The sequence below is a fragment of the Mercenaria mercenaria genome, chromosome 12, assembly GCF_021730395.1.
Source record: "Mercenaria mercenaria strain notata chromosome 12, MADL_Memer_1, whole genome shotgun sequence".
In the NCBI taxonomy this organism is placed as follows: Eukaryota; Metazoa; Mollusca; class Bivalvia; order Venerida; family Veneridae; genus Mercenaria; species Mercenaria mercenaria.
The window spans coordinates 53595689-53667777 of record NC_069372.1 but is presented as its reverse complement, the minus strand read 5'-3'; the positions used below and the strand labels follow the sequence as shown (position 1 = coordinate 53667777).

The 72089-nt window shown below is 34.7% G+C and overlaps 3 protein-coding genes across 8 annotated transcripts; 2 read left to right on the top strand and 1 right to left on the bottom strand.

Annotated features, from left to right (window-relative positions):
- Nucleotides 1-2401: 2401 nt before the first annotated feature.
- On the top strand, nucleotides 2402-29140 carry LOC123533664 (protein pelota-like). Its single transcript, XM_045315414.2, has 12 exons — nucleotides 2402-2574; nucleotides 8820-8912; nucleotides 10039-10189; nucleotides 11006-11096; nucleotides 12322-12485; nucleotides 14483-14543; nucleotides 18178-18218; nucleotides 19252-19372; nucleotides 19961-20081; nucleotides 20931-21002; nucleotides 22585-22691; nucleotides 24244-29140. Exons 1-12 carry the CDS (start codon nucleotides 2534-2536, stop codon nucleotides 24318-24320), a joined length of 1140 nt encoding a protein of 379 aa, XP_045171349.1. The 5' UTR covers nucleotides 2402-2533; the 3' UTR covers nucleotides 24321-29140.
- An 11484-nt stretch (nucleotides 29141-40624) lies between these two features.
- Nucleotides 40625-53699, bottom strand: LOC123534504 (uncharacterized). Of its 6 annotated transcripts, none has more exons than XM_053520091.1 (2): nucleotides 53592-53699; nucleotides 40625-42692 (listed from the first exon to the last, which is right to left on the bottom strand). In XM_053520091.1, exon 2 carries the CDS (start codon nucleotides 42436-42438, stop codon nucleotides 41512-41514), a length of 927 nt encoding a protein of 308 aa, XP_053376066.1. In that variant the 5' UTR covers nucleotides 42439-42692; nucleotides 53592-53699; the 3' UTR covers nucleotides 40625-41511. The 6 variants fall into 6 exon arrangements, with proteins under 6 accessions (XP_053376066.1, XP_053376062.1, XP_053376063.1 ...); XM_053520087.1 differs by lacking the exon at nucleotides 53592-53699 and adding an exon at nucleotides 53202-53351; XM_053520088.1 differs by lacking the exon at nucleotides 53592-53699 and adding an exon at nucleotides 52510-52668.
- A 14863-nt stretch (nucleotides 53700-68562) lies between these two features.
- On the top strand, nucleotides 68563-70082 carry LOC123535430 (transmembrane protein 121B-like). Its single transcript, XM_045318088.2, has one exon. It carries the CDS (start codon nucleotides 68746-68748, stop codon nucleotides 69670-69672), a length of 927 nt encoding a protein of 308 aa, XP_045174023.2. The 5' UTR covers nucleotides 68563-68745; the 3' UTR covers nucleotides 69673-70082.
- The last annotated feature ends 2007 nt before the right edge of the window (nucleotides 70083-72089 follow it).

Sequence of the window (72089 nt, the reverse complement as noted above, 5' to 3'; positions counted from 1 at the left end):
TATACTAGTTTCATTCTAACATCCATTTAAAAATAATAAGGCTGCAATTGGTTCAATCTGAAGTAAATATAACTGTTATACCTATACATACTAGGGCAATAGATTTATATTAAAAAGAGAGTCCCCTCAACGGATCATTTTTTTAATGTTTTTGAAGAGAACATCAAAATTAACCCCCTTAATCTTTTGTCTGTTACATAACAGTATGTGACATCATGTTTTCAAATCAAATGACTCATCCAAAGATCCATAAAATAAAAGAATCTAATATTTGCACCCTTTCAATAGAAATCTAAGAACTGTAATAGGTTTTCCAGTATTTCTCTTATACATTTGTTTAACAAAGTTACATTGCCTATACATGACTGTGTTATTGCACTGGCATTTTATTGGTTCTATGAAGGGTACACCATAATGGAACTCAAGTGTCACTACTGGTCCACCCAGAGTCAAAAGGATTAAGCAATGTACGGGCCACAATTAAGGTATACAGACACTAAATATGAAACTGGCGCGAAAAAAAAAGATAGTCGCATAGTGGCGGATTCAAATATTTCTCCTATTCTGCTCTGTAGAGCTATTTTCCTTTCTTTCCGTGCAGTTGTTTACTGAAATCACGTAACAGATCTATCCTTGACATTTAGGAAGCTTATATCATAATGAAATGATAGCATGACAGAATTTATCATGGAAAGTTAGATCATACACAACTGCTACACTTTAGGGTATCATATTTAGCTGATTTTGCAGTATGTGTGTTTGACTGAAAACATGACCCCAACTATTCTTTTGATTTTTTTCAGCAGTCCTATGATTCAAGTGCTCTGGACACTCTTGTTGGACGATCTAAACGTGTGTCTCCAGTAATAATCATCTGTGACCTGTATCTAGGCACCAACCAATCCCTCGGGATTCTGCAGATGTTATAACACGAAAAAGAAACAACATGCGTTATCCCTACAATATCATCTCTGGGTACATTTTATCTTGTTTGTTTCTTGTCAGTACTAATTAATGTCACTTTGTTTGGCATTCTGAAATGAACGATGTATTCATTTTTATGTATATTTATATCATTATTCCAATCTCATTTTATACTTTTAGATTTATTCCTAGGAATCTTTTATTTTGATGACAATGTATACATTGTTTTGAAACATTCTGTAAAATTTAATAAATCTGACAAGAAAATACATCTAGCCTAAATTTTCGACTTGTTTTATCAGCTTCAGTTTAAGTTGCATTGGACCGTACGTGTTGTCAGTAAGAAGGTAAGGCAATATATGAATCCTCTTGTCTATAGGCCTACAAACACTAAGAACAGTGAACTGACAAAAGAAACAGAATTATAAATATCCAAAAGGCGCTATATCAAGTAATGATGAAAAGACGTGAAAATGGTACTGGTACCTTGATTAATGGCACTCACTGTTCAAGGCGTTGTACCAGGAGGTAAAATAAGCCCATACAAGATACCTAGTTTAGTTTGTAGCCCATATTGTCGCTAGATTATATGCATGCAACGTTAAATAAAGCTTATCAAATTCACATTTTACCTTTACGTTATATATGTAGATCTGAATAACACTCTTATTAAAACCATTGTACCTTTTCAAGAAATGTTGGCTACTTATTCAACACTTTGTTGCATCTGAGTGTCTGTATATGTCATAGAGTACACATTATATCGACCCCAAGCTTGTGTTGTCTTTATTTAATCTACCGGCTGGTTAGGTCTGCGACAAACATGTATATATCGAGTTACTGTTCATTAACTATTGCCTGCCATTTACTTTACCCTACCCCTTGTAGTTTAGCTGTCAATTCAGGCAAGTATGCCTACAGTATACTGATCTGCCATGTTGTTTTTTATGTTTGTTACCAGACCAGATTTGTGAGTGTAGATCGACTATGTTTGCCATGGTGAAATGAAACTACAGTAAAAGTTCAGTACGTGCTGTTCCTTTTTGTTATCCACCACAATTGGTCAGATTTAGGTTGTAAATTTCCAACATGACTTCCTACTGACGACTTTCTAAATTAGAGATCTTGTCAGGGATGCAGTAAGAAACTTGAAACTTAAATGGTATGCTATTATAGCATTTGTGCTGGTAGAAAGTGTGAGGCAATAAACCAAAGAGTAATGGACTTGCATGTGAACAAAACTGGACAGAAAACTTGTAAAGCGGTCGGAAACTGGTTGTGCCAGGATAATAATTCTGTAACAATCTGATCCATCACATGAACAGAACAAATAAAAATATCTGAAAATAAGTACAGGATTCTGGCTGTATTTCCGTACAGTTAGAAGTACGGTATTTACCGTCTATATCTGAAACGGCAAATACAGAGAATAAACCTAATTAAGCCAATCAAATTGTTCCTAACAAACAAATTTCGGATAACCAAATTTTAAGATGCCCGGATGTTCGTCATTTCATCACCATGTTGTCACATACGATTCAAAGTTTTATATTAATTAATCAGTAATGAACGTGCCATTACCTTGATATACAACACAAAAATCATAAAGATGAAGCTTGTTAGCAGAGATATTGATAAAAATGGACAGGGGTAAGTTTATACTGATTGAGTTTTCACTTGGTGCCGGTAATATTTTGGGGCTTTGACAAGCCATTATTAGCTATTTCAATGACATTTTATAAAAAATACGTTTCCTATTTTTCAAAATGTTACTTCATTTCTTAAGGCAATGTCTTTCTGAAAATGTTAAGAAATTAATTGAATTCCACTTCCCCAGTGATTTTTTTTGGAAAAAATAAAGGTGCCTGTGCCCGCTGAATTGGGAAAATAAGCGCGATAATTCCCCAAATTGGGAAAAATAGAAATATGTTTAATTTCCATACTAAGTGATATAAATCTGTACATTTCCTTACTGAATGTTGTTTGAAGAGTGTATATTTTTTCAAAACCACTTTTGGATTTGAAATCGTGAAATTTTTGGGTGATAAAATAAATTAAGACACCAATACAACTTGTAATAATTGTATTTATCAATTTTCACTTCATGCCCTTGAAATTTGATAACGTCCGAAATTTTGACTATCCGAAAATCGGTACAATCGCGGCGATTTTGATCTCCAATTTTTCAAAAACTAGGAGAGATATTGTCATTTTTCATTACCATAAATGATTAAATGACATAATGGAACATATTTAAACCGACTAAAGTGCATATTTCTCTTGAAAATCGGCAATATTTTGTTTGTCACGTGTTTTTGCAACGGTAACCTTGATGCGATTTTGATCTTAAAAAGGACGTTTTTGATGCCATTTCTGCCAATTTCATGTTAGATATCGCTGATCTCACGCCCGAATATAAACTGTTACATTTTGGAAATAAAATCTTATAGTTTGAGGGGGGAAACATCTCTTTTTTAGGGGAAAAATTGACGATTTTTTGGGAAAAAATGGCCTTTTTTGGCGAGGGGAAAGTGCCGATATTCGGCAGTAAAAATACGCAAAAAAAATCACTGTTCCCATGTGTGTTCCCATTTTTGTTACCTGGTTAAGTCCTCTTGCTGTTCCTCAACGCTATTCCTAGACAACCCTATGAGGACAGGCTAGGATTACGGAAGTATTTTAAGAGGCATAAAGTATATGTTAGGACATGCATAAATGATGTTGTAAACTTACTTATTTCACTTAATTTTTCATGCCTGCCTTATTATTTCGTGTTTTCTATCCGCCATTTGGGTAAGTATAATCTTAATGGCGGCGCGCGGAAATATATTAGAAATATGAGTGTCAAAGTTAGATTAAAAAAAAAGAAAAATCTATACTTTGAATTTTATGATTTATAACCATATTGTTTGTTATTAAATACCATTTGTGTTGACTTGATGAAAAAAATGCAGGTATAAACAAAACATAGATACTTCTATAATATTTCCGCGCACCGCCATTAAGATTATACTAACCCAAAACGGCCGATCGACAGCACGAAATATTTAGTGAAATTAAGTGAAATGAGTAAGTTTACAATGTCATTTATGCGTGTCCTAACATAAATTTGCTGCCTCTTAAAATACTTCCGTAATCCTAGCCTATTCTCATAGGGTTGTCAAGGAACCGGAGGCTAGGATTACGGTACCGTAATCATAGCCACTGCCAACGAGAATATGAGGAACCCTAATAATACGAGAAACAGGGAAAATTGTTTCTCCTACTTTTTCTCTCTTGATCAAGAAAAAATGTAAAGAAAAGGGAGACCACTACTTCCAACAAAGGGATAAGTTCCAGAATGTATAATTAGTAATGTTTTAGTTGCTTCCCCTTTAGTGATAATAGACCATAAAAAATACAGAAAGTGAATAATTGCTTCTCCCCTAGAGTTTCATAACTTTCGCTGCGCATGCGCAGTGAGCACTTTACGATTTGAAGTTTTGAAGGCAGATCGCTTTTAAATGCAAGTTGATAATGATTTAATTTCTGCAATGATAAAATACTTGTGAGGTAATCTATCATCTGTAGGAATTTCTTTTTGTTTGCTGCTGTATTTATGAAAATTGAAAATCGTTTCCAACTTTCTATGTTACTAAATAAAAGCAAAGTTTGACCGCCGATTTTGTTCCTAAAGAAAATGTCTTTTCCACCGAAAAAATCACGAGTGTATTTATGAATTTTCAAGCGAGTTGCACTTTTTACTTTCAATCGACGGCCGCCATATTTGTTTACATTACAGGTCAAGGTCATTGAAATACCTACCATTATTAGTATTGGTCAGCAGTTTTCTGATAATACCAGTACACAGACAAAGCTGACGAATATGAACAAGTTTCATAAGTATCTGGTGACATTTAAAAAATACTGCATAAAATTTAAAATTTATTAACTATCGATAGCAGGTCTTGATGCACATGTTTATAATGCTGTCAGGGATCTTTGAGTTTAAACGAATCCCGAATTGGAACCTAACCAGAAATCATGCTAGAAGCCTGTCACACTATACTTTCCTCAGGTGAAATGCCATGGTCTCACCCTTTGCTTAAAAAAAAATACTTCTAACCATTTTTCTTTTGAAATGTCTAGCCGTCCGGTAACCGGACGCCTAGCCTGCGTTCTAGCCATCCGGTTACCGGACACTTAGCCTATCCTCTAGGGTTTTTCTAGCCGTCTGGTAATCAATTTATTTAGAAAAGTGTAATAAATTAATTTCATTTATCATATTTTTTGCAGAACATAGCAATATGAGTAATGTGATAAATACAGATATATTGCATACACAGACGTCATCAGCCGAGTTCCATCCGTCAACAGGTGTTTCGCCCCTTAACTCGGAACACCCTCTTGATGGTGGGGCAGGTAGGGCGATTAACCCCTACCCCGTCTGTGTTGGCTTTCAACATGTATTGCTATGCTGTAGCTATAGCCAACATGAGGCTCTCTCAGCAGCTTTGCTGAGGACATGGACTGATGTCTTCCTTGTTGCTCCTTTGATGCCCAATGCCCCAAGCATTCTCCACACTGAACTGGATGGGAAGCCGCGGCATCCTACTTCTACAGGGAAGACCCATGTTTTGCAACCGTTCCCTCTGCATGTGTTGGCTAGCTCTTCGTACTTTTCCCTCTTTAACTCATTCGACTCTTCAACTCTCTCTTCCCAAGGCACTGTTAACTCCACCATAATTACTGTCTTTGGATTTCTGGACCAAATAACAATTTCAGGTTTGAGAGTTGTGTGGGCAATTTCTTCAGGAAACTGTAACTTCTTTCCTAGATCTGCCCGCAGGTCCCAGCTTTTAGAGTTCTGCAAGATACCTCTCTATTGCAATATTTACCTGTACACAAATATTAGGCTTCATTCAGACAAAAATTTGATATACTTTCAATTTCTGTTTCTCAACAACAGGTAAAAGTGGGGGTGTGACAAATATGATAATGGCGTATTCTTATTTTTGTGATCATTCCATAAACATGCTAAAAGTTTTTTAAAAAATATTTCTCATTTCTTTGTACCAGATATTCTGACGCAACACTTTACCTTTACATTATTTTGAAACCTTTATTTGCCATACATTTCTTGGGACAACAACAACAACAACATAACTAGTGTTGTACGGAGAGAGATTTAGAAGGGTGGAGCACCCCTACCTTTTTTTCTTGCGCCCTCCTGCCCGTATTTAGTGCCATTCAGTGTGTATCTGCGCCACTCTAAATGCCCGCCCTGTAGCCCCGCCTTATTCCACTGATCACGCGCCAAAACTGCGATTGATTGACAAGCAATTAACGTTTCAGTCCGCCGTTTATCGCTACCTCTCCTGAGTAAACACACAGTTGTGTGACTGTCATGTAATGCTACCTAATCAAGGTCGCGTGTGTCTGTGTGTATTTATCCGCCGTGTACTACATTATACAGGTGCGAGGTTAACGAGTCAATTATGTATATGCAGCGTGTTTTCAAAATTGATTGATCTTACCACCTGTAAAAGTAAATTAACTGTTGGAGGCAAAATCGATAATATTATAGTCCAGAATGTCGTAATGGACAGTGTTACAAACTGTCGGCTGCTGTCAAATTGTACTTTCGTTTTCGTGCACATTTTTTTGCAAACAACATTTTATTTTCAGTGGAAATACATCGGGTTCAAATACTTTTTTTTCTTATATTGCATGTAATCAATTTTGGCATTTATAAAAACGAATTTCAGATCGGTCGGCAGAAAATTATTGACGAACCTGTTCAGTTGAAACCAAGTAAAACGGACGCTGGTAGAACATGTTGAACCATTAATATTGTCTGTTCCATATATAATCCAGCAAGTAGTAGCTTGGCTATTTCAATCAAAACACTTACAAAAAATGCGAAAGTACAACCGCTATGAGTGAAAATCGGCAAAAATCGTTCCCAAAACTGTAGGGTATTTCGGACGACACACATTCGGATAAGTCAATACAGTGTCAGAGAAAGTAGAAAGCTGCAGTTATTCAAATAAATAAATTTTAACTCAAATATTCTTTCATGAAATATGCTGCAGAGTCAACTAAAACACGAAGCACAGAATTATTGATAGGTTTAAAAGATATATAGATTGTGTAAGGACACTGTAAGGATGAAATTGATTGTTATTGTTCCCTCACAAAACGGCTAGGTTTCAATAAAAACCTAATTTATGCAAAGAAATATTATTTTATAGCACTTTGATTTATACAAGAAAAATTCACAATACATGTTTTCTTATATACCCAAAATCAAAGAAAATCGAGAAATGTTTCTTGCATTGAGATTCAGAGGACACCTCAGTCAATTGCCTATGTTAAGAAAGACACAAGCAGATATTTTCAATAATATGTTTTATCATAATAGATAAATAAATAAGCATGATTAGAGAGAAATACAATAAAATACAATGGTACATAATCACACAGAATGCCTCCAAATTGCGCGAAATGGCACGCATGATTTCAAAATTTTCTGGGGGAGCATGCCCCCATACTGCCCTTGCCCTTTTTCAACTGCCCCATGCCCTTTTTCAATCCTGGATACAACACTTCGTAACTGAAATGCTTTTAAACAACGAACGTAACTATACAATGTACCAGGGTGTTTAAAAACAAATATTGATTATATGAAGGTAAGCAACTTATTATCTAAATTAAAGTTCAACATTTTCACAGAAAAATACATAATTCATAAATAAATTGATCACCGGACGGCTAGAAAAACCCTAGCATCCAGGCTAGGTGTCCGGTTACTGGATCTTTTGATCTGGCGTAAAACAAACCATGCATCAAATTCTGAACACAAGTTATACACACAAGTTTCATGAACTTTGTTGAAAATGGTTATATTTATAATTTAGTAAAATTCATAAATATACAAAATGTTCATTTTAATTTTCAAAAATAACCATAATGTGCTATTAACATTGCATGACGTCATCAGTTTATCATGAGAGTCAGTGCGCTGATGTTGCAGTCCGACACTGGTTTAAGGTAACTAAATAGGGTTCTGCCATAACTAAATGGACGCGACCATAAAAAAGAATAGTCTGGTGTCAACATTAGCTATGAGTAGCTATTGGCCGACTCAACAACAAGTAACATACAAGTGTAACAGTCATATTACAGTACAAATAAGCACATAGAAAAGCACATGAATTATCAAGCATAAAATGCACATTATACATAATACAGCTGCAGGACTTCAGATTGTACAAGGTAAAAACTGAGAGGTTGTTGCTAATCTTGACCACAGTCTAAAAATGAATTAAGATCTGATCAATAAAACTCTGAAAGTTAATATAAAAACAAAAATGAAATAAACTTATAGTAGGCCTAGGATTTGATTTGAATTTAAGCGAAAAATCTGCTTACTAATGCCTGGAATGTTAATTTTCATCAGAATTACAGTTAAGATATGGTAGCCAGTCTTCAACTATATCAGGCCTAAATCCACTCAAGATTTTAAACTTCTCATGAATCTCCTCATTGTTTACATACAGTGACCTTGTCTGGTCTATTTTATTTAACTTAATCCAACTCAAACACACATGCTATTGGTGTCCATCGATTCAGCACTTAAAAATCTTTCCATCCATATACATATTATTACCTGTCATGGACTAAAACCAGCAAATCTCTTTGTTATTTTAATATCATGCCAGTGGTTATGCGCCAGCCGCATCAATTCTCCGTTGGATTGTTTTTGGTGCTCGGCTGACAAGCACAGGTATCCACAACAGCCTTTTCATTACTTCTTGCAAACACAAAGGAAAGTTTATGGGACAGCCTTGGATCTGATATCATCTATGATTTTTTCATTATTATTGATGTTGCATGGTTGTTCTGTGTTTCAGATGTGTAACCCTGATCCCTGATGAAGCTGAAGACATGTGGCATGCATACAACCTTGTCTGTGTTGAAGATACGCTGAGATCAACCACTATAAGGTGAGTCAAATCTATTAATCAAATGAAATAGACTTATAGCAGGCCTAGGATTTGCTTTGAATTTAAACGAAAAAGCTACTTACTAATGCCTGTAAAGTTAATTTTCATCAGAGTGCAAAAGAGCCAGGAGTGATGAAAACTCGTATATATTTATCTTTGACTGCAGTTTTTCATGTAAACCTATGACTACTTTTACGGAAGGTAAGATTAATTTTTCTATACATATAGAAGAAAAATAATATCGTCTCATATGTATACAAATGTCATTGTTTGAAAAGTTTTATTATGGGCAAGCGTTTCTGAAGGCAGTTACATTATTGAAGTTATTAGTTGTAGCCTGAGTTTAATGGTGTTACCCCAAAAGTGCCACTTGATATTCCCTGAATGATGGGTTTCATATCAGGAAAAAGTCTGCCTGTTTCCAATTTTCTTTTTCTTTCAGTTGAAATTTTAGTTGCTACTGACAGCTAGCAATCTTCTTATTAAGTTTGACAATTGTAGGCCAAATTATTCTTTACTTATTTAGCAGAAATTGTTTTCATTATCAATGACTATGTCATTGTGACCTTACCCTTTGACCTATTGACCCCAAAACCATTGAGGTCATCTGTTGACTGCAGGTAATCATTCTATGAAGTATGACCACTGTGAGACCAAGCAATTTCTAGTTATCAAGTGAAAACCAAATGGTCTACCGACCAACAGACAATAAACAAAACAATTTTCCTCTTCATCGAGGGACCATAAAAAATGAATGCCTTTAAAAGAATTGAGAAATCTGTTAATTTTAAAAGTTAGCAAATGCCATTTGAAAACTAAACCATGGACTAAACTACACTTGACCTAATTTAATAAAGCCATATAATATTTAGACCTCATAACAGTGTGACATCATACACAAGTTATGACCATACATGATGTTACACTGGAAAGCAGTAAAATGTTTCGTTTAAATAATTCTTTCCTCTAGTAACCTTCATTTTGTTGAATTTAGTACTATCACAATGGTCTTTCGATATGACTAATGAGGATATATCAACCTAGGAAAAGTGAGGCTTGGCTCTCAATTAATATGACTTTTATTTAGTCCATAAGAAGCAACTAATGCTTATGCTTTTTTTCACAGAAAGGTGCAGAATGAATCAGCCACTGGAAGTGTGAGTGTAAATAAGGTACGGACAACCCTCACAATCCGAATAGAAACTATAGACTTTGATACACAAGGTTGTGTATTGCGAGTAAAGGGCAGAAATATAGAGGAGAATCAGTATGTCAAGGTAAAACAGTTTTGAAATAATGTAACGTAAATGCCTAGTATTATCTTGCTTTGTTTTTTGTCTTATAAGTGTTACATTGTTGGATATTATATTACAAAAGAATTGTGTCCAACAGTTACACTGTATGGTTAAATTATCGTCAGTTGAAATAAGTCGTAGCTTTTTTTTTCAACAATATTTTGTTAGAAATTGTCAGCAAAATAGTATCTCAGTAACTACACATCACAAGTAATATATCACAGCTAGATATGCTTTACACAAGACATCCTTCTCCTCAAAAGTACTTACATAGTCAAGACATGTTTGTGGAAATTAATTCAGATTGCGGCCTTTGTTTGATTTAGAAAATTTGGTTGAAATTGAGCATACAAGCTGTCGTCATCCTGGTCGTTATTTGTTATTATGAGTTATAATGAAATAACACAGCTAATTTTTGCCAGAATCATAGCCATTTTTTGACTGAGAAGCTGTCAAATACCCAATCACTATCATATAGACAGCCTTACTTATTTTCTAATTCTAATTTCATGGAGAAAGTGCATTAAAAAAGTGAAATTAGCTATAAGCTAAACTTCTTATGATTGAAGTTTAATAAATGCTACCAAAATATTTCTAAAATTCACTTCTGGCAAGAAAATTTTTTTTTTAAAGAAGTTTCTTTAAAGATTAAAAAACTTTAGGGTAGGGTCTTAATTTTAGGGCTAAACACAAGTGTTTTTTGTTCTGACCTTAGTAATTTTATATTTATTATACTATATATTTACTTAGAACTGACTAATTTGTTTTTATATATATTTATGTTGTTTATGATTACAGATGGGAGCGTACCACACACTGGATCTCGAGATGAATAGAAAATTTACCCTAGGAAAACATGAGTGGGATAGTGTAGCATTAGATAGAATAGGTATACAGTTTACCCTATGAGCCACGCCATGAGAAAACCAACATAGTGGCTTTGCGACCAGCATGGATCCAGACCAGCCTGCGCATCCGCGCAGTCTGGTCAGGATCCATGCTGTTCGCTTACGGTTTCTCTTATTGTTATAGGCTTTGAAAGCGAACAGCATGGATCCTGACCAGACTGCGCGGAAGCAAGCAAGCTGTCAGATCATGCTGGTCGCAAAGCCACTATGTTGGTTTTCTCATGGCGGGCTCATATAACAACAATACCTCAGATCTACAAATTCCTTCATACAAAGAGATGCTGGAAATTTGGTTATTTTAGCGTCTCTTTTATTTGGTGATTTCCTGATCTACAGGCTTATTTGTGTTGTTAAGAACTTGCACTTTGTAGTTGTTTCTTCTTTGAAAGCTATTGCATTTTAAGTTTGACAAGTTTTTATTTGTGTGCCTCTCTAAAAGCGAGTATTAGTGAAAACGAAACCTCCACTAATATTACTGAGTCTGCAGTAATATATTTCCCTTCCTGGTTGACAAGTTTCACAGTGAATTAACCTCTTCAGAGCAGCAACCTCTGTCAAATGAACAAATGTTAATTTTCCAGCGACTGCTGTAAAGAAGTTGCGCTATATTTCTTTATGACCCAGAAATATTCCTCAACTGATTCTTTTCTTACTTATTAAAAAATAAATTATGTACAGACAGTTTTTTTTCTTCAGTTTTTAGGGGAATGGTGGCAGGGTCCGTTAGGAGGGGAAAATCACACCATAATAACTAAAACAAGGGAAAAGTTGCATCCTGATAAAAGCAATATTTTCTCATAAATATGTGACACTTGAAATGAGAATGATTTAAAAGAACATTGTCAGGTGTTTTAAATGGTATCATGTAGATCTGTTAAGAGTTTTGGTTAGAATATAAAAAAAATATTTAAAAAAAAATACGAGTGGATTTTTTTTTCAGAAAGGGGGAAAAAACATACTTCTTGGAGTGGGGAATTGGGCTGAATTTCGGCACAAAAAAACACTGACAGATTAGAGGCATTTATAACATGTAACAATGTTTTCAACAGTTTTAAGGGACTCGTCAGGAGTTTAATTTAAAGAAAAAATAATTTTACCTCTAAGAAGGATATTTCATTGGTTTTATCCCATATGGATTAGGGAAATTGGCTTTCCCAAACTCTGGAGAAAAGAAATTTCATGCAACAATTTTTGTTTAAATTTCAGAGCTAGCATGTGACCCAACACAACATGCCGATTTAGCTGCAATAGTGATGCAGGAGGGTCTTGCACATGTATGTCTGATCACACCAAACATGACCCTAGTTAGAGCAAAATTAGAAACAAATATACCAAGAAAAAGAAAAGGAAGCTGTTCTCAGCATGATAAGGTTTGTTTTAACTAACATTTTCTGAAGTATCCCCATGTACTGACAGTTCTGCATTATGATTGACAGTTTGCAAAGAGGAATAAATAAATAAAGTCAAACTATGCTAACCTCAGTATTTGAGTGATAACAAAGACCACTTGACTCCAAAAACCACTTGTTTCATTTCTGATATACATGTAAACCTATACTGTGTAGCTGTATTTTAACAATTGAAAAAGTCCTCTGGAAATGTAGATGACTGTGACACGTACAAACATGGTCTTTAAATGTGGGTTTGACTGAAGTGGAAAACATTTTTTAGTGTTTCTGCAGCTTTTAAAGATGGTAATGTACCTTAAACAGGAATAAAACTAGGTGTTAGCCATTAACAGTCAGGGGTGTAACTGTTTCAAGTTATCGCAGTTTATAACCAATTTGAGTTATTGCTTATACTTTCATAACTTGTTTCAGTTATCATAAAATATTACAAAGCCCTCCTGTGCCAATTCCTCATTTTGAATGAGACTAATGCAATTATTTCCTGAATCCTTGAACTTTTATCTTTCCAGCTATGCAGTAAAATTTTTTACGCAAGGCTGATAAAGTGTTAAGCAAAAGTTTTAAAGCTATAAAACTCTTAAAATCCCATTATGCTTATCAGGTCGTGATCAGACTAAGAGAGAATTTGATTAACCACAGTTTGCTACTAATTTCACTTTAAAGGTCATATGGTGAGAACAGCAAAAAGACTTTTTTTGAATAACTTACCTGAGTTAACTATATTTTATAACTAATACAGGTTATAAAATGCTTGAAAAAGTAAGTGAAATAGGTTACATAACTTAAAACAGTTACACCCCTGACTGATTATATACCAAAATATTTAGGTAGTTACAATTCAGTCAGGTCTGTTTTCAGGTCATATTAATAGAAGGAAAGGTTGCCACAGATCAGAGTTCTGTGAGATGTGTCTACTTCACACTGTAGACCTACAGCATTTAGACTTTAGAATAAAAGTTTTTTGTTGTTGTTGCATGTTTCAGCTGTGTAATACTGTTCCATTAAAGGGACATACCCTAACTGATGTCAAACTAAAAAAAAACCACAAAAACATAAATAATAGAATATTCGGAAGTTTTATAACTTATCCTAAAGGTTTAAGCTATGTATTCTAGTCATTATCGATAAAATCAGCGTTTTAAAATATGTTGCAGTACCGTAAACCATAAAAGTTGCTGTTATACAATTAATGGGAGGATAGTGATTTATTACAAAAGGTCTCTATATTGATTAATTGCACAGTAAAATGAGGCATTTTTCGTCATATGTTGTTCTCTAAAATTTTATTTCTTTATCATTTTACGTTCATTGAACACATTATCTGTGTTTCGAGAATATATTCTGCTAGATATAGGGTATGTCCCTTTAATGGTGTTCTGTCAGTGATTTCTCCGCCAACTGGAGTTCGTTGATCGTCACTGCTATATATGATACATGTAGAAACTTTTGTGATTTATATGAAGAATACCAATTGTTCTCCTATGAACAAGTGATTTGCATTTGTACAATATGGGATATATTTAGACTCCGACTCACATCCATTTAAATATATAGCATATAGGACTTACCTATTGCCTTGTCCAGTATGTTTTTTTTCTGTTGGGTACTCCTCATGTTGAAATAACCTTGTTTAACTGGGAAATAATGTTGTTGAATAATGTAATCAAACTAGTTTCTCAAACCTGTTTAATGATCTAATTAAACTGGATACTCATCATGTTGATTAACTTGATATAGTTGAGAACTTATCCTGTAAAATAACCTAATATAGCTTGGTACTCACCCTTTTGAATAACCAAATATAACTTGGTACTCATCCTGTCAAATAGCTTGATATAACTATTAAAGCACTTATCCTGTTGATTAACCCAATATAATAGGGAGTACAACCTGTTGAATAACTTACTATAACTGTTTACTTATCCTGTTGAATAACCTGTGTATTTCTCTGTTTTCAGGGGCTCACTAGATTTTATGACCAAATATTACAAGCAATATTGAGACATGTAAATTTTGATAGTAAGTGCTTTATACTTTTACTTGAATGAATCAATTTACTTAGTTGCATTTAAGATGTGTACAAAGCTGCATTGGGGCCTCCGTGGCCGAGTAGTTAAGGTCGCTGACTTCAAACCACTTGTCCCTCACCGATGTGGGTTCGAGCCTCATTCAGGGCGTTGAATACTTCATGTAAGGAAGGCATCCAGCTGGCTTACGGAAGGTCGGTGGTTCTACCCAGGTGCCCGCTCGTGATGAAATAGTGCACGGAGGGGCACCTGGGGGAATCTTCCTCCACCATCAAAGCTTGAAAGCCGCCATATGACCTATAATTGTGTCTGTGCGATGTTAAACCCAACAAAATAAAATAAATAAAGCTGAATTGTCTTTTTGTTGATTTTCCGCTATACATGAATCTGTTTTTTAGGAATACTGAAGTATAATTTACTGTAGTTATTTCAAATTACATTGCTCATAGATGATTTTTTTTCACAAGCGTGTCTTAAGTACCCACCCCTGAAATTTCAGTTGTATGGAAAACTTACTTAATATTATAGACTAACCTTTTACATGGTATAATTTCATTCTTGAAAACTAGTACATTGTTAAAAAGAAATTTCTTTTTGCACATTTTTAGCTCGACTATTCAAAGAATAGTCTAGCTATTCTACTCACCCTGGCGTCGGCGTCACACGTTGGTTAAGTTTTTGCATGCAAGTACATACAGCCATCAATTAAAGGCATATAGCTTTGAAACTTATTTTTTCTTTTTCTAGGTCAATTACCAACCTCTCTGGGTCAAGTCCCATAACTCTGACATGTATTTTGAGCAAATTATGCCCCCTTTTGGTTAAAGTTTTACATGCAAGTTACTATCTCCAAAACTAATGCAGATATTGATTTGAAACTTCACATGTGTCTTCGGGGTTATAAAACTAGTTGATAGCAGTAAGTCCCATAACTCTGACCTTCATTTTGGCCAAATTATGCCCCCTTTTGGACTTAGAAAATTCTGGTTAAAGTTTTGTGTGCAAGTACATACAGCTATTTCTAAAAGGCATATAGATTTGAAACTTATTTTTTCTTTTTCTAGATCAATTACCAACCTCACTGGGTCAAGACCCATAATTATGGCATGTATTTTGAGCAAATTATGTCCCCTTTTAGACTTAGAAAATTTTGGTTAAAGTTTTACATGCAAGTGACTATCTCCAAAACTAATGCAGATAATGATTTGAAACTTCACATGTGTCTTCGGGGTTATAAAACTAGTTGATAGCAGCAAGTCCGATAACTCTGACCTTCATTTTGGCCAAATTATGCCCCCTTTTAGACTTAGAAAGTTCTGGTTAAAGTTTTGCGTGCAAGTACATACAGCTATTTCTAAAAGGCATATAGATTTGAAACTTATTTTTTCTTTTTCTAGATTACTTACCAACCTCACTGGGTCAAGTTCCATAACTCTGACGTGTTTTTCGAGCAAATTATGCCCCCTTTTAGACTTAGAAAATTTTGGTTAAAGTTTTACATGCAAGTTATTATCTCCAAAACTAATGCAGATATTGATTTGAAACTTCACATGTGTCTTCGGGGTTATAAAACTAGTTGATAGCAGCAAATCCCATAACTCTGACCTTCATTTTGGCCAAATTATGCCCCCTTTTGGACTTAGCAAATTCTGGTAAAAGTTTTGTGTGCAAGTACATACAGCTATTTCTAAAAGGCATATAGATTTTAAACTTATTTTGTCTTTTTCTAGATCAATTACTAACCTCACTGGATCAAGTCCCATAACTCTGACATGTATTTTGAGCAAATTATGCCCCCTTTTGGACTTTGAAAATTCTGGTTAACGTTTTACATGCAAGTTTCTATCTCCAAAACTAATGCAGATATTGAATTGAAACTTCACATGTGCCTTCGAGGTTATAAAACTAGTTAAGAGCAGCAAGTCCCATAACTGATATGCATTTTGGTCAAATTATTCCCCCTTTTGAACTTAAAACTCTTTTGATATTTAACCTTTTTGGGTAATATTTTCCTGCCTCTGGGACAATATTTCGAATAGTCGAGCTTGGCTGTCTTACGGACAGCTCTTGTTCTCAAATCAGTTTGCAGTTTTTGTTTTGTTCCACAGTATTGTAGATAGGGTAATTTTCATTCAGGTTTTATTTACTAATTTCATGATAAGAGCCTTATTGGCATTGTTAAGAATTCCAAAAATATGTGCGTTTTTTTAGGACATAATACAGATTAATACTCACAAATGTTTTAAATTTGTGAGTGGCATTATTTGCAAAAAATGGCAAAATAAAATCATTGCAAATATTATTCATTCTACAGTAGGGGCTTAATAAAGAGAATTATGAAGATTATTTACTGATGTTGATTATTATCTAAACATTTTTAGCTTGACATTTTGAAGAATAAGTAGAGCTATCCTACTCACCACGGCGTCGACGTCGGCATCACACCTTGGTTAAGTTTTTCGTACCAGTCCACATTTTGACAAAGTCTTTTGAGATAAAGCTTTGAAACATTCAACACTTGTTTACCACCACCATGGCCAGTTATAGGCAAGAACATGTAACTCCATCAAGGATTTTGGCTGAATTATAGCCCCTTTTGACTTAGAAATCATGGTTAAGTTTTTTGTACCAGTTCATATTTTGACAAAGTCTTTTAAGATAAAGCTTTGAAACTTTCAACACTTGTTTACCTTCATCATGGAAAGTTATAGGCAAGAGTACATAACTCCATCAAGGATTTTGGCTGAATCATGGCCCCTTTCGACTTAGAAATCTTGGTTAAGTTTTGTACCAGTTCGTATTTTGACAAAGTCTTTTGAGATAAAGCTTTGAAACTTTCAACACTTGTTTACCATCACCATATCCAGTTATAGGCAAGAGCACATAACTCCATTAAGGATTTCGGCTGAATTATGGCCCTTTTTGACTTAGAAATCTGGGTTAATATTTCGTACCAGTTCATATTTTGACAAAGTCTTTTGAGATAAGGCTTTGAAACTTTCAACACCTGTTTACCATCACCATATCCAGTTATAGGCAAGAGTACATAACTCCATCAAGGATTTTGGCTGAATTATGGCCCCTTTTGACTTAGAACTCTTGGTTATGCTTTCCGTACCAGTTCATATTTTTTGTAAAGTGTTTTACATATGTCTTTGAAACTTTTATCACTTGTTTAGTATAACAGTCTCTATCTGTAGGAAAGAGTACATAACTCTGTCATCTATTTTGGCTGAATTATGGCCCTTTTTGGACTTTGAAATTGGTTCTGTTTTCATACAAGTCCACATTTTGTCAAAACTATTTGACATATGGCTTTTAAACTTTGAACACTTGTTAATCATTATGATTTCCATCTGTAGGCAAGAGTACATAACTATTTTGACTGAATTATGGCCCTTTTTGGACTTTGAAATTGGTTCATACATTGCCATTTAGTGCAAGACTTATCGAAATCAAAGAAATACAGGAACATTGTTTGTCTAATCTATTTATTTCTTTTGTCTGAATATCTGTTGAAATATTTTGACCCTATTCTTCAATCAGTTCTTCGAATAGTCGAGCACGCTGTCATCAGACAGCTCTTGTTATGTCTGTGTTGATTTAAATTCAATTTCTGTTTGCAGTTGTGAAATGTGTTTTAGTTGCTAGTCCTGGATTTGTAAAAGTAAGTATATTCAAAATATGTATTTGTTTTGTTTTTTCTTATAAATGGAAACAAAGGAATACCAGCAAAATATAGTGACAAAACTTCATCTTAAAGATTGTCCATGTTAATGTGAAGGGTTTCTTAATATCTGATACAATTCTTAGAGTGTTGACTTTAAAACTTTTACCTGGGACATAGTCTTTCTCTTTTTTATAAGCCTTCCAGTTTGCTTTGTGATTGTGAGTTGTTCCTCCCAGGTTCAAGTCCCAGTTTGAAACAGTGACTGGTTGGTTACTGGTTCGTATTTAGGCTACGTTCAGAAATTGAATATGTTATCGGTAACTTAGGGGAATAACTGGACTGAAAAGAAAGTAGAAATCATTTAATTTTGAGTTAAGGTAGTTCTGCATGATTCTGACATAAACTGGAAGTCATCGTGTAACATCATTTATTTGGGTAACATAGAATAAAGTCTGTAGCTGGCATACGTTAAGAAAAATAATTCTACACAAAGTGTACATTAATGAAAATGGCAACATCATTTTCTTTCAAGAGATAAGAAATGATAATAAAAATACTGCCTTAAAATCCACAAGAAATTTGTGGATCTCTTGATAATTGTGCAGATGTCTTGGAAAAAAAACACACAAGCTCTTATACCTTTCATTTGACCATAAAATAGACAATATGTTTATTACAACTGTGAAAAGTTTCATTAAAATCTACATAATGAAAAAAATCCTATTTGCAGAAATGCCATCAAAATTTTCCCACAGACTCCCTTTATGAAAACTAGCACAAGTTCCTAATTTTTCAAATCAGTGCTGCAAAAAATCAAACATATGACCCTGTCTTTTTTACTTGCTGGAATTTTTAAGGACATGTATATTCTGAAGTCTTAAAATTTTAATTGAAGTCTACGTTATAGATTTTTTTTTTTTCCAAATGTGCAGAACTGCCTTAAATGAAGCCAGGTGTACTGGTACTTAATGGTGTATAAGATTTTGAGAGGTGCTTATAGGAAGTAATTGAAGATGTAATTGACTTTCAGGACCAGTTTATGGAGTATATGTTTCAACAAGCCTTAAAGTTAGACTATAAAATATTGTTAGACAACAAGTCAAAATTTGTCATGTGCCATTCCTCATCTGGATTTAAACATTCTTTAAAAGGTAGGTACCACACTGCTTTTCACAACTGTCTGAAATGAAAGTACATATAGTAACCCAATATTGATGTAGATTAATCTGTAAAAGGTTTGCATGAGCTCATGGCTGCAGCAATCCTGAGATACAAGGTATGCGGGGACTATTTTGGAGTCACACTAAAATCTGATGAACCATCTTTAACGGTATGTAAAGAAATAAAAATAACATCGAGAAATAAAAAGCTGTGTAGGACAAGGCATTATGAGAAAGAATGCTTTATTGCCTTGTAATTGTTGACATGCTGTCATGCTGAAACAACTGTAATTGGGCCTACATATAATAAATATTAATAACATACAGTTGAACATGTATTGCGCAGTCACTTGCCTCAGTGCAGCTAGTCAGCTAACTTCCCAGACTGACTTTTTGTTCTAATTTCAACTTGCCTTAAGCTGCCAGATTGTGTCAAACTCTTGGCTGGGTGCTTAATACAGGTTTAATTGTATTACCAAAGAAGACATAAGTTAAAGGTATAATAAAATAGTAATTTTGAATTACATTCAGCAACAAATTGTGTAGCTCAACATTGTATTTATCTTTCTGCTGTTTCAGAGGTGTTACAAGACCAAACAATAGTGTCCAAATTGTCTGATACCAAAGCTACAAGTGAAGTGAAAGCATTGGATGACTTTTATCAGATGCTACAGAATGACCCATCCAGGGCATTTTATGGGTAAGTCTACATAATGTTTAGTCATTGGAGAACAGTTTTTAAGGAGGTGGTAAATTGGATAAGAGGTTTTCTGCTTGGTCCAGAGGTTGCAGGTTTAACCTCTTTAGGGGTCATATTTGTGGCTACTTACAGGAAAAGTTGTATTTATTTTTGGAGGACCCGAGCACTAAGTGCAATCAAGTTGTTTGTGTTGTTTTTATTAATTAGCCCATTGCCTAGAACAGTCAGTCGGCTAACTTCCTAATTTGACTATGTTCTAATTTCAAGTCATCTTAAGCAGCAACCTGCCTTAAGCAGCCATATTATGTCGCTCCCATTGACTGGTTGCTATATACAGGGTAGACTGTGTATTGATATACAGATCATACATGTAGTTTGGTATATATTTGATAGTGCCGGAAACAATACATGTAGGGGCAGTTAACCCTTATCATGCTAGACACGCTTGATTCTGCCTTTGTGACCAGTGTAGATCATGATCAGCCTGCACATCCGTGCAGTCTGATCATGATCTGCACTGTTTGCTATTCAGTCAGTTTATTTTTGGTATGCACCCCTTTTAACAGCTAATGGTACTGTCTGAAGGATGAACAAATTCATTACAGAAATTTAACAGGGTAAGGGTTAAACAGTTTATTGAATAGTATACATGCTTTTAGAGAAAAATAGTGGCTGTTGGCAAGCTATTGATCCCTCTTACAAATTGCCTTTGGCATGTTGAGTTCGAGTGAATGAAGTTAAACTGTAGGAGTTTTACATACGTTTGATATTTGAAGGAGAAATTTGAAGTTGAATAAGCCTTAAATGCAGTAGACTGTACAATAAAAATGTTATGTTTTATATTTACAGAATAAAGCCTGTAGAGAAGGCAGCTGAGCATCAGGGTATTGAAGTTCTGCTTATATCTGATGAATTATTTAGGTATCTATAGTAAAATCACATTTTTGTGAGTTCAAAATTTGCTTTTTTAGTTGGATTACTTGAATTATTTCAAATAATAGAGCTTCTGTTGTCACCCTGTTGTTAGTATTGGCTTCTTTTATATTGTCAAAATTACGCCCCCTTTTCAACTAAAAAAAATTTGCTAAATCCTAAGGTAGTATTATGTGGAAGGACTTCAAATAGTCCAGCACACTGTCATTAGACAGCTTTGGTTTAAATTTGTGTGTTTATTGATATATGGCCAACTAGTGAAAAGAAGACGACTATTTATATTTATAAAATAGTGTCACATATATTTATTTTCATGAATGCGGACATTTAGCAAAATTGATAAAGGGAAAATAACTCCCTCAGAAAAAATTCTTATTTTACACTATACATATATCTACAGCAAATGTGTTTTTATGTGTAGACATGTATTTACACAATTGTGTGAAAAATAACTTTGTGTATGTTGTTAGCTCAATATATTCTCTGTGACAGTTTCATTGTAACAGTATCAGGGCTTTTTCCCCCTATAAATCTACCTCCTGTAAAAGGAGGTAATCCCAATGCAAAAAAGTATGTTTTTTTTCCAAAGTTGAATTTAAAATTCCCAAATGATTATACCTTTTAGAGTTTTTGCTGTTTTAAGACAGTTTTGCTAATTTGTATGTATATTTAGGTAAATTATAATACTGTTGAACAATTACTGAAATGCAATTCATTAATATTTCACACAAAAACACATTTATGTAGATTTTGGTAATTTGCAAATTGTCCCAATTAAGACAATTTCCTAGAGCATTTTCCCAATTCCACCGGTGTCAGTGGCATTCCCAAATTGATGAAAAAAAAAAGGCCAGAGTATTTCTGCAGTTAATCATCCCTCATCTCTGATTGTCAGCATGTAAGTACCTGGTTAAAATAGATAGATCACTAGGGTATGATTTGAAATATTGTAAGCATGTTCATCTAAATGAAGAATTGTCTCTGTGGGAAGTTGACAGAAGACAGTATGTCTTAAGTGATTTTTCTTAAGCCTCTGATTCATGTGGGATGCCAGCCCGGGATGAAATAATGCTCAAAGGGGCACCTGGGGTTTTCCTCCACCAGGAATGCTGTAAAAGTTGCCACATGACCAAAATGTTGTTGTTTACACTATAAACACAACAACAACGTATGGGAAACTTGTCAGTTACTTATAGAGAACAAGTCAGTACTCATACAGAATTGTGGAGTTGCCTGCCATGTAAATTCAACAGGTGGAGCACAAGATTTTCAGTTAGGAGGTCAAAGGTTCAATCACAAGTCAGGTCTATGTTCTCTGTTATAATTGACTGAAGACAGTATGCCCAAGGTTATCCATTTTCCATCTCTGATACATGTGAAGAAGTTGTCAGTTACTTTCAGAAAATGGGTGATACTGGTAAGGAATGTAGAAGCAAAAGTATGCTTAATTGACTTCTTACATAACTGAAATGCTATTGAATAAACTTGTATCAAACAAACGATTTATAAGTTTATACACCTTATGCCTGAATGTTGAAAAAAATTTATCATTTCATATATTGGATTACAGATCTATGGACCTCAAATCCCGAAAGCGTTATGTGAAACTTGTGGACACAGTGCGAGAAGCTGGTGGCGATGTCAAAGTATTTTCTAGTTTACATGTATCTGGAGAGCGTAAGTTTATTTATGTTTTATTATATATATGTGTATACAGTATAGATCTTTGTTTGAAGCTGTTTGAAGTGAAAACCTGTGCAACCTTTGTTGAGCATTCTACTTGCTTTATTCGGTCATGTTATCAGGTCCCTGTTACAATCTCTCTTTGGGCAGTTCTGCATGTTTGATAAACCTGTGGTTATGGCATAACTTCATTTATTCGGATAAAATATCCTGGACAGGACATATTGAAAAAAAATCTTCCTTCGTATAAATGTCATCCTGTGTGTGTACATTTCTAAAACAGCAACATTACATTCTTTCTAAAGATAAAAAATGATAACAAAACTGTTGACCCATGAAATAATTAAAAAAATATGCTTTCAAATCAGTTTGAAATTTGCAGATCTCTTAAATCATTGGCTAATAATTCAAAAATAAGTGCACAGGCTGACAAAGTTTCATTAAAACCTACCCCTTAGTAGAAAAATTTCTGTTTGTTAAAATGAGATTTTCCCATAGACTCCCATTATGAAAACCTGCATGAGGTTGAATTTTTTTTTAATTTGAGCAAAAAATTAAGCACACAGTCCTATCTTTGTTTGCCAGATTTTTTCAGGATATTCTAAAGTCCTGAAAAATCAGGGTTTAATTAAATTCTGCATAGAAGAAAAAATTTAATCCGAACATGCAGAACTAACTTAAGTATGTGGCTTCAGTTAAGAGTCTGAGTCCAGTATTACTTGCTCTGTTTAAAGGCATCTTAAGATGGACTTTAAAATATAATTCAATCTAAAGACGGTATTCAGAACTTGTGCATGAATTATGTATGGGGGAAAAAATGGAGATATAGTACAGCTCAACTTGCATTAGAAGACTACATAAGGGAAGAGCAAAAAACAGTCTCTTAACACAACAGTGGCCTGTAACTGTTTCACGATACCTAATAAGGACACAGTTTGAACTTAGGAGTAATTTGTATCATTTTCATCATTTTAAGTAGAGTCATTTTAACTATTTGTCTATTTTCAGAATTTCAGCCAAACAAAAATAAGATAGATTTGTCCTAAAACGAAATTAACGATAACCATTTTAAAAGGATACAAGTTATATCCTATGAAATAAATGTGTTTTAAAAGTCTATACATTTGTACTAAGGAGAGAACTTAGGATGAAACTTAAGTATTTTTGTGAAATGGGGCGGGGCCCCAGGTCTCTTTGTTCTTAAACAACAGAAAAAGGAAAGTTTTGAAAAGTGGTCTCTTAATGCAAGAGGTCTATTTATAGACATGGTTGCTCCAGCAAATTTGACTGTAGCGGTCAGGTTTATTCTGGAAAGAGTCTAATATAATGTTGTACACTTGCTTTCATGTGTTGTTTGTTCTTTCTTATGTAGGAAATTAGGAATGGCAAGATTTATATTGATTTACGACTTCAATTTGTAAGGTTTAATAATTATTTTCAGCATTTCTTTAAGCATTTCTGTCTTTTAGCTTAAATTTTAAAATTGAAAAAATAAATTTACAAGAAATTTCACCCAGCAATATAGCAATATTTTAATACATTTCAGAGTTAGGTCAGTTGTCAGGCGTGGCAGCCATTCTAAGATTTCCAATGGATGACGAGGATTCGGATGAAGAAGATTGACGTTGATTCGTTGAATTAGTTGTGATTTCTACAGCTGAATATCCTCTTTGTTACATGTTAATAAAGACTTTAAGCCCAGTATACACTGTTATGATAATGAAGTAGGGTTTTCGTTATGGTCCTGTTGTGAATCCAAATTCTGTCATACTGGTTCACTGTCACAGGTCATTTGTTATAAATATAATAGGTCGAGGATCAGGTACTGAGCGATTTGTGAAAAATGTATGTAGCAACTTATTTGTTACATGATTAATTGTAAATCAAACCAATTGTACAGATCATGTTTGAGAATATTACAGTCATAGTTTTATTGTGAAATAATTTATTTTTGTGGGCAAGAAATTTCTTTGTTTGGGCCAGATTGGTTTTGTGGGCTTATGAGTTGATGGATTTGCAAATTGAACATAAAATGAATGAGGATTTTACTTGTTCATTGGGATTTTATTTTGTGGATAGACTCAACCTCAAACTCAACAAAAATTAGCTCCACTAAGAATATTAAAGATTTCCCTGTGTTACATTTGTATAGAATTTTAGAATTTTGCATTAAAGATGGCTTAAGGAGTTAAGTTTTACTCTGTGATAGAACTAGTGTAGAGTATTTCTTAATACAGTGCTAATAATTGTTTTATGTCTTGAATATTTACATATAGTGGTATGCAATGGAATGATGTCTCACTACAAATATTTGACATGTTGATACAGAAGACTCATTGTAGAAAAAAACAACATGTTTCCATTGTATTTTTTTTTGTAACCACAGTTTATTATATTTTGGTAATTACACTATGATTTTATCAAAATATGATTTCACTGGTAGGATACAGGAGAATTTCTATCTTTAACAAAGAAATTTCTAACAAGAAAATGCAAATATAAATCTGGTCATGTAAAATCTGTACATCTCATAGGTCTAGTTTACTTTTTCCAACAGTGTTGATGTAGTCAGGTAAAGGGGTAAAATTTGGTGAAAAACCCTGAAAAGACAAATTGTAAAACAGACGTGTTTTTTATCAAATTTAAGTTTAAACTAATTTTTCTTATGAATAGCAGAAGTTTTAATTTTTACTTATTGCTCCACCACTTGTGAAAATACTGTATCTGGTGCCGACTTGGTGAAAGTATTTGTAGCTTACACTGAAACGAACAGACAAATCTTCTATTTAATAGGATATAATTTAACATTGAGTGAAATTTCTTGATTTCTGAGTTTTGCTTTTTACAGATTTGAGTAGCAAAATTTTTATTTTCTTTATTTCAGAAAAATTATTCTACAATATTCATATCTGGGTGTAAATGTAGAACAGACCTAGATCACATGTTTTGTTAAGTTATGTTTATTTATTTCATATTTTTAGCGAAATATATTGACATTGATATTTCTTGGTTCTTTTTTTAGCTCACCTGTCACAAAGTGACAAGGTGAGCTTTTGTGATCGCGCAGCGTCCGTCGTCCGTGCGTAAACTTTTGCTTGTGACCACTCTAGAGGTCACATTTTTCATCGGATCTTTATGAAAATTGGTCAGAATGTTTACCTTGATGATATCTAGGTCAAGTTCGAAACTGGGTCACGTGCGGTCAAAAACTAGGTCAGTAGGTCTAAAAATAGAAAAACCTTGTGACCTCTCTAGAGGCCATATATTTCTCAAGATCTTCATGAAAATTGGTCAGAATGTTCACCTTGATAATATCTAGGTCAGGTTTGAAACTGGGTTACGTGCCGTTAAAAACTAGGTCAGAAGGTCAAATAATAGAAAAACCTTGTGACCACTCTAGAGGTCAAATTTTTCATGGGGTCTTCATGAAAATTGGTCAGAATGTTCACCTTGATGATATCTAGGTCAGGTTCGAAACTGGGTTACGTGCGGTCAAAAACTAGGTCATTAGGTCTAAAAATATAAAAACCTTGTGACCTCTCTAGAGGCTATATATTTTACAAGATCTTCATGAAAAGTGGTCAGAATGTTCACCTTGATGATATCTAGGTCAAGTTCGAATCTAGGTCACGTGCCATCAAAAACTAGGTCAATAGGTCAAATAATAGAAAAACCTTGTGACCTCTCTAAAGGCCAATTTTTTCATGGGATCTGTAGTAATGTTGGTCTGAATGTTCACCTTGATGATATCTCGGTCAAGTTTGAAACTGGGTCACGTGCGGTCAAAAACTAGGTCAGTAGGTCTAAAAATAGAAAAACCTTGTGACCTCTTTAGAGGCCATACTCTTGAATGGATCTTCATAAAAATTGGTCAGAATGTTCATCCTGATGATATCTAGGTCAAATTCGAAACTGGGTCATGTGCCTTCAAAAAAGTAGGTCAGTAGGTCAAATAATGAAAAAACCTTGTGACCTCTCTAGAGGCCATATTTTTCATGGGATATGTATGAAAGTTGGTCTGACTGTTCATCTGGATAATATATAGGTCAAGTTTGAAACTTGGTCAGCTGCGGTCAAAAACTCGGTCAGTAGGTCTAAAATTAGAAAAATCTTTTGACCTGTCTAGAGGCCATATTTTTCAATAGATCTTCATGAAAATTGGTCTGAATGTTCACCTTGATGGTATCTAGGTCAGTTTTGAAACTGGGTCACATGCGGTCAAAAACTAGGCCAGTAGGTATAAAAATAGAAAAACCTTGTGACCTCTCTAGAGGCCATATTTTTCATGAGATCTTCATGAAAATTAGTGAGAATGTTCACCTTGATGATATCTAGGTCAAGTTCAAAACAGGGTCACGTACCTTTGAAAACTAGGTCAATAGGTCAAATAATAGAAAAAGCTTGTGACCTCTGTAGAGGCCTTATTTTTCAATGGATCTTCATGAAAATTGGTCAGAATTTTTATCTTGATGATATCTAGATCAAATTCAAAACTGGGTCACATGAGCTCAAAAACTAGGTCACTATATCAAATAATAGAAAAAACGACGTCATACTCAAAACTGGGTCATGTGGGAACAGGTGAGCGATTCAGGACCATCATGGTCCTCTTGTTGTTTTTTTTGTTGAATAGAAAACAGTATTTTTATATTCAAGTACACAGTAAGTTATTGGTTAGGTTAAGGCTGAATTTGTATACATGTAATCACTTGGTTCTTGACGTCTGCAGATTCAAACCCTGCTTGGGTAGTGATCTGAGGAAGCTGTCTATGCTTGCAGAAGGTTGGTGGTTTTTCACAGGTTTTGTTTCTGCTTGAAAATATGTCGGGAGAGGCAAGAGGGGTTTTACTCCACCATTTTAAGCTAAAAACTTGCCACGTGACCTGAACTGTGTCTGTGCATTTTAAAAACTTGATGAAAAAAACCATGGCTAGATAAGCATATACATGTAGAAGATACATGCACATTGTACTTAGCATCTGCCCAGATAGGTAATAAATTCTTAGACAGACTTAATTAAATATATACATAAGTTTAAAAGGTTTTTCAGCATATCATCTCTCTCCACGTTAATGGAATACGTACATTTACTCCATCTCAATCTTTGTGTCACAGACTGCAACAACCTGTGTTCAAATGTAAAGTTTTCTAAAATGAGCATAATGTTATGTGCTTTTCAAAATATATTTTTGCAATCTTTATGCAAAGGCTTTTCTCATTTGCTTTACAGTAAGAAAATGCATTTATCTCGAGATCTAACTTTTTCATAATATTTTCTGGAATCTGTTGAGTCTACTATATTTGTATGTAATAGAATATAAGGGACTGGGTTAAATGCTGGACAAAATTTTAGGCAGGTTTCTAAATGCTACTCATTCACAGTCACTTTGAAAAAAAATAATCTTCATTTACATTTTGTTTATACCAGTATTACAAAATTAACAAAAAAGTGAAAACCTGTAATAATGTCAATTTACATGAAGAATGCTGAAGATAGTTAAACTTTTACAACACTGTATTTTTCTTGCAGAAACTCATCCCAAATGCTTCATTTGTTCATAAGTTACTATAGATCGGGTAAGTTTTGCATGGGCTTTATTTAGAGGATTAATGGCTATCAATCTTAATTGCAGTGTTAAGACTTTGCGAAATACGGGTACTTGTGATTTAGGACATGATACACATTAATGTTTACGAATACTTTGAATTTGCAAGTGGCATAATTAATGAATATTAGCAAAAATAAAACCATTTTGAATATCGAATCTATAGAATGAAATTTTTAATTTTGAGAAGAGTAGATCAAATTAAAATTGACATAGTTCTTTCAGAGTTATAGCAATTTAGTTTATCTACTAATGTTATAAAAGCTTGAATTTTATTTGATTTACTCTTTTGTAAACTTTTTGGAGAAACAAGCACTGAGGCATGGTCATGACCCCAGTTTGGCTTGAACCCATGACCTCTTGGATGCGTGGCTGACAGTTTTAATCACTAGATCATTCTCTCCTTGTGGGGACTGTGCAGCTGTTTGCACATACCCTTTTAGTTTAAACGTGTAACATTTACTTTATCTGAAAATGATAATTAGGGAAAGTTAAATAATATATTTTGCAAAACATTAAGGATACTGATGGTTTAAAAATATTCAGATTCAAAGTGACCTTTTCAATAAAGTTTAACGACCTGATGATAATGTAATTGTAGAAACAAAAGACCTGGATGTTCAAACAGTGTACACTAACAATAGCCACTAGTCCTGTGAACTGAACTTTATTGAATAAGCATATAACTTTTATGAGAAAGGTCACTTTGAATCCAATTTAAGTGATATTGGCAGATACATTGTTGTTGTTATTGTTGTTGAAGAAAAGTTATTCCGCTGCCGAATGCCTGTGTAGCTATTATATAGCAGTGCAATAAAAATGTGAAATGATTTGAAATCTTTGTTGTGTTATACAATACAATCCTGAGACAAAGAAGTATAACATGTTTTTATAGCTCTTTACCTGAGAGAAGTAGAATAAGGGAATAACTAAAATTTTGCTCAAGGTCCTTCATGGAACTCAGATTTAATGATTAATTATTCCCCCTCCGGAGAAGCAGGAGTATAATGTTTTACACATGTCTTTCAGTAGACAATTTGTGTTTTTTTAGTCGATAACTAGTGAATGCTTGAGCTTACAGTGGTTGAAATTAAACGGATGATTGCATGTGGTCAGTAGATGACCACAGTTGTTTTTGGGGTAAGTAGGTAAAAGATCAAGGTCACAGTCACCTTGAGACTTAAGGATGTACGAGCAATTTTTTGCGACAAGGTGAGCTTTTGTGATTGCCCGTCGTCTTGTCAACAGTTTCTTGTGAACACGATAGAGACCACGTTTTGCAATCGATTTTAATCAAACTTGTATTGGCATAATGTCTCGATTCATTTCGAAAACTGGCCAGATCCCATCATGGGTTTCAGAGTTACGACCCCTTAAAGGGCCAACTTTTGCTATTTTGGCTTTTGCAGCCATATAGAGACTTCATTTATGGTTTGATTTGATACAAACTTGCAAAATATCTTTAACAACAATAGATCTTGGATTCCATGATGAATCCTTCAGATCCAATCATAGGTTCTGGAGTTACGGCCCCTCACTGACCCCTGAACTAGCCAAAATTTGTTATTTTTTACCTTGTGGACACGATAGAAGTGACATTTTACATTCGATTTTAACCACACTTACACACAACTTAAGTCACAATAAGATCTCGGTTCCTTTTGAAAACAGGCTAGATTCCATCATGGGTTCTAGAGTTACTGCCTCTGAAAGGGACGCAATTTTCTATTTTGGCCCTTTCCGCCATATAGAGGTTTCATTTATGCTTTGATTTGATACAAACTTGCAAAGAATGTTTATCTTGATGATATCTAGACCAAGTTAGAAACTGATTCATGTGGGGTCAACAATTAGGTCACCAGGTAAACTCCAAGGAAAAGCTTGTTAACACCCTATAGAGGCCACAGTTATGATCCTATCTTCATGAAACTTGGTCAGAATGTTTATCTTGAAGATTCCTATGCCAAATTCAAAACTGGGTCATATGGGTTCAAAAACTAGGTCACACGGTCAAATCAAAGAAAAAGCTTGTTAACACTATTGAGGCCACATTTGTGACCCTATCTTCATGAAACTTTGTGTTTATCTTGGTGATTCCTAGGCCAAGTTTGAAACTGGGTCATGTGGGGTCAAAATTAGGTCACCCACTCAAATCAAAGAAAAGCTTGTTAACACTCTAGGGGCCATACTTATGACCCTATCTTCATGAAACTTGGTAAGAATGTTTACCTTGATAATTCCTAGGCCAAGTTCGAAACTGGGTCATGTAGGGTCAAAAACTGGGTCACCACTCAAATCAAAAATGGAAAAGCTTGTTAACACTCTAGAGACCATTTATGACCCTATCTTCTTGAAACTTGGTCAGAATGTTTATCTTGATGATTCCAAGGCCAAGTTTAACAAGTGTGCGATACAGGGTCATCATGACCCTGTTGATAGGCTCAACAGGTTTAATCACAAGGCCATATTGATCTTAAGACTGAAAATAGTTTTACTTAATATCTGAAGAACATTTTTACCAGCTGCTTTGTACACTTTATATGATTATTGCTTGTAATTTTTGTTTTGAGTCAGAAGGTCAAAGGTCAAGGTTGCAATGACCTTAAGACTGAAAATGGTTTCCACTCTATAATTAAAGATGTCTTCAAATATAGGAGGTTCATTGCCTGTGATCAACATGCATTTGACTCCTACAGTTTTAGACTCAATAGGTTAAAAGGCAATGCAAATTGATCTTAAAACTGAAGATATTTTTCGCCATTAACGGGAGAATGGTCGCCTGGCTTCAAGTGACGATTGGCTGTGATCAGCAGTGACTAATAGTGATCTCAGGTCCATGACATTTAATTTAAGAAACAAAATGGTCTTAGATTTATTTTGCTATTTTCATAATCTGTTCAATGATCGTCACTAGTTATAAGCAAAATATCTCTATGTTATTATAATTATTTAAAGACATACCAGTTCTATGAAATGCCAACCAACGTTCGTTTTCGATAACGGTAAATAACAGAAATCGTCCTGAAATCTGTGACACTTTGCTCAGAAATCCGTTACCAAGACTTCGATAGATTTATTTGCATATATAGATCTACTTCATAGTTTATCACAACAATTCAAACATAACACATAAAATATCACAATAAAAATATATCACAGCATTATTTGAGCACATTTACTAGCACATAACTTATTACTGTCTGTAATAACCATTTTATGAATCATAGTTAGCTTTCAGATACCTATGCCTACATAAAATCTAGCATTGGAAAGAAAAAAAGAAGTGTACTGAGGAAGATGTATATATGCAGAATAGCCCATAAAAGTCTAAGACTTATTTCCAATACAATTTCCTCTTAAATTGTTAATAAAAATGATCTAAAAAATCTGAAATTAACATGAAAAATGCGGTTTAACATCAATAAAGTTATAAAAATTGAATAAAATAGAATATTAGAGCTTATCATACAATTCTGTTGTATTTAAAAAAGTTGTACATTTTACGATGGCCTAGCTATAAAACACACAGAAAAGATTTTCAACTCTTAATAGAGTATCGTCCAAAAAGTTTCTTTACTTCGTTTTTTACTTCTATCTTTAATATGCACAGGAAGAGAATTCCAGGCCAGAGTACAATTATGATAAAATGTGTTATTATCCATGTTATTGAAAACTTTCTGAACATAGAAATTTTTACTACTACATCTAGTTCCATAATTATGAATAGAACATACTTTTTGAAAGTTTTCCTGCACTTGTCATAGAAAATTTTATGAGCGTGAATTAGCCCGGAGTAACACGGAGTATTCCCAAATCTACAAAATCTATGTCTCTAAGAGATGTTCTAGGGGAATAGTCAAATATAAATCTTACAACTTTATTCTGACGGATTTGTAGCCTTTGTTTTAGCCTGACTGTAAGATCATTATACCATGAAGAACACGTGTAGTAAAATAGACACTGTATTAAAGAATTACACAGAGCTTTACGTAGATTTTTGTCAAGATTTTTTTTTCTGTCTTTACAAAAAAATTAATCTTGATTCACGTTATTGACTATATCATTGACTGCCGACTCTCTTGACAGATCATTATCTGTGACCTGGCCAAACTACTTTACTTTCTTCTGTGAGCTAATTACATTACGATTACATGTGACGGTAAAGGAATTAGTTGCAAATAAAATAAACTCAGTCTTCCCTAGGTGAAGGTTTTTTTTCAATGAGCCACTTATTACATGACCTAATCTACTGGAAATAAAATCTAGGTTTTTGTGTGAAAAAATGATGGTACTGTCATCTTCGTAAAGTAACAATTTACAATCCTTGCTAATATTAATTGGCATGTCATTAATATAACACAAGAACAGAAGTGGACCAAGTATACTACCCTGAGGTACCCAGCATGTAACAGGTTGCGAATCTGAGTAAGTTTCATTAACATGGACAACCATTCTACCGAGTCAACTCCCATTACCCTTAACTTATCACAAAGAATTTTATGGTCGACAGTGTCAAAAGCTTTTTGTAAATCAAGCATTATCATACCCGTGTATACAGCTTTCGACGACTTGTCTGAAACCATTTTTTCATGTGACAGATTTCCTGAAACGTGATAGAGCTAAAGTTATTTGGAAGATATCTCTTTGCATAAAAGTGATATCTCGTGTTGTTTGAAAGCTGACAGCTATCTCCACTGAATGTCACTAATGAGGCACAAATGGGTGTTCCATAGTGTAGCCTCGTTGAATATCATCAAAATATCCATTCCACAAGAGTATAGACATTCCATACTGGCAACTTGCACACTACTGTAAAACATTTCTTCTTGGCTGGTATTTTGTATTCAGTCATCTAGATAGTACAATTCGATAAATACGTTACTGACGCCAATTAATAAATTGTGTGCCCACTGTATAGTATAATAATGTATCGTATGTTTCACCAGGCGCCGACAGGAGTCTGTTGTCTATGACAAAACGATTAGTAATTTACTGTATTATCTATATATCTTAGCATATGCTAAATGCTTGACCCCATCCCATTCTTTGAAACATGTTTTTCTTTCCTAGAGTTTTATTCATTCCGTTGAATGATAAAACCATTATTAGTATAATCTACAAGTACTCAGACTCAGTGGGGATGACTGCAACCCATTTGCTATTTTCATACGAATGTCTCGTAGTCATGATGAACATGCGTACCAAGTTATTTGAAAATCGTACATCGGGAAATATTTCAATGACTAACCTAAAAAAGAAAGCATAGACCTGGATTCCTTTATGTGCGAAAAAAACAACAACAACAACTGTAAGACCACTTCTGGGTAATAAATGTAAATGCTAAAACGTTACACACCAGTCACTGTGCCTATATTGCGGATATTTTAAGCGTCTAGCTTGCCCTGGTCAGTTTGTATATCTTCCAAACTTTTCCTCTGAAAAACAAACTTTTCAAATAACTCGAACGCAGCAACTCCCAATGCCATCATATTCTTAAGCATAAACACCGATACGCCTTGTGACAGCCCGTGCCATACGTACAGACGTAGCTAAAGAAAAGGACAGTTCACTGAATACACGAAGGCAAATTTAAGTAAAGCCATAGATTTCTTAGACAGCGTCTGGAGTCCAAACTTGTCAGATTAACTTAAGTCACATTTATAAACCTGTCAACACACGTAATTTTTTTTTGTAATTCCGCATAATAAAATAATAAAATAGTAAAAGCGTATCGTGCCAAAGTATCTATATCCAAACCACTCGGCTGAAATTGTTTCCATGTCTTTATTATGATCATAATTTGTCGCCTGAGCAGAGGAATTTCCATGCAAATCATTATTAGCTTGAATAATTGATGGATCTCAAGAGCAAGTTATTGACTGGCATCTAGTCTATGCACTTTAAAAGTCCCCGTTTCGTTGTTTGTCATAACTGGAATGGGACGGTATTATATGTCTAAAATTACCTCTGGTGTGGGACGGACGTAGTTGGCAAATATATACTGTGTAAAGATTATAGATTTTATAAAACAAACAAAAAATATCTGTTTTTGGGCCTTTATGTCCACACATGTGCCAATAACAAGGATCTTAGGGTTCAAGTGCGTGCATATTAGCAAACATACAGACCTACTTTTTCTAACGCCCCAAAAGATACATGATGAAAAAACACATTTCTAAAAAGATATAAAAGACTATGTAGAGTTATGCTCAACTGCCGAAAATGCTTAATAAGGAGCAAGTGAAAGATAAATTACGTGTTGTTTTTTTTTGAAGCCAAAAATACATGGAACACTAGAAAAATGAGTAACAGTAAACTATGCAGTACAACTAAAATATCCTGAATCCCTCTGAGCATGCGCATCACTCTCGAAACGTATATGCTGAATTTTTAAGGAACTCAGAAATTTAGTGACACTTACGAGTCAATACAGTTAAAATTTGTTGGAAAAACGGTTTCATCTAAACGTGGTCGAACAAGGGAAACATCGGTATAAAAATGCACTTAAGATTGTATGCAAAGACAATTGAATGGCGTCTTTGAAATTGGCATTTGGGTGAACAGTTCTAGAATTTGCTAATACTATTGTTTTGTTTTCTTTTAACGTAAAGTTTTCAAAGTAATATATTGTAGATACAGTCATAAAATGAGAAACAAATCTGGACCTGTTTGAATCATTGCAGCATTTGAAGTAGTCGAACTCTTGTATAGACACGTATGTCCTTATAATACGCCAACATTCTCTCAGTAGCAACGTCAGGGTGGCCAACCCACGTGACTTTTGGATATCGAACACGCGAGAAAACGTCTCGATTCAGGTAATATTTTTGCCTATATTTTTCTTATTAGTTGACGGATTTTTATAAAATAAAGTGCGTCGAAGACAGCAAAATGAGTGCTTTCTTCCGCACAAAGCCTCTGCCGTCAGTTCTCTGTACTTTTCTCAAACACTTCGCCCAACTGCTTTTTCGTGGAAAAACTGTGTAGATAACGTACACACTTTCTTCCAAAACGATCAGTTTTTTCAAGATCAGCAAACTTCAGTAGAAATCTATAGCAGAAATATTATAGCGCATGATTTAATTTAACCGTATATCATAAAGCCTACAAAATTGGATGAAACACTAGTTGTTTAATGAGAAATTTTGCGAATTGGATATCGTACACACATATAAAATGTATGATATCGTTCACACTGATTTCATGAATTAACCAGCAAAATGTTTGAATTACATTGATTTTTCTAAGTTTTATGTTCAAGTAAAGAACTTTAATATCACTGTTTCGGTGAATTCTATTTTAGGTAATAATGCCTCACATATCTTTTCTATTCATAAAAAAGGTACACCAAAAGTAATGAAATTGAAGATGCAATTATTATAAATAGTGTTTGTTCTCTTTTGAACAAGAATATGGGTCTTATTTTACATGTACTTCGATCATCTGTTGTCATATTTGTATAAAATATCAAGCTTTTTATTCAAAATTATGTATTTTTATGGGTTCAGGCTACTTGTGTGACTAACATATTTATTCTACGTACTCCAAGTAGTGAACATCAATATTGAAATATAGCCGTGTTTTCGTAATGTTGGTGGTTCTATTTTCCCTTTCATTTTGCAATTTGTTTGTAAAGAGCATATTTTGTAACACGTTCAACACCCTTACTTCCTAAATAAATATATCTACATACATAGTAATCATAATCATAATCATAATGACCATTTAAGTGTGAGAAATATATACTGTACGAAACTGACCAAGTAAGTAGAAATGTACTTCCAAGCAAGATTCATTGAACATTTCAAAAAGTATTTCCTACTCAACATGATTGTGTATAGTGATAAAATGGTCTTTAAGGTATAAATTTCCAAAATTAAAAATCACACAAGACGGATATCTAAACACTTTTTCTGAACTTTGTGTGCTTTCCTGAAAAAACAAACAACATATGGCCAACATTAATATACAATTTATGAATCTGCATCTTTTTCAGAAATGAGTGCGAAAAACGTTATATCTGTTCGGCTTGTGGGAAATCCCTAAAGAGTGCTGAAACACTACAACAGCACGAAAAGAGACAAAACAATAGTGCGCCTTACATTTGCTGTGGGTAAACGCTTCTTTTGAAAGCCAACTTGAAGAGACATGAATATAATGTTGACGGAGAGGTTAAATCACATCTGTGTATAGATTGTGGAAAAGCTTTTGTGACAAGATGTAACATATGTGGTTTTACCGAGGAGGATAACAGTAAACTTAAAGACCATATATCAAAGCACAACGAGTTGAGGGTACATAGATGTAGTAGGTGCAACCTGACTTGCAGGTACCGGAAGCAGCAGTCTCAGTCGACAAATAAAGAAAAAACACAAGTGATATTATAACATTTATATTTGATTACTGTATTCCGTAATACAAGTTTCCGTGAATCGGTTAGGACTCTGAAGACAGATAACGTTTTAGCTGCCATCATTATAATATATTAAAAACTTGACATTGACTGATTATTGTTGATATCAGTTTGCAAAATAGCAAAGTAATATATTTTTCAAATGTTACTAGAGTTTCAAACTATATCTATCCCGAGCATTTTAGTCCTCTACTGGTCGAAAACCATTTTCGGAGACTGTGGGATTGCGCTTTTCCGTCTGTATGTCATTCTGTCATTCCGTCCGTCCTCAATTTACTGTCCAGTCCGGTCTGTCATTTAATACAACCTGGCAAAATGAAACAATGTGTTGCGCGCAAACTTCGTATCCCTAGCTTAAAGGTCAAGGTCACACTTGGAGGTCAAACGTTAACATTGCATGAACAGGTTTTGTTTCGTATCCGATAATGAGACAATTTGTCAAGCATAACGTTCATACCCCTACCTTATAGGTCAACGTCACAATTGGTAGTCAAAAGTTAACATTGCCTGAACAGGGTCTGTTTCGTATCCGGTCCAGACCTTTGTCATCCATTAAGGAATTACAGTATTACTTCGATAATCAGACAATTTGCCATGCACAAAGCCATGTCCCTAGCTCAAATGTCACACTTTAAGGTCAAAGGTCAATAGAGGTTTTTTCCCCTGTCGAGTCCGTTTCTCTGTCATCCATTGAGGGACTTTGATATTACGTAGCACACATGTTTCCAATAATGGGACAACTTGTCATGAAGAACACTCGAACCCTAGCTCAAAGGTCAAAGTCACACTTGAAGGTCAAATTCAAAACTAATCTTATCCTATCCAGTCTTGAAAATATTTTAACAGAAGCGCATGTGTCATATGGGCCGAATTCAAATATTGTTGGTGCAAGTTTTTTTTTTTTTTTTTTTTTTTTGGGGGGGGGGGGGGTTCAGAGATACTTTTCTAAGCTTCTTTTTATCATATTTTCATGGAATTTGATTAAAGCTGAAATTAAAAGCTTTTTTATATTTGTAGATTTTATAAGCAATAAACAAGGGTGTCTTTTTTATATATGCAAATTTTAATCCAAACGATGTCTGCTTTAACATATTATGTATATAGTATAATTTTGCATGTACTAGTATGTTATTGACAGAGGTTATGCTGTAGTTGAGAAAATTAGTCACCTTCCAGTAGGGGATTTCGTATTGCTGTTTCGTATTGCTGGGCAATACGTCCTTCACTTCTTTGAATTATCTTCCTTTTTGTGAATTATCTCCAATTGTTTACTTACTTACATCTAAGACAATATATTTGATGACTACACTGAAGGTAGTTTTACTGTATTTAAGCAAGTTTTAAACTGTCAAACTCTGTCCGAAAATGGGTACGAATCATATTTTGGGATAGCTTTAGTTTGATGAACTGTGATTTTTACTTAACTGTACTGTGATTTAAAGCTGTGATTGTATTTCGTCACTTTGACAATACCAATAAAACATATTAATTAAATAAACAAATCAAAATATTGAATACACTGTCTTGTCTTTTTAATGGGAACCAGTGCATAAACATATACATATATGTACATTGTCTGATATGAAGGTTTTGCATTGTAATGTATAAACTGTTCTTATTGTATCTAAAGAATATACATTTTCACACTCCTGTACCAATCTGAGCTCACATAACTAATTACATACACTTGGTTATCTAATTTCATTAATCCTTGATGCAGCTTTTGGCCATCGAATGTTAAACAGCAAAATTTTCCTTCCATTGCTTTAGACAGAGATTAATTGCGTCGAGAAATATACCTGGTTTTACTGAAAAAATCGTCGTATTGAAGCATACTATAAGGATTAAATTTTCGGACATTGTCTAAACTAGGTACAGCGAAATTAATATCCGCCTCGACAGGAGCACAGAGTCCTTTTTGAGCTTTCTCACTTACAATTTGTTTAGAGCTTTTGTACTCAGACATAAAATGAATGAATTTGCCTCCAAATGTTCTATATCCGAATTTCCAGAACTTTTTTTTATCCTCCGAGTAACGCATAATACTGGTACTTTCACAGCTATGAAATCCAAAGCAAAAACGCTAGATTTGATAATGGAAATCTTTCGAAAGAATTCTAAAGCATCTCGTCTAATCCTTCCTCAGCAAGATTGTCCAATACTTTTGGAAGAAGTTGACCACATTTCTTTATCTGAACCCTTTTTCTCTTTCTTAGACGGCTTATATTCAGATGAGGCTTTTTACGTGTCATCGTGCTGCAAGAAGAAAGTTATCAAAGAGATAGGATACTGGAATTTTAACAAATTTCTAGCATTTTTCTTAAGTTTTTTTTTTTTCATTAAATCAATATTCAGCTTTACCACTGGAAATGACACTGAACTAAAACAGTAAGGTTAATGTTTTTCACATTATTTTATGTAACTGTATTTTAGTACGCTTGCATGTTGTTAAACACAAATGATCACATGTCAACGCACAGACGTTATTATAGATAATGTACAGTGTGAACGATATCCATACATAAAACGTGTGTACGATATCCAATTCACAAGATTTCTCATTAAACAACTAGTGTTTCATCCAATCTTGTAGGTTTTATTATATACGGTTAAATTAAATCATGCACTATAATATTTCTGCTATAGATTTCTACTAAAGTTTGTTTATCTTGAAAAAAATGATCGTTTTGGAAGAAAGTGTGTACGTTATCTATACAGTTTTTCCACGAAAAAGCAGTTGGGCGAAGTGTTTGAGAAAAGTACAGAGAACTGACGGCAGAGGCTTTGTGCGGAAGAAAGCACTCATTTTGCTGTCTTCGACGCTCTTTATTTTATAAAAATCCGTCAAGTAATAAGAAAAATATAGGCAAAAATATTACCTGAATCGAGACGTTTTCTCGCGTGTTCGATATCCAAAAGTCACGTGGGTTGGCCACCCTGAACGTATTTCTGTTAGTTCGGGCGTGTATAACTTTTACAGGAGTTATCCTTATAACAAAATATAGAATTTTGTAAAAATTAAAAGGAACAAAACTCGTAAAAAACTCGAATAAAGTTCGTATGAGTCCCACAATTCTACTTCGTAGTGATACTTTTCTGTTAATTTCCACAAAAAAACTTGGACCCTGTTACTGAAGTTATCCGTACAAGCCTTTCATTCGAACTTTGCATTTTGTAAAATTCAAAGGGTCATACTAATACATTTCTGCAGCATCCACTGAAAACTGTAAGAGAGTTATCCGGACAAGACTTATACGAAATACACGTAACATTTTAAAGAACCGGAAAAGGTAAATTCATGTCTCGACAATACGCGCAAACTCACTCTACCGTGATACATTTCTGAAAGTATGGCCATTAAAAATATTGGAGCTGTCCGCAAAAAAGTTGGGACGGACGGAAAGATACGGAGGCAATAATATGCCTCCTCGAACATTCTCTGAAGGGTATAAAGATCAGATGGACTAGAGGCGAAATGATGGATACTGTGACCTTTTTCTTTGCCCCCCTCTTGGTCCGATAAGCTTAATACATTTGAAGAATTTGGTCATCGTTATCTTGATAACAGTATTTACATTTAGCGGCATCGCGCGCTTGTGATTCGAAATATAAAGCCTTTAAGCCTTAGGGATCTACAATTAATAATGTAATTGTAAAAGTATTTTAGCTGCATTTGTATGTTATAAATATATAGAAAATGCACTTCTACACTGAGACATATAGAATCGCTTTACAAAAGTTGTCCGGATAAACCTTGACCATTGAACAGTACCGCGCTCCGAGATGACATGTATCCAGTTTTTTTATCTCGGGCCACAAGATAAAAAAAAATACTTAACCCTTATCACCTCGGAACTTCCGTAGAAAAGCCATCCAGCTGGTTTGCATCTAAACATGTAACAATCACATAACTTGTGCCACTCAGACGCAAGTAATTCATTGTCAGTGACGAATTTTATTGTCTTTTCTACTTCTTGGAGAGAAGAAGCTGGCATAATCATGATAATTAACAAATATCTATTCAGAAAGCAAAAATTCTAATGTTTAATAACATATCAGAAGCACTCTGTGTATACTAAACGAATGTCCGAATTAAGGTTGTTCTGCACGTTTGGTAAAACGGAAGTGATATGGCGTACCGTCATTTATCCGGATAACGTAGAATAAAATCTGGACTCAACATACGGAGATTAAAATCATTTTATGAATTAATGGCATTCTGCGGGTAAATTTATTACAAAGGTAATGTTACTATATAAAGTTAAAATATGATGTTAAAACGTTTTACGCGTTAAATAATTCCAAATAATGTCTTAAAATCAGCTTGAAATGTGCGGGTTTCCTTAATAGTGGGCAAGTATCTCAAAAAACAAGCTCACGGACCTATACATTTCATTTCAGCATATTGCAGATAATCTGTTTTTCAGAATGTGACAAGTTTGGTTATTATCTACTTTGTAATAAAAATACAACTGGCGAAAATGTTTTCGAAATTGTGATTTTCCTATATACTCCATCTATGAAAATTCGTCACGTGTGTGAGGTAAAAAAAATTCAAATCAGTCCACATGACCGTATAATTTTTATTTTTTGTATTTTCTAAGTAATGATGTTTTGACAAGTCAAAGTTTGACCAAATTCTACATATTAGATTTTTATCCGAACGTGCAGAACTACGGTAATCCATTATCTACAAGCAACAACAATAATATGAGAAAAGCACATCCTAGATAGTTTGAAGTTCAACTGGTCAATAATACCGTCAATAGTCAACGAATTTAGATACACATATAGGTTACAATGAAGACGTGCTATGAAGGTATCTGGTACCAGCGCCATCATGAGAATCGTTCACTTCTTTTTCTTCCTTGTCTTTCTTTTTGAATAACAATTTTTCACACACTTCAAATGTAACAACACCCATCGCCATTATGTTTTTGAGGAGAAAAATTGAAATACCTTGCGACATGCCATGCCATGTGATCATACGTGTCACAAACAAAGGCAGATTCACTAGGTACGCAATGGCAAATTTATGTAACATTTCTAATTTAAACGGCAGTTTCTTTATTCCAAATTTCGTTTTAGCGAGCGTGAACAATGGAACTGTGGGTAACAGGAAATTAATACAACAAACTGCAATAATGGCGTCGTCAAGACCTGGTGGGTAAGTGTCGCGTACATCTTTCTCAAAAAGATTTTCTAAATTGTCGACTCCGTCAAGAATATCAAAAACGACTGTTGAGGTGAGCGTAATGATGATATCTTTTCTATGTCCGTGCTGAACATCATTTAATGTAGGTAAATATGACAGGAACACTATCCCCGTCAGAGCAATCGTGGTTTTCAAAGTGTTTGGTCCAAAGAAAAACGCCTCGTCTAGATCAGTAGAAAAGGTGCTAAATATGACGGCAATTTTTATATCCATTACGACAGTATACACAAACCAAGATATATATGTCAGAGGTAAATGTTGTACATCATAAAATGTCAGTTCTTGATTGTGTTTCTCTACATTAATGTTTCTAGAAGCCATAATAAATGCTATGACAAAGAGAGCTACGACGACGGCGTCGGCGCCGTAAATTGCTGCCCATGTATATGAGAGATTACTCATTAGATACCAGTTCATAGAAACTGCTTGTAGAATTAAAAGCACTACACATAGCATCCTTGTAGTCCAGTGGTGCATACATCGTTTCGCTTGGAGCCGCCCGCCCATTCTTGAATACCGTTTAAAAAGTTTTCCTCAAAATCACAAGCCTGACAGCAGGGCTCTTCTGTACAGGTATCCACAGTTTTGAAAAACTTGAAAGTCACTCCATTTGGCTTCCTATAACCAATTAACCCTACACAGGTTTTGCAGATATCATTATGTCTATTACAATTTTCAGAATATGGTATAGTTCACTGACTTCGGAATGACATGATACCGTCAGCAGACACCAGAATTTCTGTTAATTTATCCCAGGAGATCTGAAATATAAAGAATTGTTCATCAGTCAATGCAGATATCATTAAACAAGTCTAGCGATAAGCAATCTTTGTAATGTGTTAAACATCTGCTATATCGATTCGTAAAGGTTAGCTTATGTCTGAAATAAAAGTTGACAACACCGCGAAACTAGCATACCATACACTCCAAGTTAATTCTGGTCACAACGGCCTCTGTTGTTAAAACAAAAAGCCACAACTTTAATTACGGAGGTCAACCGCTATTGCCATAATACTTCAAAGAATTATTTTTTTGTATAGAATCACAACATTTATCACGTTACGTGTTGAGTTCTGCTCAACCCGGGGCTACAGGGCATGGGAGGTAGCATGCAATTCCACTACCGTCCACAAATAGGCTTTGTTTTCATTTTGTTGTGCTGGGCGACCTTGCCAATTCATGTGAATGATTTTTACTATGCCGAGTTCTCGTGCGATCGTGTCCTGCGATATATCGTATCCCAAGAGCAAGATAACCCGGCAAGGCAGAAATCAACCACCATAGAATGCAGAATGTTTATGTGCATATAAAATAAGCGACCGAATAGTTAAAATATTACACAAAAAGAACACGAAAAATACATTATATTAAAACACTTCTGTCGTAACATCATCTCATAATCGTGACAGACTGCGTTGATACTTGAGGAGTATCAATACTACATTTAACTATGTAAATAGAAGGAGACTCGCACCAACCGTATTCCCAATAAGATAAAAAACTATTAAAGAAAGCTTTTGTGCGTAAGATGAAGTACACACTTAATTTACCGTGAATATGAAAGCGTGTTATTGATCAAGTTAGTAATAAGAAGTTTCACTTAAATTAAAAACTAGTTCATTTCCGATAAAAAGGACTGATCTCGAATGTTTCTGTAATCGGCTATTTTTCGTGATTAAAATAAATTACTGACCTTTTGTCTTTAACGGGACCAATATCAAGATTTGACCAAGTGTCTAAACCTGACCCATGTTTTTTATTACTCCATTCTTCTAACTGCCAGAATAACAACAAAATATATCCAGCATACTAAAAGTTTTCGTTTTCAAACAATACAGATATATAGCTTACAGTTTTCAAAATGAACAAACAAGTCACGCTCCATTTGACTTTTCATGCGTTTCATCTACTTACGGGAACATCATGGCCTATGTACACCGGCTCATTTCTGCACTCTATAGATAACTTGAAGCAAAAATGGTTGTTTTTTTGGATGTAGTATCAGACCTATACAAAAATATTTCGTTTAAACAACCGTAGTTTTGTAAGAATATATTGAGCACAACCATTAAGACAATTGAGCCGTGCCATGGGAAAACCAACATAGTGGGTTTGCGACCAGCATGGATCCAGACCAGCCTGCGCATCTGCGCAGTCTGGTCAGGATCCATGCTGTTCGCTAACAGTTTCTCCAATTTCAATAGGCTTTAAAAGCGAACAGTATGGAGCCTGACCAGACTGCGCGGATGCGCAGGCTGGTCTGGACCCATGCTGGTCGCAAATGCACTATGTTGGTTTTGTCATGGCACGGCTCAATTTGTTTCAAAAGTATCAAATGGAGGTTAAGTAAATTTCAGACAATGACTATCCCAAAATGTAAAAGAACATTACCATTACAATCTCTGCGTGCAACAGTTTAGCTTCCGGTGCTGAAAATGTTGTCTTTAAAAATGCCTGAATAAATATAAAAGTATGAATGTTTTTGCACAGAACTGACATCGCACCTATGAAAGTAAATAGACATACATATTTGTACTGCGTATTTTGTAACCCCTTCTCGTCGACTTACACATAAATGGCGGTTGAACTGATGTTGACCACTTATCTACATATCTTTTTATGATTTTTTTCCCGGATATGGGACATACCTGTGGTTGGAATAACCAAGGACGTGTAAGAATACTATAAAACATCATCAAGAATAACAATTATTATTATTATACCAGATTTATATAGCGCCCTTTTCATGATAAACACGTTCAAAGGCACTTTACATATAGCAAACGCAGCCACACAGGGCGCGAAATTCATCCTCTACTAGCACAGACACAGAGCGATATGACCAGAAGAACAGAGTGAGACAAAGCCCCCAGAACAGACGGAGAGAACCTTTTAGATACAGACGTGCCCGGCTTACTTAGCCTAGCTCTTTGCGAATACTAGTAGACAGTCTGGTTCTTTAACGTGCCCGGTGTATAGCACCGATACACGCGAAGCCGTCTTTCCTGGGAAGAACCAGTACAGGCCTCTAGTTAGGCGGGAGACACTCAAGAGCATCTCAGAAATTTCCAGTGCCTGGACCGGAATTCGAACCCCGGACCTCTGGATTGACAGTCAAGCGTATTACCACTAGACCACCGGCAAGAACAAGACAGAAGAAGCAGAAAGAGTAAAAGAATGGGAGGGATGGCGCGGTCAAATCCCAAACAAAACCCTATGTATTCCTACAAAGTTTCATTGCTGCATATAAAAACACTCTTTGAGATACGTGCTACACAAACTTTAATTTAGTCCCTTCATGTATATTTTGACTAAGCTCAGGGCTAAAACTTGCTAACTGAAATCCCAACCAAAACATAGATGCACAACTTCACATGCTGAATGACAGTCCTACTATATTTGATGACTCCAGGTCAAACACTTTTTGAGATATAATATCATGTGTAATGCAAATGTCGATTTTCAATTTGTTAAAAAAAGAAAAACACTTCTGACGCAGGTACGATCTTTTCATCGTTATTGTAAAAAATAGGAGGATGAAACAGAACCGAGTGTAGTTGAGACATTTGGTCACATCTTGCACTTGGTCATTCGATTTCACAAAAGTCAACAAAGTACAATTGAGGCTCCAAGCGGCTCCCTATTGGAATGGCAAATTTTGGTTTAAAAAATATATATTAAATGGTTGAATTAATAACGTGAATCTGACACTACAAACGCTCATTTAAATTAATTGTAACAAGAATCCTACAAACACCAACATACCTCGTCTTCATGTGCTCTAATGTAATGTAATAATGCCATCATTTCCATTTGCAACTAACATTTTGTTAATATCGTTATATTAAATATATCCGTTTTAATACAAAGTTAGTGCAATCTTTTTCACTGGTGTTTGAATCGTACCCGTCATGCTGAGAGGTAATTCAAGCATATGCTATCATACTGCATATGTACAGTTTAACTTCTGTTTTAACCTTTAGCCTGCTAAATTTCTAAAATGGACTGGTCCATCATTCAATTTAAACACGATCATTTTTTATTCGAAGGGGTGTTCACTGAAAATTTACTGACCGAATAGCAAACAGTGCAAACCATGGTCAGATTGCACGGATGTGCAGGCCGATCTTGGTCTGCACTGGTCGCAAAGGCAGAATCACTTGCCGCCAGCAGGCTAAAGGTTAACGACACCTCCAGAGAACACATTCACAAGGCAAACTGACAAACATCCTAGAATCTTCGGAGCAACAGCCCTGAATTTTAATCATCAAATGGTTGCTCATTCGACAAGCATACGCATGAAATCCAAGGTACGAGGCGCTCTCAAAAATCCAAAATATAAGTTAGCTTATCGTACTCTTTAAAATACTTTTAAAATTAAAAGATAACACGTATCATACACAACATGATAATATATAATATTTACAATGTGTATCCTCCCACTGCTGTTTTGTGGTATTCAAAGCGTTTCGTATAATCTACTGAGGCAAATAGCAAATACATTTGTACTTAAACGCATGTGTACATCTTATTTAATGATCTCTAATTACAGTTAAGCATGCGTTGCAATAGGATTGACTCAACGCTAATGGTAAACTTTATTATAAAAGAATGATCTTACCTTTGATATAAAATCACAATGTTTTTTTATTCATGTATTTTTCATACGTCTTAATTTCTACGCGTAGTTAATAGAGCGTATCTAAAGTGTATACACACACACACACTGGTTATTCGGGTACCTACTCGTGTGAGTGATACCGCCCTCGTGTGATTTATGTACATGTTGGTGAACAGGAAATTCACAACTTTAACAGCTTATTATTCTGTATTTAACTGAAGATTTGAAAAGTTTTAGTATTGAATGTGTAAGATCATACCTTAACTATATCCATGTCAAATATCTATCTAATATAATCTGAATAACTGTGAAAAAATACGTTTTTTGCTGCGAAAATGAAGATATTTTAAGGCGATGGTATATGTTTTCACGATTGATGGTATTATTTCGGATTATATTAGGAAATTATTGTTAGGAAAATGAAAAGCAGTCATTCTATGTGTTAACCGTTACTTTCATTTCACAAAAACTGGAATCACAGTAAAATTAGATCGATTTTTTCACAGGAGTCTGAAATTCTATCAATAAGACCATAGAAGTCTATCTTTACAAAAAGTACCCTATATATATATATATAAAATATTTTATATATATATAGGGGGTATTTTTTGTAAAGATAGACTTCTATGGTCTTATTGATAGAATTTCAGACTCCTGTGATTTTTTCGAAGACAGTGTGTAGAAAAACAGATTCCTCTGACGATGTACCATGGTACCATCCTCGTTGTTTCTGTCAATCGAGGGATACCGTCCTGTTATTGAAATGAGCATTACATTGAGGCAGACCCATTTTCTAATTTAGCGACAACATGCAATGACCAGCCAAGATAAAGATAAAAAATTTAGTCTTTTATGCCCTCCAGCTACTGGAATTTAGCTTATCCGGAGAAAAAACTCACATCGCTTCAAATTCGCTATCAACTTAGTATCAAAATCCATTACATAGACACATTCTTATGTGTATTTTCAATTGAATATTGCTTCCGTAAATTTGTCTTGTTATTTAAGATGTTTACAGGGTATTAAAATGTTCATAGCAAAAAAAAAAATTAAATTTGTCAGAAATTTATGATTTTTTTCAAATATTTTATTGCGATCGACCCATGTTTCTAAGCTTCGTTTTGAGGAATAAAGCCAGTAATTCGGTCGAAAATGTGTTTCTTCAGGGGTAGTCGAAAGAAGCCAGTAGTAAACAGATCCTTATTTCTCCATGTTTGGTTTTTCGAAAAATTCGTTTGGGAACAAGTGCTTTAATTTACACATTTTACTGCAAGAATACATCATGCACAGGGCCGGATCCAGAAATTTTTGACTGGGGGGCGGGGAGGGCAAGGTATTGGAGGGGGTGCCTTTGCCCATGTTAGACGTTAGGCAGGGGTTCCGGGGTCAGGGGGCGGGTCAGGGGGACTCCTGGAATTTTTTGAAATATAGGCAGAAAATGATGTCCTCTGGTGTATTTTAGGTCTAAATTTCGAAGTATTGGAGGGGTACGATACTTCCCGCTTGATTGGGGGGTTGGGGGGGGGGGGGGGGGGCTCCCCGCTGGAAAATTTTGAAGGTATTAAATGGGGGCCTCTGGTATATTTCTGGGTCTAAATTTTGAGAAATAATGATTTGCCAAAATAGTAGGGTGCATCTTTGATGAGTATGTCACTTCTCGGCCAACTGGGGAGGCACGGGCCCCTTCGGCCGGGCCCTGGATCCGGGCTTGATGCATGAAATGAGATGGTTTATGTTTATGGACCTACACTCCACACTAGGGTAGCAGACTACAACTGACTGGCATTTTACTAGGAACTATTACACTCCCACTTTATTTTCATCGTTACTTTAAGTTATGATAGAACTTTCATGAAAAATAGGTTTTGGAAAAAATGATGTTCTACTATTTAAGATAGGTAAAGAGGTCATGAAGTTTAGTAGGTTTGCAGGTTTGTCGAACAATTCAAGCATCGAGGAAAAAATTTGGTGAACTGGGTCCACCCTATGCTTGCTCTGGGTAACTTTTTGTACATCATTTCAAAGTTATTACAGATCGTCTGATACTTAAACTTTAACAAAATATCATCTTACCTGTCTTATCGTCTGTTGCTAATTCTGTATTGCAAATGGTAATTATGAATCTAAGGGGAGTAAGTTAAAGTATAAACAAACCAATCTGTTTTTATATTGTGCCTTTATAGATTACAAGAAAGCGTTTGATTCTGTCGATCGTATGTGTTTATGGAATAAATTGCTGCAGCATAACATTGATGACAAAGTCTTTGAGGCTAAATATGCAATATATGATAAAGCCAAATCTTGTGTAAAGTGTAGCCAAGGTCTATCAAATTTCTTCATTATAGCTCAACTGGTGCACGACAAGGTGAACATTTATCACCTATCTTATTTTCTGTTTTCTTGAATGATTTAGTCTCACGTATGCCTAATTTTTTTCAGGACTAGTGGAATTATCAAACAATGTAAAGGACCTGCTAAATGATTATATTTCAGAAATGTTTTCAAGTTATTTTTGTTACTTTATGCAGATGATACAGTGTTATTTGCAGAATCTGAAAATGATTTATAAACTGCATTAAATGTTATGTCAGAATATTGTTATATTTGGAAAGTTACAGTTTATTCCAATAAAACTAAGGTTGTTATTTTTTCACGTGTAAAAATGCGAAACAAGCCTACCTTTTATTCTAATAATGCGGCATTTGAAGTAGTAGATGACTTCAGTTATCTAGGAATTTAATTTAACAACAATGGTTACTTCAATAAAACTAAAATGTATTTGGTTGACCAAGCTAGAAAATATATGTATGCTCTGATGAAAAAAATGTAGGAAGTTGCAGTTTAGTATTGATTTACAATTATGTTTATTTGAGTCTGTGGTTCAACCAATATGGATCAAAGGTATGGGGTTGTTGTGACGTTAGCATTGTTAAAAGTTTTCAGCTTAAAATTGTTTTAAAAATGGTACTGAAGGTTAAAAAAGTCAACACCTAATGTCATGTTTTTTGGCAAGCTTGGTGTATTACCAATAGATGTTATAATTAGAAATAGAATATTGAACTACTTGTGTACAATGATTAATGATAAACCAAAAAAAAAAAAAAAAAGATAAATTGTATATTTTAAAGGTTCATGTAGAGACTCCATCAGAAAATGTAAATTATTGTTCTTGGATTTCATATGTAAAAGAACTTTTAGAGCAACTTGGATACTGGTTGAATCAATCAGTATTTACACCTGCGTATTTCCGCAATATTGTAAAACAGATGTTGAAGGCCAGTTTATTCAGTCATGGAATGAAAAAACAAACATTGCAAATTTCCAGAAAATGTTTGTGTTACAGAATATTTATAACAACCTTTGAGTTTGAAAATTATTTTAAAGTTTTACCAACAAATCTCGCAATATCCATGTGTCATTTCCGATGTAGAAACAATTTGTTACAAGTTGAAAGAGGGATATTTTCGAATATTGAGCTCAATAACAGGACTTGTTATCTGTGTGATAATACATCTTTAGGAGATGAATTTCATTACATTATAGAATGTCCGTACTTAAATTTAGACAGAGTAAAAAATACACCAAATGACTTTCAACAGTCTAATGTCATTTCAACGTTTATTTCATAGTAATGATAGTACTTTTCTTTTTAAGTTAGCATTGTTTGTACAGAAAATACTTCAATTTTTTTTTTGGAGGAATAAGTTTTTGTCACTGGCAGTTATTTGCTGGCTAGTTAAAACACTGTTTTCAAACCTCATGAAACCTGGTTAATTCTAAATGTACATCGTCCTTTATCTTTTAGCTTACAAAATATCTGTATCAGATCTATTATGACCGTAAAACTACTGTTTTATTTTATGTAGGCCCTTTAAGTGTTTGTTTTGTTAAATTTGTTGTTATTATAATACTGATGCCCGTATGGGTCCAGTTATAAATAAAATTTTGAAATTTTGAATCTCACAGATTCCTCTCTTGACGTACATTTAACGTTTACAACCACTGTGGGGTGTGTGTGTGAACAAACATAAAAAGAGACTGGATCTGATAACCAGACTTCCATTACTTCTTTTTTCTTCAGTTAGTCACCTGTAAGACACTTATACAGTAGTGTATATTGTATGCACTTGTAAATAAGTCGCATAATTAGCACGAACTTAATGGAGGGTGCACCTATAATTACAAGATACGATAAAAGGCAGATTTTGAAGCCGCAGCCTCTCCCTATACGAATACATGCCCAGAGAGAGGGTCCGATTTCCCTTTCAGGAAGAAAAAGAAGGTCAGTCTTAACATAAGCACTTTTGCACGGTGCGACGACAAGTTTGGTCGCTTTCATAATGAGACTGAAGAGAAAAAGAAAAACTCCAAGTAGGCAAGATGATAGAATGTGTAGAATAGAGGGTGGATGTGAGGGAAGATTTGATATTGGTGAAGTACTGCTAACTCACATCTTTACATTTTTAAAGTTAACATTCTAATCATATAGATCTACTAAAGGTCGGGTTTCACATTTCCAGTTGTTATTTCCAGATCCTCAAAGCGATTATTTCAGTGTACCGTATTGCGGAAGTAATCGCTGCGGGGAGTTTTATAAATGTTCACTGACGTAACGAGGACGGTACCCATGTGCAAACGGGTAGGTATCATTGTTTATTTTCATCCATCGTCAGAGGTACCATCAAAACAGCGACAGGATGCATATAATTGAAATTTTATCAACAAAAATAACTTGCAGGTACACGATCCGTTCGTTCTGTAGTTGAGTATGCATAGTTTTACCAAGGAGAGTGCCAAATTCAGTTATCTCGACTTCGAACAAAGAAAAATACGTCTCAAAACGTCAAATTACATGAATTTCGTTACATTTCTTCAAATTTTGTAGTCATATCAATATTAGTGAGGACTGATATTTTCACCAGTGCGAATTAATGCATTTCCTCGGATGATTCTGTCTTTAAAATGTTCAACATGCTTAAATATGTGTCATACGTTGGTATTGTTTTATATACCCTATACAACCTACATGTATATAAATCACACGAGGGCGGTATCGCTCATTCGAGTAGGTACCCGAATAACCAGTGTGTACACATGACATTGTACATGAAGATAAAAAAAAAGTCGGGAACCTATTTGATCATTGGGTAGTAACAGCCCCTCAAAGTGGAATTCGTGTGAAATTATTGATCGTATTTGTAGACGACGATAAGGTTAAAAATAAAGTCTCGATTAGTCAGTGACAAAACCACAAAACCAACAAAAGTGGGTTTGAAAACCTTCTCCATTCGGCCATTTATGCTTGTCCGTTGCTGTAGACATTTACATACCCAGTGTTCCAAGTACGGTAATCGGCGGAACGACTTTACTTTGAAAAAACAAAACAAACTGAGATGGGTCATTCTGTACACATAGATTTATACTGTATCTGTTTAAACAATTAAGGTACCTGCATAAAATATTAAGCACTCTGAGATACGCTTTTGCAAGTAAAGAATATGTTTTGATACCGGTTTTACATTTTGGAATAAGTATTAACTAATATTTACAAAAGGTGTTGTCTTTGAATCAAGTAAATGTATTCCTGTTAAACTACTCTGGTTAAAACAAAGGACATGTGTTTGTACAAGTCTGATACTACAGCCGAAAAGAACCATATTTGCTTGAAGTTATTCGAAGAGTACAAAAAAGGGCTAGTGTCATAGTGTCCCTTCGAAGAGGGGGACGCCATATAAATTAAAATTGATCGAAACTCTTTTGATATTTTTTCTTTAAATCTATAACCTGTAATTGGTACTTTTCCTGAAAACATTGCTCGAAACAGGATATTTATCGTTTGTTCAGTTTACAAACGAGCACCTGTTAGTTTCATCGTTATAAGGATAGAGGCAAGCACGGTATAGACACTTGGTACCATCATGAAATCACTTAGTCCTTTTATAAATAAATGTACTTACTTAAAACATATCTCATTCGTTTGAAAGGTTTCATTAAAATCCGTTATTTTTATCCATTTTCTTTCTTTGTAGACCTCTGTACGTGCAACATTACGTTAGACCACAGGTAATGGGAAGAGAGATTTAATCATCCACAAAGTCTGCTAAATTAATCTTGTGGCTCCGAGTGGTTCCTCCATTACGTTTTGCAGGAGTTATATATGAACTTGGTTGAATATACAAATGTATAGTGTTTTGAATTTGACAACACAAAATGCTCATAATAAGAATCATAAATATTAAACCCCTACTTCCAGCGAAAAAAAGCTATTATTTCATTTGCTATCATTTGTCATTGGCGTTCAGGCTGCCTGGGGGAATACAGCTTATGAGGAATGCTTCAATATAAATTAACACTCTTTTCACTGGTGTTTAATGGCATGCATCATGCTGGGATGCATTCAATGATATTCAATAACTGTTTCATTTCACATCGATGGAAATTCATGTGCATGTATTAAAACAACTGCGCATATCAAACACCTGTCGTCAGACAAATTTTTCTTATCGATTAGACAAAATCTTGATAAATTAACCTTTGTAGAACAACAACTTCTCTGCATGTTAGTCAGCTTTCTAGTGATTATCTGATTTAAAAAGGTACTCCGGCGATGCGGACACTCAAACATTAGATTTTTAAAAATAAATCTTACCTTGTTTTTACTATTAATTTCCGAATTATCATGTATCTTAAAAAGTTACGCAGTTATTTGTTTCGGAGGAATTCAGAAAACGCGTACTGTGCGTAACAAAACTGAAATGGTTTTATTCCCTTATTGCTGTTGTTATGTTCAGAATATCGCAAGGGTTCAGCGCGAAACTACTGTAACTGTAGCGCGATACTATTGTAACTGTATGTAAATAAAGAATAAGATACAATAGTTTTGCGCTGAGCCCACAATATGCATATTAAGAGGTTATATCAAAGGCAGGAAATAGTAAATCTCTTAACACATGCAACCGCAAGCATGCGTTGCACTTTGACGACTCAATTTACGTTAATAAGGTACTTTAAGTAAAGGTTATATATTATAATAACTTACCTCCTATTCAAAGTCACAATATCTTCCAATATGTTTTTTTCACATCTAAAAATGATTATGTATTTATACTCGTAGTAAACTTAATAGAGCGTATCTAAAATTGTTTACACATGTACATAAAGATCAAAAAGTCAGAAAGCCTTGGGCATCAGTTGTAAGCAGCTATTCAATGTGGAAATAATTAATCGCGTTTAAGACGAACAAGCAAGATAAATGCACAATCATACCCCACCAATCGACATTGTTTAGTGAGTTTAAAAGTTTAAGAGTATTAAGAAATACAACATTTTTTTATTAATAGTATTAAGAAATTATAAGTTTTATACAGCTTTTTATTCAATTACCAATTGGTGTTGTTTTGTTTGGACAATAGGTCTATAAATAATTTTTACAGACCGCTTAAAAAGAGATCAATAATATTTACCTGACCTGCCCTACATCTTTTGTTGACTGTATATAGCGCGTTTTTTCTGCTGTAACTACTCTGTAAAACATCTCATCTCAAATGTTTAATCAGCTACATGTACTTACATACTATCTGTCAGGGTTATCATTCAAAGCACTTCGACCAAAAGATGCAGTCTGACAAATTACATACTGTCTGACTACAAACCAGAAACAGTCTATATTTAAGAAAAAATTTATAGCAAAAGATTGCTTTAACACTATTTATGCACGATGGGTGGTTATACGTCGGGCGTAATAATTTCAGGGCGCAGCCCGAGTGAAATTATTTGTACGACGTATTACCACCCGAGTGTATAAATAGTGTTTAAACACGGTGCGCTCTTTCTTGGCCGCAATAAAAACTTTGACGTCACCGCACGTTAACGTGACGTCATTCTAGAGTAAGAGTGTTTTAAAAGAGACAAGCATATTAGAATAAAAAATACAGTCACGACTCAATACATAGCTATGATAGTAATGATCTAAATGTAAGAAAATAAATAAACTTACAGTTTCTTCAAATATGTCCAAAAGATTCCGTGTCATATCAGGATGAATTTGTATTACAGACGGATGTTTTAAAGACCCACCACAGTTTCTGTTTCAATGATGGCACACGGTGTACAAGATTTGCATTTAAATACAGATGTATTGAAAAATAAATATATGTATGTATGTACGGGATGGTACGGGTTTTAATGTTGTTCAATCGCGGAGCAAGACAAAATTACGCGCAAATTATCAAGAACTTCAAAATCGTCAATAGAACAGGTTCTAGTACGTACAGTTCTGATGTTTTACTACAATTTGATGTCCATCGCAATGTAATGTTCTGCTACAGACATCGCCGTAGTGTACAACACAGGACAGTCGTATTTGTATGGTTTTAATTTTCTTTATTCGTAGTCGGTCATTTTCGACCCAGTAAGATATAGCTAACTTGGTGCTAGAGATGTCTTTGCTGTTCTTTGAAGATTCTCATATAGCTCGGTTTGAGGCGTATATTGATAAACTGCAAAGTTATGATCCATTTAATATTAATTCGGCAATTGATGTAAAGTTCTGCGGAATAAGTGGCGGCTGTATAACAAACTCGAACCATGTCCAGTTCTTTCAAGATTCTTTAGTGAGGCACAATCCTGACTAAGTTGTTATGTTCATCGGTGTGGTAACGACATTGATTCACCAGGCTCTAATGCATTAAATGCAGAGGCCATAGCATTACGAATTGTTTCAATTGCTCAACTTTTTCTTACGTCGCTACCATCTGACACATACTTTTATTTGCCAGTTAATTCCAAGGCAACACACCCGCCAAATCCCAGTGTATATACATGTATACAATGAATTACTGAGAGAAGCAAACAAGGTATTTAAACAAGAACTTGTTGGAAATGAATATAGTTAACATACTGGAATTTGAAAGGAATGAAACATTCTGATGCTAACATTTTACAATTTTACAGATGGATGGTGTTCATTTCAACAACCTGGGATATGAAAAAAAAAATTCCGCAATGTGAGAGGAATAATTTTGAAGTGCAGTGCAAATATGTACAGGTATTTAAAGGTATGGTTAAACACGGGATGACTGTCATACAGTTGTAAACTTTTACAAGAAGAGACTTGGTGTAGATACAATTTATGTCATGGAAGTTGATCTTTACTTGCACTAGTATATGGTTATCTATTTCATATGTCACTACTACATTTCAGACATGCCACCCAGAAAAAGACAAAAAAAAAAAAAAAAAAAAAAAAAAACAAACAAAAAAAAAAACAGCTAAGGCTGTTGCAGCCGGAAAGCTGCTAAAACCAAACAGGGCCAAACCAAATTGAGCAGGTTACGGAAGCTAACACATCCAATTTATCAGACAAAGACTTGAACACAATTATATCAAATATTGTTACTTGTGTCACATAGGGTGTATTACAGGTATTAAAAGACTTGAAGGTAATACCGCCTGGCAATCCTCAGAATCAAAACTTTGGAGAAGAACAGATACCTTTGCAATCCACGCAAAGCACTTCGGCATCTGCATCTACACCAGCTTTGGCAGCTTCGGGTATGAATCAAAATTCTGCCACATTTTTGCGTCCACATTTTCTTGGTATTGATGAAAAAATAAAATCTAAGATTGTAGCAGACCAGTTTGTGGAGTTAGACTCCATATTAGATAAAGGTGATTATCAATATCAGTTAGTCGAAAATGGCAGCGGGGAACCGTCGTTCAAAACAGTTTTTAACTCGTCGACCAGTATAAAAACGCTGGATCAATGCGCCCCCTTAAAGGCCTAGATTTTGGCAGTGGGCCAAGGGATTTTTGTCTTCACCAGCACAGTTGGGGGCTAATGACCATCACAGTATGACTTCAATAAACAAGGGTCATTGTTTATTGGAGAGTCAGTCTACCTTACAAGTGTATCTATTAGTGAAAAGGGGAAAAGATGTAATTTATTGTGAATTAATGAATAATTGATAACTTTTAAAGTTATACTAGTTTTTTTGGCATTTCTATGTAAAGAAAAATATTTGTTGATCAAACACAATAATAAAATAATCAGAAACTTATTTTCACAATAATGAAATAATGAGAAACTTACTTAAAGAAACATGCAAGTTTTATTTTTTTCAAATTCTGTCTGGAGAATTGTGATATTTCTGAAAAATGTGACTGTCACTCATCTAAAGCTTGCAGAATACTGTAAATAACATTTGTATAAATTGAAAACAGAATGTGAATTTCAAAGTTACAAAGCAAAGCATGATAAAAGTCCCTTTAGGCAACATACTGAAAATGAAAATCGAGTATAGATGGAACACAATTTTATATTCAAATAATGTTGATTACATGAAAATCAATTTCCAAATCGAAAAATATTGTTTATCAGCACAAAGAACTCAGGAAGTTTTCACTGTACGTGTGTTTTATTATCATTATTATTTTCAATATTATTATTGTATCTTTTATCATCATATAATTTATTATTTATGTAATATAATAATAATAATAATAATAATAATAATAATAATAATATACTAATGATAATATAATAATAATAATAATTATTATGATTATGATTATTTCTATTATTACTATTTTCATTATTATAACATTAAAGTGATAGTTATTATCATCTACAAAATATCAAAATAAAATTAACTTCTTTCAACTCCACTGCACACATCTTCATGGTCTAGTTAGGGTCCCTGCTGTGCTAATTGCCCTCTAATCAGTTGCTATTACATAATCGCTGATAAGCAGCAGATAAGATGGGAGTTGTATATTGGATTTGGGGGGGGGGGGGGGGACACTTATATAGTAGTGAATCTAGGCCTTTAATGCAAAAAGGTACCAAGTGCCTTCTTTATTCATATGCTCATGGTACCTTTTTGCATTAAGGGGACGAATGGTTCAATGCATTCCATATTTTTACATGTGTTTACACAGACAGACACCCAACATCGGCTCCTGCTTTAATAAAAATTGCGACACAGTTCATAAACTTGCAAAGCAATCGGGGGCGTGGGGGAGGGGGAGGGTCCGCTGCCATTTTTTACGATAGACAATTTCGTCTCTTAAAAGAAGCTAGGTCGGCTTCGATTTCATATATCGATACCCAATTGTACACGCAGGCGCTGGCCATGGGGTTAATTAAACCAAAAGAAAAAACAGTCCTTTCTTGGCGCAAGATCCAAACAAAACAAACCTTGCTTTGATTTCAACAACGGGACTTGTGCTAGAAAATAGTGCACCTTTCAGCACAGATGTCAAAAATGCTCCGGTCCTCATGGACGAATTGTAAGTTCTAAAAAGCCAGCCCAAAAGGAGCAATCAAATTTCAAGTCGAAGAACTGATGACGAAACCCAATGCACAGTGCCTGCAGTCTTAAATAATAAAGCTACTTCTCATATTGTCACACCTATTAATTAATTCTGATAACCTACAATACTAGCTCCAAGGGTACGACTTGAAAGTAACGGAATATTTGGTGAACGGTTTCAAACAGGGCTTTAAAATACCTTTTACAGGTACTCACCATAATACATTTCCTGGGAATTTAAAGTCTGCGACCGAAAATTTAGAGGTCTTAAAACTTAAAATCGCCTTTGAAATTGATGTGGGTCGTGTTGCGGGTCCTTTCAACGAACCACCTTTTAGCAACGTCATGATTTCACCTCTGGGTTTAGTACCAAAGCAGGAACCCGGTGAATTTCATGTCATACATCATTTATCATTTCCAGGAGGTCAATCTGTTAATGCTGGAATCCCATCAGATTTGTGCTCTGTTCAATATCAGAATATTGATGATGCGGTAGAACTTGTGAAAACTATTGGACCTGGTGCGCTTCTGTAAAAAAATGATGTCCAAAATGCATTTAAAATCATTCCAATTGCACCACAAAATCACTTTTTACTGGTGTTTTGCATAGACAACAAACACTACTATGACAACTTTACCGATGGGTCTCAGTTTTACATGCAGTTTGTTCGAACAATTCAGCTCAGCAATCCACTGGATAGCTGAAAACAAACTTCAAATCCCAGGATGTGTACATATTTTGGATGATTGTTTTATTTGTATCATCACAAAATTATGACACTGCATTGAATAACCTGACCCATTTCCTGGATTTTGCAAAGCAGATAGGCCTTCCTCTTAAGAAACAAAAAAGTGTTCTCCCCTGCACTACCATATGCTTTGTAGGTATTGAGTTGGACTCTTTTGCTATGGAGAAGCGCCTTCCTTTAAGTAAGCTCCAAAAAATTCGTGTTGCATTGGACACCTTTCAGAATAGGAGAAAGGCTACATTAAAAGAATTACAATCCCTTATAGGACTGCTCTCACATGCTTGTTCTGTTGTTACCCCAGGTCGTACTTTCCTTCGCCGTTTAATAGATTTAACTCTGGGTTTAAAGAAGCCACATCATAGGAGACGGCTAACAAAAGAAGCGAGGGCTGATTTGAAAGCATGGTCAATTTTTGTAGAACATTTTAATGGCAAATCCCTGTTTTTGTCAGATAGATGGGTAAAAACTGCACTGTGTCTGTACACAGATTCGTCTAACATAGGCTTTGGGGGTTACTTAGGAAATTACTGGTTTGCCGATGAATGGCCAAAAACATGGTATAACTTACACATTTCTCTCAAAGATCTGTTCCCAATTGTGTTGGCGTTGGAGTTTTGGGCACCTAAGAGGCAAAAAACAAATGTATCAACTTTTTTCGTGACAATATAGCAGTTGTAGGCTTGATAAATAAATAAACACTCGGGGCTCAAATATTATATGTGCCTGGTCAGAAGATTAGTTTTACAGTGTTTGAAAAATAACATTTTGTTTAAAGCCACACATCTTCCTGGTGTTACTAATGTATTAGCTGATAAACTATCTCGACGTCAGATAGACGATTGTTTGGAAATGTGCGAATATCAGCCACTCAAGCGCCAGCATGTAACATTAGACAGTTTCACCTTTAGTTGGTTTTGTTTCGTATCTGGTACACAGCTCTTTATCCCCATCTACACACACTGTCTACCAGAGAGCTTTTGATGTTTATCAGGAATTTTTGGCACAAAATTTTAACAGTCATTATGGTGTGCCTGTAGATAGAGACCATCTTTTATTATTTATAGCTTTCTGTTTAACAAACAATTAGCAGCATCCACAGTATCAACATGTATCTCTGCACTTGGTAATTTTATGAAATTGAAATACTTGCCAGATGTTACACACTTGTTTTTAGTCAAAAAAGCATTGCAAGGTTATCATAATTTAGTTCCTAAAACAGACACACGTTTACCAATCACAAATGAAATATTGCATAACTTAATACGGTCACTGGACGCTGTTTGCAATTCGCAATTCCTACGTATACTGTTAACGGCCATGTATTTATTGGACTTTCATGCTTTCCTTCGAGTTGGAGAATTTACTTCTTCCTCTCCGGACTCGTATATTATAGGAACAGAACATGTAACATTCAATCGTTTCCGTGGCGAACTAAATAGCTTTGACTTGGTTTTGAAATACTATAAATATAGTCGAGGCAAGACACATAAACTGCATATACCATGTTGTCACCATGAATGGAATATGTGCCCAGTACATGCATTGTACTCGTATTACACACTACGTAACCATCTACCTGGCCCACTATTTTTATTTTTTGATAATAGTCCATTGACAAGATCTTTGTTTTGTACCAAGTTTCAAATGTCACTCACTTGGGCAGGTTATAGTATTGACTTTTACAAAGGTCACAGTTTCCGCATTGGTGCTGCATCGCAAGCAGCTTTCTCGGGTGTTCCAGAGGAAAAAAATCGACTTATGGGCAGGTGGTCTTCAAACGCTTATAAAAAGTATATTCGCATTCTTATGGGAGAACAATCAGGTGGGACCAAAGCTTCAACAATATAGTTACATCATGGTCATAAAAGTGATGGGGTCGAGGGCTCTCACCTTGTAATTATCATGTTAACAAGTATTCTTCAGTTATCCTCTTAAAACTAATATCAGTATTGGGTTTTAGACATTCATGCACCTTTGTTTGGGGTGGATGATTGTTTTAATATTTAGTTTTTTTATGTTTGTAATTTGTATTTCTAGTGGTGCGATGGAATCATGGGTCTGATGGTGTCACGGGTTGCTCACCTCTAGTCTATTTCGTCATGTTAAATATACATGTGCCATTTTTGTTTTACAATTTCTGCATGTTATAGGGTGTAACACTTGAGTAAGGTTGATAGATAAATAATACACTCACTTTCTTCGGATAGGGTTATTGTTAATAAATGAAATCCATTTATTATGTTTTTTCAGTATATGGCATAAAGGTTAGATTCCCACCTTTGATGATGCATATTAATTGTTAATATTTGTCTTTTTTGATAAAACTAGTCACCTATCACATATTATGTATGATGCTGTAACAGAACCATTTATTGTTTACTGTGTTTTCAAATTCGTCATTTACATATTAAATGACAGATTTCAATCAAAGATATGTGTTGGCTTTTTATTTACTACACCATCAAACAGAGCTCATAAAGTGAGTGTAAGATATATACCTTGGTTATAAAATTTGGAGCTGATGCTACGGAGCTTGCATAAAAGTATCTATTTTTTTTACAAACTGACAAATGTGTTCGATTTTATTAAATTAAATTAATGTATGCTTAATCCTTGATGTATTTAATTAAGCTTGTTTCCACAGCGTAATATAGTTATTTAGTAATGTTTTTGAAATTGCTGAAAGGATAAAACAAATCAAGTTGTGAAAACGTTAATCCAGAAAGGGCATAAAATGTTTATTTGAATTATCTTATTGAAGTTTATACGGGGATGGGTGGGGTAGAAGTAAGTCACTTTGCTGTGGAGGGTCTTTAAATAAGAACAAACTCACATTGAAAAGAACCTATAATCATCATCGCATACTGCATACCACAGTTCGATTACTAGGTCATACGTGTTTACATGTTCTCAAACAAAAATTTATCTACTTACAAAATGACCTTTCTACTTTTTGATTATGTTTTGTTTTAGCTTGAGCTCACGTTTTTCTTATACAAGACAAACTAAAATATTGAACCCTGAGTTCACATTCGTCTTCTGTATATTCTGGATTTCCAATATTGCTACTTTTATTTTCGCAAATCTATTTTTATTTGAACCAGTCAGACGACTTGTTTCAACAAGCATTTGGCTGAACCATCAAAATAGCGCCGAATGTCAAAGAGTAAGAAAAATGTGCAGTTAATCCGGGGCTCGAACCCAGGACCCCTCGCTTACAGGGCGAGTGCCCTACCAATTGAGCTAACCGGCTTTCTGATACTTTACGTGACCAAGTCCGTACCATGGCATATGATTTCTCTCAAAACACGGGGACATAGTCGCGATGTGGTCGTCATAAGAACTGTAAATATGAAAAACCCAGGCTAAATATAGATTTACAAAATGCTGTAATTAAGGCTCTGATTGGCTAGCGGAAGGGTCGTCAGAACGAGGCTATCAATAGCTCGTCTCCAGATCCTAATGGTAGCGTAATAGGAGATGTACATTAGTCAGATTGTATGAAAACGAACTGTAACATTAACATTTGCGTTGACGAATGTTTACCAAATGTGCACGGGTTTTTCATGCAATGAAAATGTCATGTACTAATTGCTGATATTCATATTTACTGGTGCATTGCAAGATGGGCATTTTATATTACATAAATTCTGTGCCGTCCAAACGGCGTTACTCTCAATGACCGGCAAAATAAATAAAAATAGTTCTGTATAACTAATTCTCATTATTGTATGGTTTTGTGTCCCACTTGACATTGACATTGTAATTTTATAAGAAACTATCCTTACTGCCAAGATTTGAATAAACTGGACAGAGATCTATGTCTAAATTTATGTGTTATTTGTTGCAGAGAAACGAATCATATGATAATTTTGCAATTTCGCATTGTTAGACAGCATCGCCCAAAGAAAATGTAAAATCTAAAAAATCTTGTCACAGATTCAACTAGATCTAGTCTACGATATCAGTAAGGATAGTGTTGACTTGCAAAACATTTCTGATCGTTTGTCTGTCTTACTAATGTGTACTGTTCGTTAAAATATTCTGTGTCCAACATGTAAATTTCGCGTTCTAGCCACTTGACAAAATGCGTTTTTGTACAAAACATGTAGATCTACTGCGTGATATCATTATTCTAAGAACAGATGACTTCTACACAGGTGGTACGCGCAATCCAATTCCCGCTGGGAATACGCATTTTACCATTTGAAGTCAAATTCCTTGAGGCAAATGTTACAATTGTTTTAACCTCAATATGAACAGCAAATAGCTCTGAGGCTGTGTTTGTGGTTCTCTGTGCTTCCGAGAAATCTACCCTTACCTATTATCTTTTTTAGTGTCAGCGTTGATTGTATATTTTTGCAAACATTCAAATGGACTATCTTTATGTGTAGTTGACCGTAAACTACTATTATAAGGACACTGGCTACACAGGAGTTTTTTGCCAAAAAAAAAACTAAATAAATAAAAATAATATAAGAAGGAAACAAGGACATTGGAAAAACAATTAGGGAGTAAAAAGGGTTATTTGATTACCATTCCCGGGGCGCAACCCTATTCCCGATTATTTTTTGCCAATCTTTTCCCCCAAAACAACATTTTATTCAAGTACCTGTAATATTCATGACTGTTTTACATGTGTTTGTTCATTAGAATCGTCACATTTCCAGAAAAAAAAGGCACAAGAGTTAGAAAATTTGCATTTTTCATGATTCCATATTTTTTTGACAGTTCGAGTCAGCGGAGTTTTCGTTATAACACGGCTGATTCTTAAATTAATAAGCTGGTAATTCACACATTTGATCTTTATTCATTTTCGTGTCGAAAAGCATTCTGCGTTTTTCGAAAACACTCTTAAATCTGTCATTATTTACAAAAACAAAAACCCACCTACCTAAATTTTGTGTATTTTGATGCGCAACACCCAGCACCGGACGTCGCGCAACCCATTTTAAGCGAATTCCCGGCGGGAATTGGATTGCGCGTTTACCACCCGTGTTCTATTCCATGAATCATGTCCAAAGAAATATCAGTCTTTTCAGCATCAGGAATTGATGCATGTATAGCGCACCCGTTTAGGTAAAAAGAAATAGTGCATCCACAGATGGTAGGGTCGTAGATGGGGCTCTTAATGGAAAGTCCACACAACGGCGACATTTAGCATTATATGATTATTTCTTTAAAATAAACTTTACTAAAAACAAATAAAAAAGAAAACGTTCTAGAGTTACTGATGTTCGGAAAGTTTGGACAACTTTACCGACACTGGTATCTCAAAATGAAGTAAACATAATGGGAGGATTACACTTTAGTATCACACAATTTTAAAGCGTCCGGTATTGTTCCTTCTTTTAGGTAAGTCTGTCATCATTTTCGCTACGCTCACTGTTTTCAAAATACCTCGCAGGTCTATAAACACAATGCACACCTATTCATCAGAACTTCAGCACGGGAGCTCAACCTGTTTTGCACTCATCAGGCGCCTCTGCGCTAGCCGGTCATTTTGCAAAAGTTTTCTGCGAAGGAGGCAGTAAACAGTTTTCAGCTGTTAGTGTCGAATTAGCCAGGGTCAAATTTACAAATAAGAGGCAATTTACGAAATGAAGTGCATATTTGTACTTTAAAATAATAATAATTGCTAGAATTGAAGTTTCAGTGGCAAGAATTAAGTTTCAGTTATTGATAGAAAATTAGATGAGTAACCTTGATCTTGAAATTATGACGTAATGACTTGCAGATGCGAATACATGCCTTCGTTGAGCTAGCTTAAAGTGGAGTTGTCATTTTAGCAGGGGCCTCAGGAAAATTGGAATAGTGAAAAAACGGTACAGATAGCACATATATTTGAGATTATTTTCAGATTTTACAGTGTTAACGGAGTATTAAACCGTGTAGCAGTTTGTGCTATCATTTGCCGGGAATTTCCTGCAGCGATTTGAAAATTGGCAAATTTAGCTTTTTTCATCACCAGATTTCGCAACCGGGAGAGCACAGAATTCAGGTCTTGTAAACAGAAAACTAGATATTAGACATGTATTGCAGTTGGTTTGTAACCATAGACATACATTCATGTTAATATTGCAATAGCTTTATTTCAGGTGTGTGGTTAGGCGTAAAAAGAATTGTTTGTTTCCGGTATCCCCACCTACCTTAAATTTTTGGCCAGACCCTTAATGTTTTTATTGTCTTGGAGAATATTTTTTTCAAAGTTGCAAAACTGCACTTTTTCTGCTTTAAATATGGTCAGTGATGTTAGAAATCAACTTACTGATGCTCTAAAGGTATAACACCCTTATTTGTATTCATTTTTTGACAAAAAAAAATCCGAAAAGTCTCACTTAAAAAAAACCCCAAAAATAAAAAAATGAATTCCGACCTACCTGCCCTTATTTTTTAGCATGTTACCGGAAACCAAGAATTCTTTTTTAGGCCTTACAGACTTTTGTGTGAGGTTTTGAAAGTTTGGTAGGCGACTATAGACCGAGAAGCGCTGTCTCCTAATTTGATAAATATGATATTTTCATACAGTTGTATGGCAGAATATATCCGAATATCAGACTATACGTGAAGTTAAACTAAACTCGTCTAAGGTCAGGCTTTGGAGTTGGTGACGAACATTTATATTGGCCAATTCTCTCCAACGCGTAACACAGTCTTCGCCTGTCCGATATTACTGGTTTTGAAAATTTTAAAAACAAATTGCAGTTAAGATCAACCAGGTCAATCTAATTGCTTTTTATACGTATCTGACTTTTTTGACACTCAACCTCGCAAAATCCCATTATTATTTATTTCTTGAAAGCACAAGAAGCGAAAATGGTACTCGTTTTCAAACATACCTGTAGTACAAAGGTTACATATTTATGTAGTACTTGATTCCATCATTGATTCTGATACCTTCTACAATCAATAACTGCAAACATTACTGACATACCAAATCATCAGGTCAGATGGTTGATATAATCTGTTATGTTTGCATATTAAATAATATTTGCTCATGGCATTGTATGATTGTTATTATATTTGAACGAGCTATATGCAAAATGCTAGATGAGAAGATCATAAACAAAAAGGTGTAACTTAGAGGTAGAGCTACAGGTTAGATGTTTTACTATTATTTTCTTTAAGTGTATTTTAGTTACTAGAACTTCAGTCATCGTGGTAATTATAATATTCGCATTAACTACATTTTATTTAGTGAATTATCGAAATATTAGGGTGAAATGTATCTGATATTTTCACAGTAAAAAATATCAATAATATTTTTAATATTTTTCAGTGGTAAAAAGTAGAAATGGGTAATTTTACCCTAAACATGAAAAAAAAGAAGACAATTTGTTTGTTCTACATGTAAGAGTTTTTGTTTTGGTGTAAGATTGGACTATCTTTCACTCATGAACACAATATCTTATATTTTCACTCGTGGCTGTGCCACTCGTGAAAATATTGCATCTTTTGTTCACTCATGAAAGATAGCCCAATCTTACACCAAAAAACAAATATCCTTTATGTAATGTAATACAAGTATGCTGAAATATTCGTGTTTGTTATAAAACACTTATGCTTGAATATTCATGCTGAAATACACGAGTTAAATGTAAAACACAAATACTGAAATATTCGCATTTTTTTTTTGTGAAACACGTTTACTGAAATATTTGCGCTTAATGTAAAACAATTTTAGGCTGATAATATACTTAATCACTACTAAATCAAATTTAAGCCTCCGCAGGTCTAGTAGTCCAAATAAGATAGTGATATTATTGTTTCCTTCCTCGAGCCTTTTCTCAATAGCATCGTGTTTTCTCTTACTCCCCGGCGTTACAGTATATAAAGAAGCGAAACGTAGTAAATTCAGCGGGGTGTATTTAACGAACTGTAGTTTTCTTATTATAAAAGTTAACAGCCCTTTTCTTTTTGTTTATTATCTATAGTAGCGATATTCTAAAATATTTGCGTTTATTGCAATACACGTGTAACGGAATATCTGCGTTCAATTACACGTATACTTTAATGTCTGTAAACACGTTTACAGAAATATTCGCGTTTAATGTGAAAAATGTTTACAGAAATATTCGCGTTTAATGCGAAAAATGTTTACAGAAATATTCGTGTTTAGTGTAATACACGCATACTGGAATATTCGCTTTGAATATGAAACATGTATCAGAAATATTCATGTTTAATGTAAAAAACGCATACTGAAATATCCGCGTTTATTTTGAAACACATATGAGCCGTGCCATGAGAAAACCAACATAGTGGGTGTGCGACCAGCATGGATCCAGACCAGCCTGCGCATCCGCGCAGTCTGGTCAGGATCCATGCTGTTCGCTTTTAAAGCCTATTGGGATTGGAGAAACTGTTAGCGAACAGCATGGATCCTGACCAGACTGCGCGGATGCGCAGGCTGGTCTGGATCCATGCTGGTTGCAAAGCCACTATGTTGGTTTTCCCATGGCACGGCTCATATACTGAAATTTTCGTTAAAACGTGCGCATGTTGAAGTATTCTTGTTTATTGTAAAACATGAACACTGAAATGCTCGAGTTTATTATGAAACAAGTAAACAGAAATATCAGCTTTTATTCACGGTAAAATATGTAATATTAGGTTATTTAACATTGTTCTGTACAATACGCGGCGAGTCCAATATGGTTTTCCCAGCTGGGTACGAGTCCAAATATATCTTGTATTGTACAGAACAATGTTAAATAACCTAATATTACATATACTGAATACTGAAATATTCACGTTTAATGTAAAACACGTGTACTGAGACGTTTACAAGTTTAAATTATGCTTACAGAAGTATATAGATCATTGTTATTTCGATTAATTGCTTTATATTTAAAATAACATTTTTATCGCATGTTTGACGCCGTTGGGTAGAAATAAAGCCATTACATAAATTTGGTATTACACTAGTGTAATAAAGCATTGACGTTCACGTTGTTTCAAATATAGGAGACGTTTGTCGAATTGACTTGGTCTATAATGGGAAAAGAAAGATGAAATCTAGATTTTTCAGCAAGAAAAACCTACATCTAATTAAACGAATGCTTCATTTGTGTCTTTCTACATTGAACTTATCAAATTCATAAAATGCTCGATAGAGCTTCAAATTTTATTACTTTGTTCAACGAGTACGTATGTTATATTCAGTATGAAAAGAAATTCCTGCAGTATCCTGTATGTCAATATAAGGAATAAAAGTATACAGGCTTTTATAAACTTTTAATTTTCATTCAATTTTTTATCACATTATCATCTAGACTAAGTCCATATTTTTCACAATGGCAATTACACGCATTTTAGTTTTCTTGTGTTATTTTCTTGTATCTAAGAAATAAGGCTAAACACAAACATAACGATATTTCGTTGTGTCATGTATGGAGGCTGGCTTTTGTAAGCTTCCTGTTGTCTTTATGTTGTAGTCTGAAGAAATGTAGGTTCTATTTCGCTCAGACATTATTGTCACACTTGCTTAACATGAAGAAATATAACTTTGTATTGATTTAGCACTTAGTAAAGGAACGAGGTGGCGTAAACATCTGAATAAAATTGCATGTTTTTGTTCATTGCATATTATTGCATATTCCCAAGAACACTTCCAAAGATAATGTATATTTTACTAACGGTTTATAATTATCATATTATCTATTTCCAGTTGATACTTCAAGAAAATGTTTTCAGTCGTGTAGGCAATTTAAAACCCAGCGGATTCTGAATATATTAAATTATTTATATTTTACTCTTTGAAATGGTTAAAAGACTAACGAGAATAGAGAAGAACTTTGTTAATGTGCATGGTTTGAATATGCTTTTTACGTCATTATAACTATCTAACAGATCAGAAAATATGCACATCTCTACCTTGCTGAGAACATTGATTATATTTCAGGTCCTGTGGGAGAAAAGTATATTAATGCTAGCATCGACTGATGTTGTTATGACATTTTTGAAGCAATACACTAATGGACACACCTGTTGCCGTAAGGGCAATTATAGAAATATACGAACAATTGGTTAATTGACAGGCAGTTGTATTGAAGGATATGTTAGTACAAAATTGACGAAAACTTCATTTGCGCCTTTGTTCGACAGTTTTAAGAACTGGTTCTTTGTAGGTATGGGTGGTCGGCGACAAGCACAGCGATGTATGCACCACTGGACTACCAGGACGCTGTGTTTAACGATAGTGATCCTACAAGCAGTTTCTATGAACTGGTATCTAATGAATAACCTCTCATATACATGGGCAGCAATTTACGGCGCCGACGCTTTTGTCACAGTTCTCTTTGTCATATCGTTTCTCATGGCCTCCAGAAATATAAATATAGAGAAACACAATCAAGACCTCACATTTTCTGATTTACAACATTTACCGTTGACCTATATATCTTGGTTTGTTTACAGCGCTGTTATGGATATAAAAATTGCCGTCATATTTAGAACTTTTTCAACTGATCTCGGAGAAGCGTTCTTCTTTGGACCAAACACTTTAAAAACCACGATTGCTCTCACCGGGATCGTGTTCTTGAGTTATTTACCTACATTAAATGATGTTCAGCACGGACATAGAAAAGATATCATCACTACACTCACCTCTACTGTTGTCTTTGATATTCTAGACGGAGTAGACAACTTAGAAAATCTTTTTGAAAAAGATGTACGCGACACTTATCCACAAGGACTTGACTACGCCATTATTGCCGCGTGTTGTATCAACTTCCTGTTACCCACAGTTCCATTGTTCACGCTCGCTAAAACTAAATTTGGGCTGGAGAAACTACCAGTGAAATTAGAAATGTTACATAAATTTGCCATTGCGTACCTAGTGAATTTGCCTTTGTTTGTGACACGTATGATCACATGGCATGGCCTGTCGCAAGGTATTTCTATTTTTCTCCTCAAGAACATAATGGCGATGGGTGTTGTTACATTTGAAGTATGTGAAAAACTGCTATTTATAAAGAAAGGCAAGGAAGAAAATAAAGCAAACGATTCCCATAATAAACCAGTTGATAGATATCTTCATAACAGATCTTCATTGTGATATACATTTTACAGATCATTTCTTTAATAGTATTCGAAGTCATTAAAATTTTGAGGTATGTTCCTGAATGTTCGCCTTTTGGTCCAAGTTGCTACTTATTTTTTTAGCTTTTTGCCACATCTCTGAAAACCTGCATTTTATATGCAGAATTGAGTATTTCTTAGTTATTATTATGGAATTTTACGTTGTCCAATATTGTTTCATTTCTCTGAAAACATGTTTTTTCCTGCTTTTACTGTAGAATAATTTGATATTTCTGATTTATTATCATACAATCAAGAAATGTTATGAAAGTAAACAAGCCCCACATTTCCAGAGATTATCAGTCAACTGTACGTTTTGAGTTCAGTTCAGTAGAAATATCTTGATTAGATCTCTCAACTTACATATTGGTGTGACACAAATTCAGCAGCAACAAACTTGAAACAGGCTACAGGCAAATATTGTAAAAAAAGTTATAATTGAAAAAATAGTAGAAGCACACTGGAGCAATGATTCATTCCAGATATACACTCAACAAAATTCCTAGTCGGTCAGTTTATATTGTATTACTATTTTGTTAATAATGCATGTATTCACACAAAATTTCACATACCAGCATTTGAATAGGTACTGCAGCTAATTATTGATTTATTTTTGGTCGACTCACGGCCAAAGTAACCGCATTAGGCGTTTTGACCAATATTGCATATTTTGCACGTGCAGGGCATGTGCACCAACATGCACATGTTCAATTTCCTCGTGTTCCTTGTCATTATTAATGTGAGTATGACATTGTATGTACATGACATTGTATATTAAAGCGTGTTCTTTTTATTTTTTGCATGTATATTAAAATGTTTGAATAGGTACGGTTAAGTCCGTTTGTGTCAAATAACCTTATTTTGGTAAATACACATGATAGCCAAGATTATATCCAACTCGACTGACATTTTGTATGTTTAAAACGAAAAGCTTTGTCACTTGTACAAAATGCAATTTTATGAAACCTGTCAGAGGACTATATCAAGTCAAAAAAAATTCAACAACAGATTGCACGTCAAATTAAACAAAAAGCTTTACACTAAAACATTGATATTCATCACGTTAACTTTATAAAAATGCACAATATTATATTTTATTTTATATACTCCTGATCTATCTGTAAAATCTTTTTGTAACAAATCTAATGCCAAAATATAAAAATTCTAACAAAGTATTCTTCTAATATATGTGAAACAATAATGTACCTAAAATCAAAGGTGAACTAAGTGCCACCTCACGTGAATTCCTGATGGTCAGCTGGAATACAGTGATGTAAACATGGGCTGTGTTGTCATTGATAGAACTTGACACTTTGAATAGAGTAATCCTCGCTGTTCATAAACGGAACTGTTTTCTGTAGCATATGAACATCTTTTTGATGTGATTTGGAATAAATAAATAAATAAGTATTCTATTATTCTAAGAAGGATACATATAACTCTGGTATAGCGAGTAAACCCGCCCCCATAAATGGTCAGCTGGAAGCAATTCACAGGGATTCTGATAGGTTTAAAATATGTAGGGAATTCCGAGTAGAAACTTTACCATGTAAAGTGGTCTCCCATTTATGGTGTTCCGTTTGGACAATCGTGACATTTTATTTACTACTAAACCGCGATGCACGGTGGAACGATGACGAAAACGCGGTGGCACGATGATGAAACAACGATGGTACGATGGTGAAAAGGCGATGGCACGATGATGAAATCGCGATGGTGCGATGGTACGATGGTGAAATGTCTATGTAATATCGCATTTTTATCATCGTACCATCGCGTTTTCACCATCGTACCATCGCGTTTTTACCATCGTACCATCATGCCATCGCGTTTTCACCATCGTACCATTGCGTTTTCATCATCGTGCCATCGCGTTATCACCATCGTACCGTCGCGTTTCCACCATCGTGCCATCGCGTTTTCACCATCGTACCATCGCGTTTTCACCATCGTACCATCGCATTTTCACCATCGTGCCATCGCGGTTTCACCATCGTACCGTCGAATTTTCACCATCGTATCATCACGTTTTCACCATCGTACCATCGCGTTTTCAACATCGTACCATCGCATTTTCACCATCGTGCCATCGCGGTTTCACCATCGTACCGTCGAATTTTCACCATCGTATCATCACGTTTTCACCATCGTACCATCGCATTTTCACCATCGTACCATCGCCATCCGGTTAGAAATGCGTAGTTCCGTGCACTTGTATTTTTATCAACAATAGATGAATGTATCTCAATGTATTTTGTGAGAAGAAATTTACCATTTAGATTCTGCTGTTTCGCAAAATGTTTTACAAAATGTTCAGTGCTCAGTTCATTAAAACTGTGTAAAATCGTCAAGGCCACGTCTTTTACATTTTATGTATGCATGAAAGTAAATAAA

Bases quoted from the DNA above. Each gene is read 5' to 3' on its own strand.
- LOC123533664 (XM_045315414.2), top strand. From the start codon at position 2,534: ATGAAGCTTGTTAGCAGAGATATTGATAAAAATGGACAGGG. The intron at 18,219-19,251 runs GTAAGTATATTC...ATTGACTTTCAG, and splicing joins CTAGTCCTGGATTTGTAAAA to GACCAGTTTATGGAGTATAT. The intron at 21,003-22,584 runs GTATCTATAGTA...ATTGGATTACAG, and splicing joins ATATCTGATGAATTATTTAG to ATCTATGGACCTCAAATCCC.
- LOC123534504 (XM_053520091.1), bottom strand. From the start codon at position 42,438: ATGGGCGGGCGGCTCCAAGCGAAACGATGTATGCACCACTGGACTACA.
- LOC123535430 (XM_045318088.2), top strand. From the start codon at position 68,746: ATGGGTGGTCGGCGACAAGCACAGCGATGTATGCACCACTGGACTACC.